A 53,695-nucleotide genomic window follows, 5' to 3' on the forward strand; every position below is an offset into this window, starting at 1 on the left:
AAAATTAATAATTTTCTTGTAAAATAAATAATTAGAATATGATTTTAATTATTTATGGTAAAAATGAGTTTTACAAGAAATCAATTATTATTGATTTAATTGGAAATTAAATAAATGTGTTTATTTAATTTATTAAATTCTTTAATAATTGTGGTGGTTAGTGATAAAATTATTAGGTATGATTTATCAGTTAATTAAATTTGTTTAATTAATTGATGTTAATATTTGATATTAAATGCATGAAGGATGATCGAGAGCCTTGACCAATGTGTTAGGTGTATGTTAGGATATTTTACTGTTTTTATTCATTTTGTTAATATTTGATATTATTAAATTGGGCATGGTTTATGCCCCTTTCCCACCCCCATGAGATGTATCCCTTATGTGCCATGGCTATTTAAATGTAATCATTAGAAATAGTGGGAGATCAAGACTGGAAGATGGTGGACCCGATGCACAAGATGAAGACATGTAAAATATTGGAAGCTTTTGTAATAAGTTGCATTTGCATCCCTGCATTCACCTAGGTTTGGACCTGGATCCATGTATGGCTGTTGGATCTCGGTTTTCTACGTGCCCAAACGCAGCGGAAGTTTAAAATTTTTATTTTATTTTGAAAAAAAAATAATTCTTTTGGACACTCGTATGGTTTTCAGGAATTAAACATGCATAGGATGTTTAAAAATTATACCTTTGTGAATTAAATCACTGGACTCCAACTAATCCGGTATAAACGGATTAGCTCTTGTTGATTCCCCATGAACTTTCTTCGATGAAATCCTCATATCAAGTCCACGACTGAATGGTTTATTCCTCTTCCAATTTGCACTAGAAAATATGGAAGAAGTTTTGCGTAGGAGAGAAAATAATTGAGAGATGACTCAAATTTTCCATCAAAAGGTAGTGGCCAATTTTTCCCCTTTTGAAAGTGAAAGTCTCGAAAGACTTTTGTTGTGGTAGGCTAGGGTTTTAATTAACATGTGTTATTTATAATTAAATAATAGCCTAATGACATAATTAACATTAATGGGCTTGATTTAATTAATTGGGCTAGTCCAACTAGTTTAATTAATTTAATCAAAGCCTATTAAAACTTTAATTATTTATTATGATGGACTTGTACTCTTATAAGCCCATTAAACATATCCACCTTATTTAATTTATTAATTAATAAACTCAACTTTTGAGCTTAATAAATTAAATACATTATAAATTCAACATTTGAATTTATTATTTAAATTATAAATTCAACTCCTTGAATTTTTATCACTTCCAAAATTTAATATTTAATAAATCCAACATTTGAGTTTAATAAATCAAATTCTCAAATTTTATAAAATCAACTACTTGAATTTATTCTCTCAAAATTTAATTATCATAAATTCAACTCCTTGAATTTACTATATAATATAAATTCAACTTCTTGAATTTATTCTCTCAACNCTGATAGTGCCTGCAAGAACCAGTCGATTATGATTAACGTACATTACGGTCCCTTCATATCATATATCCCGATCGAATCTGCAACCATTGGTTCATCGAGGGTTGCATATTAATTCGATAACTATGTGATAACTATAAATAGTGGCATCGCATGTACCGTTCGAGAACTCCTTCTCTAACGTACATCTCATACTCTGGCCAGAGATTCCATGCACTATAATTTCATCAGATCACATAGGATATCCACACCCGCAGGTGAGCAGTGAATCTCCGACTACAATGCACTGGCTCCTATATGTTTCGCAACTGTACCTAACCTCGCCACCTGATAACTCTCCTGGAGCCAGTAAACGAGTCAAAGCACAGCCCTAACATATCGAGCCTCAGTGTTGTCCCCGGTTGTAAGGACTAATGGTGTACAATCATAACCACGGACTTATCCTCTCGATGAATGATAACCACTTGGAAAGTCCGAGGGAGGGTTGTTCGGTATAATCATCATATGACTACCCATCTGCATGTTTCGACATCTCTATGCCCATACCAAGAAACGCAGTACACAACATCACAGATGCTAGTCTCGAGCTCAAGCGACCATTATCCATGTTTTAGGCGGCTGAATCGACTAAGAACGAATTTAGATCATACAGTGTTTACAAATGAGTTTCAACATCGAATTACGATTCATTTGCATTAAAGTATAATCAAGGTCTTTATCTATGTTTGATGACATGGGTATACAGATAAAGAAATAACAAACCATGAACTAATGAATTATATTAAAATAAAGATTGTTAATTACAACTGAGTCAATAAAATCCCAAGCCAACAGTTGGCTTGTAGGGCATCTACTCTAACACGTACATCTCTTTTAATTTCAGAGCAAAGTCCCCGCATGAAGTGTTCGCCCTTACTTGTGTCATCTTGTGCAATATACGGTACATATTGGACTCCGGCCTCAAATTGTTGTATGTATTTTGTCATTGACATGGTTTCTTGCTTCAGGTTAAGGAAATCGCTGGCTTTCTTGGCTCTTACATCTTTACTGAAATACTTGTTGTAAAATACGGGTTTGAAAGTTTTCCATGTCAATGGTCCAACCGGTAATGCAACCCTTGCACTCTCCCACAATATTCTTGCATGTTTTGTTAATAAAAAGACGGCAAAAGTTACTTTGTCAACATCTTCCATGTGAAGGTAGGAGAAGATGGACTCCAATGACTTAATCTACTCTTCTGCTACTGCTGGATCGGTGCTTCCCATGAATTCAGGAGGATTCAGACGTCGAAAACGATCATACACATCAGTTTGAACAGGCCCTTGTATGGGGATCATGGCTTGTGGATGTGCATGTGCCTGCTCATGTGTAGTCCGTTGCATCTCCAGTAATTGCTGTATCTGCTGCTGAGCAAAGTCATCTATAGGTCGTGGTGCACTGCCCTCACCTTCGACCGCTGGGGCTTTGCCCTTAGATGACTCTCCTTGATGTACCTTACGTTTAGGTGGCATCGTCGCTTATCTTAACCTACATATAGATCACATAGACACATAACTTAGCATAAACTATGGGATACAAAGATACTTACTTGCCGAGTTCTCCATGTGGATGAAGTGCAGTGTCTTCCCTGTCAAAGAACCGTGGGCTCTGATACCATTCTAAAATGTCACACGCTTACTTTATACTTAGCATAGTTACCATAATCAGAATAAGGTTTGAATGATATAACTATATTATGAAGCAAATCAAACAAGAGGCATCACTTTGACCGTTTATAAAAATTTTTGCATGATGTCCCTATATTTTGTATACACCAAAAACTCAAGCAATACTATTTATACACACTTATAAACATATTCTCATATACAAACATACTTTGTATCATCATACATAACATGGAACTTGTTTCAAACCCTGTCATAAAATTTACTACAATACAAATGCGGAAGCTATACAATAAGATATCCCAGGTTCTTGTCGAGGTAAGGCACGTCACAAGCATCCATTGGCGAACCGGCATCCTACGTCTCTCCACTACCTGATCCTGTAATACATGAGCTACGTGAGTTTATAAAACTCAATAAGTTGGCACTTGTACGTATCAATATGCGTATAAGGAGTATACATATCAATTCGTGATCAACAATGAATCTTTAAACCATGTCATATCATAACATATATTCACATTCATTTTTGTACTTGAGCCTCATTTGTTGACCTGTACTACCGTGCTTTCTTTATTATATAGCTACTACTGTGTTGGACGTCAGGGAGCAACCTTTGGCAACCCCACGCCCCATGAACATATATTGGCCAATAGGTTTGGTGGACTTAAAACCACCCATGATGTCAAGAAGCTCTATATCATGTAAAAATCAATCCTTTTCTTTTCATGTTCATGTTCATGTTCATAACATAGCACCCATCATCAATATTCATGAGTTTCTTACATATTTACTACATAACAATGGAATATGGTGCTATATTTTCATCAATAAGATACTAACAATGTACATATAGCAATAATCAATGGGAAGTATTTGAAATCATAATATTACTCATGTATTACTTCAAGAACATGCCAATTTACAGTCCAAGCGTACGAATACTTGTTTGAGACGATGATTCTCATTACTATACTGTCAAATACATCAATAAACTCATCACTATGTACATACTAGGTGAAAATCAATGCTCTACAAGTAGACCAACTAAAAGAGAAGAAAACTTACACCCTTATAAAGTTCTTGTGATCGAGAACTAAGTTTCAACTTCAAAATGATGAAAAAGAGGAAGAAGAAAGCCTTTGGTGGAAGATTCTTATGTTTTCTCTCGAGCTTATGCTGAAGAAGAAGCTATGGAATGGTTGGAATGCTTAGAAAATTCGAAACTTATCTTCTTGTATACAGGGCGGCGCTCGGTCCGAAACTAAAAATCCAGAACCAGTGGCGCTCGGGCGGTCATTTATTACCGCTCGGGCGCAGCTCTGCGCACAGTCACCTCAAAGATTGCTCCAGAAACGACTCTTTCGTTCATAATCTGAAAAAGTGGTAAACATGAAATTGTAGCCCTATGTCTTGGCTTGAATCTCCAATTAGTTTCAGGTCATTTGGAGGCTTGAGTAAAAATTTATGCTCATTCTCCTAACATGTGTTAGTGACGGAATGACGGTATACACGACACATTCGGGGTACTTTTGGCTTATCTTCCACAATGATTTGGACAAAACCCAAAACATGAAAGTTGTTGCATTATATCTTAGCTTTTTAATGGTTATAAACTCACTCAATTTGGATCAATATTCAAATCATTATGCTAAAACTCGTAAAAACTACCACAATTTCATCTCATTTCCTATCAACTTCCTTACCCTACTTCTACCTACACATCTTACTATCATTATTTTAACCCATATTCATTCTCAATACACCATGGACAACATAAAAATCATGTTCAATCTCAATATCGATACTTCAATCAACATGTAAAACATAATGAGGCAATTAACTACATAATAAACGACATAAACGTATTATTATCATTTGTACGAGTAACCGTGCATTACATTAAGTATCACAAAAATCATATTTCTTCCTTCTTAGTCCTAGTTAACAACACAACAAATCCCGTACACATGTACGACATTTGCTCACTAGGAATAAGACGCTGTTCATACACGATATCAGAATCTATCCGAAATGTCAATCTCTTATATGCAATGCATGTTTCTAAATCCCACTCAATATGCCTCTTCATATGCAACCAACACATATAATCATGCATTTTATAAAATATAAAACCACCACAAGTCAAATAAAAATCATGAAAATATGACACACTACATGTACTATGCATGCAATAATTTAACTCATCACAAAAATTTAAGTGTAATGCATGTGAACTCTTGTAGCAAACAAATACCACTAACTTAGTAATTCGTGGAAATCAAAGTTCATAATAGGTACATGCATTTCATAAATAGTCTCAAATCCATAACAATCAAAGAATAAAGATGAATTGACACACAGTACCTTAACCATCAAATTCGTAACTCTCTCTACAACTTTTTGAAAACAAAACAACACAAAATTAAGGAAACGAAGCAAATCATACCTCCCAGTCGTTGTAGTTGTAACTACCCTTACATCATGGTGATTGCTCTTAACTTCATATGGCGACGTCGTCCAATTGCATTCTCACACCATCAAATTTTGCTCGTCTCCTCATCATCACACTACAAGAATCCTGCAAAGAAGAGGGAACAATGCTCAGGATTGAACCAGCTACATCATCAAAATATGGATAAACCACTTTGTACAAAGGTACATGAAATGGTTTATGCTAAAACAAACAACTCTCGACCTCACTCTTTTGGGCCATCAAATTATTTTTATTTTTCTTTTCTTTGGCCTCTTTTTCTGTTTCTTTCCTCCCATCATTTTCTTCTCTTTTTCTTTCTATGGTCTTCTTTCTCTTTTGTTCACTCTTTCTTTCGACCATATCTTTTTCTGTTTCTAACGCCATCTCACTTTTCTGAACGCTCTTTTTTTCGGCCTCATCTCTTTTTTTTCTTTTTCAATTGGTCCTCCAACACTTGCTTTGGGGACAAGGGAAGTAATACAATCGGTTATTTGTTTAGGACAAATGAGTACCTATTCTTGAAACCATCATGTGTCACTTTCCTATCGTATTGCCAAGGTCTTCCCAACAAGATGTGACAAGCATGTATTGGCACCACATCACATAACACCTCATCAACATACTTACCAATCGATAAAAGCACCAAAACTTGCTTGTTCACTTTCGCTTCCGCACAGTCATTCAACTATTGTAGCCTATATGGTTGAGGATGTTTTAAAGTGGGCAAATTCAATTTCTCCATCATCTCACAACTAGCTACATTGGTACAACTCCCTCCATCTATAATAACATTGCAGACCTTTTCGTTTACAAAGCACCTAGTATGGAACAAGTTCCCCCTCTGATTGGTCTCCTCCTCCTCGGCTTGGGCACTCATGATACGCCTAGTCACCAATGCTTCCCTTACAGCCGCCTCATATCCCTCAATAGGATCCTCCAACTCAGGCATCTTATCATCTTCGATATCTCCATCACTTTGAGATTCATAATCCCCATAAGAATCCATTACCATTACCCTCTTGTTAGGACATTGGCTAGCGATATGACCCATCCCTTGACACCTAAAACATGTTGTATCCCTAGAATGATTAAGAGGAGTTTTAGATTTACCTTGCACTCCTTGTTTAGGCGTCTCTTGCATAATTTGTGATTTGGGATTGGCCATCCCCTTGCCTTCTTCACATGTAGCAACATTGGAATGCCAAGAAGTTGATGCACTCCCCACTTGGGTGGTGCAGCCAACTCCTCTCCTCTTGTTTCGTTGCTCCACCTTTATGGCCATTTGCACCATCTCGTCCATATCCAAGTAGTGCCTAAGCTCCGCTTGATCCTGAATATCCCTGTTCAAACCACAAAGAAAACGTGTCATGGTAGCCTCGCTATCCTCCTCTATATTTGTCCTAATCATGACTACTTCCAACTCCTTATAGTAGTCCTCAACACTCTTTACCCCTTGCCTCAACGTTTGTAGCCACTTAAAAATCTCCTTATAATAGTGATTGGGCTCAAACCTCTTCCTCATGACCCTCTTCATCTCATCCCAAGTTTCAATGGGTCTCTCATTATACCTCCTCCTAGTTGTCACTAGTCGATCCCACCAAATGAGAGCATAGTATAGAAATTCAGCCACCGCCAACCTAACCTTCTTTTGTTCGGAGTAGTGGTGACATTCAAACACAAACTCTACCCTCTTTTCCCATTCTAAATATGCCTCCGGGTCATATTTCCCGTGGAACTAACAAATTTTCATCTTAATACTACCCATATTACCATCCTCCCTATGCCCATCATTGTATCTACCCCTTTCGGCTTCTCTTTTTCCTCTCCCAAATCCTCTACCTCTTCCATTCCTACCCCAATTTTCATTTTGGCTCTCCTCGTCTCCTCCCAAATCATATTCTTCATCTTCGCCTCCCCTACCCACATCTTTAGGCTCATACTTACTCCCACTAGCACTAACTTCAAGCTTATCCAACCTCTCAGGTAATGGCTCCAACTCGGTCCTTATCATCCTAGTAAAGTGACCGAACAACGCCTCCATTTGATCCTTAGACAACCCTTGGTTTGAACTATCTCCTACCTCATTCTCTATTTTATTAGAAAACAAAATATTCCTCACCCAAATTCTCATGGCCAATGCAAGGAAAATTCACTCGTCACTCCTCTCGTATTTTGTTTGCTCACAACAAATATTCATCAGTCAGTCCAAAGAAATAACGCTCGCACGCAAGTGTTTTCACTCGAATTTGGTAGTTCTCTCGAAAGTGTGCTCAACCTTTGTATTTGTATATATCAAACAATCAAGTTCGACTTGTGAACAAATGTGATTGACTCACTTATACTGCGAAGACTAGAAATTTGAAGATATAAAAAAAATTTTTGACTGTGAGAGGCAATTGAATATGACTCTCTAAAGAAAATAGAACAAGACACTAAAAAGAACTAATGGTGAATTTTCGGATTTTTGGTATTCTTTTTTTTTTTTGGCACTTGGAATTCAAAAAATTCAAGGGAAAAAAAAAAGAATGCACAAAATTTCGTGTAACACAGATTCACGAACGACGAAGAATGATAGAACAAAACAGAGCCGAAAGCGGAACGAAAGAATAACTAGATCTGATAATAGAACGAATGATAAACTTACTTGAATTCAATTGTGGGGACCCGTACGCTAATTCATTTCTTAATCATTCTTGTGAATAATTGAATCAATTAAATTAATTGGGTCGAATTTTATTTTTTAAAAATACAATGCGGAACATAATGTAATCACTCTGTTATACATATCAAAATTAAAAGTACAAGTATTGTACAAAATACATTTACATCAAACTAGGGTTCAACCACTACGCCTCAAGTGTTAAAGTCAAATCTACTTCTGGGCCTGGATCTCCACGCTAATCTTGATCTCTCATCCTCCTCTCGACCCTGATCCTATCCCACCTGTTGTCATGCACACATACAGACAAAACAACAGCCGGATAACTCCGGTGAGAATAATATTTCCAGTATAAATAACGTAAACATGCAATCATATAAACATATACAAAAGCATCGAACAGTTATCAATAACATGTATCAAAATCTGAAAGACATGAATTGATATAAACCATAAGTCAAACTATTGACTCTTAATCTCTGACTCGACTCTTCTCTAATCTAGGGATCTCGGTTCCTCGACATTGGCACAATATACCGAATCTCCGCAATAGAAGCAGATCCGCTCCTACGCAACATCGATATAAACCAACCTCCAGTGTCTTAGCATATCCGCCAAAGACTTGGCACCTTCGCTATTGACTCAATACATGCCTTTCTATAACTCAATAGACTAAGCATATCAATCTCATGAATTGCAAACATCAATGCAATAACATAAAGTATGTGATTCAGGAAAACTCAAGTCAGATCTAACTCGAGTTATATTCTCCCGGTTCAACATTGATTTATACCTTTCTCTTGTCGATCTGATGAAGTCGAAGTCTCGAATTCGAAGCCTGTCAATACTCAATCTGAAAATGACAATATCGAGGAGTACAATATCAATATACCACTCGAATCAAAACTTGATATAATCAGAACTCATCTAATTCTGTTTCAACGGCATAACTGCACAATCTCAATATATCCAGCAATACATATATCAACAGATATAAATCCCAACTCATCATCGATCGACAAACATAATCTGCTACCAAATCTGTATAATCACAAGCAATTCAATTCTGAAAAATCCTAATAATTTCCTACGATATCTGTTCTTCAATCCGGTTTCGATTATACGATGTCTAATATCTTAAGAACACCATATATCAATTATATCTGATTCCTTCAATATCATATTTTCAAATCGTATCAAAACATAAGAAAACTTACGTCTTGTCGAAGCCTATGTCAAGAGGATCACGGAATTATGTTCGGATCAAAATTTTGACGGACGGATTCTTCGCTATCACAATTCTAGGAAGAACTGAATCTTGGAGTTTGCTCTGAAATTTTCTCGATTCTTGCAGCAAGTATGAAGGGGAATGAAGGAAAGTTATATATCTCTTGCATGTCAAGGACCAAGTGGCTTCATGTATGTACTGCACGTCTCGCGCATATGCACGAGACCTACTGTCTCGGCGCAACACTTGTCTTCTGCTCGCGCATATGCGCGCCCTATCCTCGAGCATATGCGTGAGACTTATTATTTCGGCACCTCTTATCTTCCCTTACTCGCGCATATGCGCGCCCTATTCTCGCGCATATGCGCGAGATCTTCTCACAGGCTCACGCATATGCGCAGCTCGTTTCACGCATATGCGCAAGACCTTCTGTCCTTGCACAACACAATACACATGCCAATTCAAATCATGTCTCGGAGTGGTCCATCTATAATCGCAACAATTCAGAATCATTAATCTCAGATTAACAAAATCAAATCTTGGGCATTACATCAATGAACCTAAGCTCTGATACAATATGATATGAATCCACCTAACTCCCCCTCAAAAGCTAGCTCATGAGAGGAGGATTGTGAATTCATACATATTTTACCCAAGACAACTCTTGCTAACTGATGTGGCACACATCATTCCCAACCCCTTTAGACTGCACGTCCTTGTGCTAACTCCTTCGTTAACCCGCACTCCAGGGCACTTCCAGGAAGATTCTCGACCCCTTTAGACCGTACATCCTCGTGCCAACTCCTTCGTTAACCCGCACTCCAAGGCACTTCCAGGAACATGCACCCACACGACCAATCAAGAGTATGGCTCATATACTAAATGATATGAATACACGTACGTAGGAAAAGCAAACACGATTAATTTAGAACCGCGCCCTCAATTTAGTAACGAACTAGGAAACGTTGTTGTCCCGATCTTTTGAACAAGTACGAATTTGTGATATTAACCTCTAAGCTATAAAACTTAGCAACAAATAATCACGATTGAAAACAATTGAATAATCAGACAAACCTTCAAAGAACTAGTCCTTGACAATCTGTATGAAATCAACCGACAAACGCCACAAGAATGAATCCTTGATAAATTTGATTTTGATTAATACAAAGCAAAAAGCCTTGAAAAGCTTGAGAGAAAAATCTCAAAAGTTTGATAAACTATCAATAATAATCTGAATTGTTATGTAACTTTTCGTCCAAATATGTTTTAATATTATCAAGATACCAAATCTAGTTACCAAAATAAAGAAAACTCTATCTTAGGAAAAATCTGCACTAAATCTGCGAGGGGACACGGACCCGTGTAGAGGTCCTGGCTGGGGTCCATGTAGATGTTGGAATTCTCAATCTCGACTGTAGTGGACATGGACCCCGTGTACAGGTCCGTGCTCGGGTCCGTGCAGGCTCTGGATTTCTCATGCTCGAGTGTTAGGGACACGGACCCCGTGTACAGGTCCGTGCTCGGGTCTGTGTAGGCTCTGACTTTTTCATACTTCGAAAAATAATGGTCTGTACCCCGCCCGACGTTTGGTATTGGGGAATCTTTCTCAATTGTTTCTTGAATAATGATGTGTCCCACACCGGTTAGCAAGAGTTGTCTAGGGTAAAATATATATGAATTCACAATCCTCCTCTCATGAGCTAGCTTTTGAGGTGGATTTAGGTGGATTCATATCATATGATATCAGAGCCATACTCTTGACTGGTCATGTGGGAGAATGTTCATGGAAGTGCCCTGGAGTGCGGGTTAACGAAGGAGTTGGCACGAAGACGTACAGTCTAAAGGGGTCGGGAGTTCCTGGAAGTGCCCTGGAGTGCGGGTTAACGAAGGAGTTGGCACAAGGATGTACAGTTTAAAGGGGTTGGGAGTTCCTGGAAGTGCCCTGGAGTGCGGGTTAACGAAGGAGTTGGCATGAGGACGTGCAGTCTAAAGGGGTCGGGAATGATGTGTCCCACACCGGTTAGCAAGAGTTGTCTTGGGTAAAATATATATGAATTCACAATCCTCCTCTCATGAGCTAGCTTTTGAGGTGGAGTTAGGTGGATTCATATCAAATAATGTTCCAATGACTCCAAATGACCCCCAAACAAGATCCCATGCTTTCCACGCCTTCCTCTGAGCTTGGGCACACCATGATCGCATCACTTTTCCTCCTCCAATTAAGGACGTTCTTCCAGTCCCTGAAGAATCCTTATTGAAGATAGGGGAAAGAACACTCATTAGAGATTGGGTTAAAGATTACCTCCGCTGCCTTCATTGGTATTGGACTGTGGGTCAAGATCCATGGGCATCTATTGAAGATCTTCTTGAAGCGCCGGTATATCATCGGAGATGGTTTGTTTCTCAAAAATCTAAAAAATAAAGGAGTCCTATATCTTATATAAAGTACTGATTGCTCACTTCCTCGATATGGGATCAAAAATCTTAAGTACTAAGATTTATTAGAGAGGTAGCGGGCTAGTTGTACAAGAAATTCACTCTCTTAAAGGGGGATGGGGTTTCCATCTACTTCTATAGAGATAGAGAGCTGCTCAAAAGAAAGATTCTAGGTAGGCTTAAGTAGGGGTATTTGTCTAGACATTAGATATAGAGACTACGTTTAGCCAAGATCATGTTTTGGATAATCAGTTGGTCTCAGGTAGCCTAATTCTCCTTTCGAACTACAAGATTAGGGTTGGAGTCTTTTACGGGGCATCTCTTCTTTATAGATGAGGAAGTCGATTCAGAACACGCAAGAAAAGGAAAGATTGATTATAGGCCAGTGAAATAGAAAGATTCGCTCTTGGGCTGACCTATGCTAACCACACATCCAAGTATTGATAAGTCGAGAGCTTCTCTCTTGAAGCAGCCTTCGATCTAGTGTTCACGCTTCGGTTCTACTCTACTAGACATCGGGGCCCTAAACATGCTTCTTTTTGTGTGGTATAGCTCCGAACTTCAGTGTCAGCAACTCCATTTCTTTTGGTGGACAGTAGTGTAGGGTGCCTGCGAACGCAGAGCTGAGCCATCTCCTGCTACTCGAGCGGCTGCTTATCATCCCGTAGCTTGCTTGCAGGCGCTTGAAGAAGGATCAAGAAAGTCAGCATCGGAAGTTGTAGTTCGCTGGAACCTGTAGTGGTGGAATCCACTGAAGCAGTGGGCATCGCAGAGGCAGATCTTTGTATGGGTAGAATGGTTTAAGCAGTTGCATGAATAGATCGTGCTTGAACCGGTCCGGACAGAGAGGCATGCTTATCGGATGATAGTTGTCTCGTTTGTGGATTCTAACGTAGACAAAGGCCGGTTTCACTTAGTATTCACCACCCACTGTTAAGTATAATTGGTGATGCAAACATACATGGTCAAGCTCCAGAGATAGCACGGGATCCTTTAGAGTTGCCGGAGGGACCAATTACGAGAGGACGACTGAAGAGGTTCAAGGAAGCATTGCATGGGCTTATGACCAAAGGAGAAGGACTTACAAGCGAGGTGCAGAGTGCGGAAGGCTTTGTGATGCATGGGAGTACGTGTGGGGGCCAAAATAACATTATTCAAGCATCTTTTGAACGATCGAGTAAACACGGACCCAAGCACGGACATGTACACGGGGTCCGTGTCCATTACACTCGAGAATTTCACAATTTTTGGCCTCCATTCACTATTTTCGTGTATTGCAGCCCCATGGTTATGTTTTCCAGTATTTTAAGAGTATTTTAATCATGTCTAAACGATGGTTCGATGTTGGTTCGGGTTGGTAAGAAGCCATGGTTGAATACTTAGTTTGTTGGGCGTAGTTGTCTTGTTTTTTATTCGATTTTTGAAGGGTTGGTCAAGTTAAGTTTATTTGCATGTTCCTCATGTTAGAATTAGGTCGCAGGGAGCCTGGAAACGATCCAACTCAAGTGGTAAAATAAAACAAGATTTTAATTATATTACGTGCATAAAAATATAAAATGTTTATTTTTGAGATATATGCGATATGTCTTGTGGCCACCTCACGCTTATGGGATTCAGCTTACGGGATTATTGCTTCATGCGGTGACTTACGACCGATTTATATTTATGTATGGGTACGGATATCCAGTCTAAGGGCTGTGATGATCTCTCCCGCCTAGTATATTGTGGTTTAGTCTGATCAGACAATTCATGTTACGTTATGGGCCACTTGCGTAGAACATTATCTCTACAAAAGAATTATGATATGCTATGTTATGACAGGGCTCTATCGAGCAAACATTTTACGTACGATTTTCAGTTATGCACGTATTTATAATTACTCAAGACACGATTTTTACGTTAAGTTTTACGATATGATATTTTTACATTGCATGCGATTTTATGATATATGTACTTGTTATTCACGATATATACATGCTGAGTCTTTAGACTCACTAGACTTGATTGTTGTAGGTACTGATGAGGTCGAGACCGAGGGCGGGGACCAGTGAGCTAGCTTGGGTCGGCAGTAGTAGGAACCCGAGGACCTCATGCTTCAGTTTATTTATCATTATTATGCAAATTCATTTTTATCACGATGAATTATTTTGAGTTGTGGTTTTGAAACAAATATTTACTTCCGCTGCTATTTTGAACATTAAATCTTTTTATCAGTTTATTTTACGAATGAGGCAAATTATTTACTTTTAAAAAAAATAATTCAAATAATTCCGAAAATTTTCAAATACGAAATACGGGCCTTGATAGTTGGTATCAGAGCCTATGTTCTTGTAAAGGGTTGTACTACTACTGATCTCGAGAAGCTCATGAAGTCACGTCTTCGGTCTGTAAGTTTTACGTTTACGCATTTCGTTTAAAGCATAAAATATTTTATCAGCATGTTTACATGAAATGTTTATTGTCAAGATTTTTATTATGCAATATTTATTTAAATTTAAAGAAATAATGGAATTATGCATGTTGGTTACGTATGAATTGTATATATGGAACAGTATGCCTCCTAGACGCATTCTTGAGCGTGCGAGAGATGATGAGCCTCGCTAGGAGGACGGTGAGGATCGTAGGCAGGAGAGAGATTTACGACCACCCCCTTCCACCGGACATGAATGCCCAGATGCTAGCTGGGATGACTAGATTCTTCGCACAGTTTGCGGGGAATAATGCTGTGGCAACCAGGCTGACGGGGCCTGAGGCTACCTATGGTTCATGAAGATGAGACCGTAGGAGTTCTCAGGGACGTCAGATCCCATGATTGCCGAGGGCTGGATTAAGTCCCTCGAGGTTATCTTCGAGTTCATGGAGCTGGGAGATGGAGATAGGGTTCGCTGTGCAACCTATCTATTTGGAGGAGACGCCCGCTTATGGTGGGAAGGAGCATCCGTAGCCTTGAACTTGGCTACTCTGAGCTGGATGCGCTTCAAGGAGGTATTCTACTCTAAATATTTTACTGACGAGGTGCGTTCCAGGTTGACCAGGGAGTTCATGACCTCAGGGAGATATGACTGTTATGGAGTTTATCCGTAAGTTTGAGAGGGGTTGCCATTTCGTGCCCCTGATTTCTAATGATGCTGGAGCCAAGCTGAGAAACTTTTTGGATGGTCTGCGGCCGATCTTGCGCCGTGATGTTAGGGTGGCTGGCCATACTACCTATGATGTTGCCGTCTCCAGAGCTCTAGCTGCAGAGCATGATCAGCATGATATAGAGAGAGACCGCCAGGGCAAGCGACCAGTCCAGATGCCGCACCGCCCTCCTCAGCAGCAGCATCAGAATAATAGGCCTTTCCACGGTCCACCCAGGAACAGAGGACAGCAGCAGCAACAGCAGGGACGTGTAGTCCCGAGGGCCCAGGAGTATCCAGTCTGTGCCAAGTGCTCACGCCGCCATGCTGGAGTTTGTAGATATGGTTCCGGAAAGTGCTACAAGTGTGGTAGTCCGGACCATTTACTGAAGGAGTGCCCTCAGGGGAGTCTGCCTACCCAAGGCAGAGTTTTTGCTCTCCATGCGGCGGAGACTAACCCGGAGACCATGCTCATGACAGGTATCTTAAAGCTTTAAGTTTGTATTTGAATTTCGATGTTTTGGGAGTCTGGGTTAAGATTTTGAACTTAGAATTGCGATAGGATTGCATGCTCTAATTAGTGTTCTTTCTGGAATTTAGGTTAGGAGAACTTTGAACTTCGCCTGTCTATAAGTTTAGTTCTTTTAATTATTGGGTTCAGCTTGATGTTCCAACCTTTCAGGGAGAATTTTTAAAGTTGGCTCAGCTATAGATTCAGGGGCTACTCACTCGTTTATTTCAGAGATCTTTGCTAATTTCCTCCAGATCAAGACCACTGGGCTAGATGTGGCGTATTCAGTAGTATTGCCGTCTGGAGAGGAGATGACAGCTACTAATGTGATCTGAGACATAGACCTTGAGCTTCATGGCAATCTTGTTTATGCGGATCTGATCGTACTGCCGATGCCCGTGTTTGACATCATTCTGAGTATGGACTGGCTATTAAGGAACAGAGTTTTGATCGACTTTCAGCGGAGATCTGTTCTAGTCCGACCGCCTGGGATGGAGCAGTTCTTATTCGAACCAGACAGGTACTTTCTTTTACCGCGCATTATACCTTGTGTCCAGGCTAGTAAGCTCATGCGTAAAGGGTGTCGGGCGTTCTTAGCGACTTTTGTATCCGTTCCCAAGGCACCCAGTCAGTCAGTCTCCGATGTCCCAATTGGTAGGGATTTTCTAGACGTTTTTCCTGATGACGTCTTTGGTATGCCACCCGAGCGGGAGGTGGAGTTTTCTATTGAGCTTATGCAAGGTACGGTACCGATATCAAAAGCACCGTACCGATTAGCATCGACAGAGATGATAGAACAGAAGAAGCAGATCCAGGAACTTCTTGACAAGTAGTTCATTCGCCCGAGTTTTTTGCCATGGGCCGCGCCAGTCTTGTTTGTGAAGAAGAAAGATTGTTCGATGAGGCTCTGTATTGATTACCTGGAGTTGAACAGGGTTACAGTGAACAACAAGTACCCACTTCCGCGGATTGAAGATTTATTTGATCAGCTACAGGGAGCTTCAGTATTCTCAAAGATCGATGTGCGTTCCGGTTATCACCAGCTGAGGGTGAAAGAAGCCGATGTTCTCAAGACTGCTTTCAGGACTCGTTACTGCCACTTCAAGTTTCTTGTGATGCCGTTCGGTTTGACGAATGCGCCAGCGATCTTCATGGATCTCATGAATCGGGTATTTCAGCCGTATCTTGACCAGTTCGTGATAGTATTCATAGACGACAATCTTGTCTACTCAAAGAATCACGAGGAGCACAGCAGACATCTGACCGTAGTTTTGCAGACCATACAGAAGCATAAGTTATTCGCGAAGTTCAGTAAATACGAATTCTGGTTAGAGAAGGTGGCGTTTTTAGGCCACATCATTTCTAGCAGGGGTGTTGAAGTAGACCCAGCGAAAGTTGCAGGAGTCGGAGATTGGGTTGTGCCGCAGAATGCATCAGAGATCCGTAGTTTCCTTGGAGTAGCAGGATATTACCGGAAGTTTATTCAGGGATTCTCCTCTATCGCGGTTCCACTCACGTCGTTGACAAAGAAGAATGTTAAATTTGTGTGGATCAACGAGTGTCAGAAGAGCTTCGATACTTTGAAGCAAGCTCTTATCTCAGCACCAGTTTTGGCCATGCCGTCAGGGCCCGGCGAGTTTGTTTTGTATACCGGTGCTTCGAAGCTAGGTTTAAGCGCAGTGTTGATGCAGCATGGGAAGGTGATAGCGTATGCTTCTCGACAGTTGAAAGCCCATGAGAAGAACTACCCTACCCACGATCTAGAGTTGGCAGCCGTAGTTTTTGCCTTGAAGATTTGGAGGCATTATTTGTACGGAGAGAACTGCCAGATCTTTATTGACATAAGAGCCTCAAGTACTTCTTTACGCAGAAAGAGCTGAATATGCGATAGAGGCGTTGGTTGGAGCTATTGAAGGACTATAACTGTGACATTAGCTGCCACCCGGGCAAAGCTAATGTAGTTTCGGATGCACTGAGCAGGAAAGTCGCAGTGATGGCTCATTTGACGATTTCGAGACCTCTTCAGTGTGAGATGCAGAGGTTTGATCTGGAGACATATCCTCGAGGTAGAGTTTCCCGTCTATCTACTTTGACGATTCAGTCTTCTCTTCTAGGCCGTATTCGTAGTGGTTAGTCAACAGATGAGCAGTTGGCAAAGTGAAAGCAGAGAGATGAGGCCAAGGGCAGTATCATGTATACAGTTAGCGACGGTATTGTGAGATATCGAGGCAGAATGTGGGTTCCTAGCAGCGATTCTATTCGAGCAGTTATTTTATCAGAGGCCCACATGTCGCCGTACTCTATTCACCCTGGGAGTATGAAGATGTACAAAGATCTGCAGTTATTGTATAGGTGGCCCGGAATGAAGAAGGATATCAGACATTTTGTATCCGAGTACCTGACTTGTCAGCTAGTGAAAGCGGAGCATCAGAGACAAGCAGGTATGCTCAAGCCTCTTCCTATTCCCGAGTGGAAGTGGGAGAATGTCACCATGGACTTCGTAGTCGGTTTGCCGAAGTCAGCCAGAGGATCAAATGCTATCTGGGTGATTGTTGATCGTCTTACCAAATCAGCGCACTTCTTGCCTATTAAGATGACTATCACCATGATTCAGTATGCAGAGTTGTATATCCGGGAGATAGTCCGACTTCATGGTATTCCCGTTTCTATCGTGTCTGACCGAGATCCTAGATTCACTTCCTCATTTTGGAAGAGTTTGCATTCGACTATGGGTACGAAGTTGTTGTTTAGCACAGCTTTCCACCCTCAGACAGATGGGCAGTCAGAGAGAGTTATCCAGATTTTAGAGGATCTTCTCCGCGCTTGTGTTATTGATTTTTCAGGGAGTTGGGAGTCGAAGTTGCCATTGGTAGAGTTCACCTATAACAACCGTTTTTAGTCATCTATAGGTATGGCTCCGTATGAAGCACTGTATGGTCGCACGTGCAGATCGCCTATTCACTGGGATGAAGTAGGGGAGAGATCAGAATTGGGTCCGGAGATTATTCAGCAGACTGCCGATGTAGTAGTCAGGATCCGTGATAGGATGAGGACTGCTCAGAGTCTACAGAAGAGTTATGCGGATCAGAGGAGGAGAGATCTAGAGTTTGCCGTCGGCGACCATGTTTTCCTCAAGGTAGCACCTATGAAGGTGTCATGCGAATTGGGATGAAAGGAAAGCTTAGTCCGAGATTCATCGGACCATTTGAGATCCTCGACAGGGTTGGGACGTTAGCTTATCGTGTGGCTCTTCCGCCGAATCTGGACGGAGTACACAATGTGTTCCACGTCTCTATGCTGAGGAAGTATATGGCAAATCCTTCGCATGTCTTGAACTTTGAGCCGTTACAGCTCACTCCAAACCTGTCTTACGAAGAAAGACAAGTGCAGATCTTAGACACACATAAGAAAAAGCTTCGGAACAAGCTGGTTAAGATAGTGAAAGTCAAATTGCTTAATCATTCGGAGGAGGAAGCTACGTGGGAGTCTGAGCCAGAGATAACGAGTCGTTACCTCGAGTTATTCGATCAGTTTTTATTTCGAGGACGATATTTCTTTTAAGGGGGGGAGAGTTGTAGAACCCGTTAAATCAGATTACGTATAAGCCATACATAATTACTATTATTTAAATTAAAATGATTTTTATGGATGAGGATTTAAATTCATTCTTTTAAAATTTGTTGAGTTATTATTATTTATTTTACGCAATATTTTAGTTTTTAGCTTTTCAGTTAAGTAAATGAGGTCGGACTGAAGTTGGAGTATTAAGATAAAATTTAATGATTAGAAAATATTCCTAGAATTTATTCAAGATAAAGGATAATTTATTTTAATGTAAAAGAATGTTTAATCATTAAATTAATTAATTAGAGATAAGTAGTAAATAAATTCAGTATGTCAAATAATTTAATTAAAAGCCAAAATTAAAATATGTGACCAATTGAGATAAGTTAATCTAGGCTTATTTTATTTAAGAAATTGTAACTTAACATATTAGTAAATTTAATTTAAAAATTAGTCATGCATGCAAGATAATTACTATCCTAAATTAATTATTTAATTCACTAAAATACTTAATGGGTAGATAAAACTTTCAAGATTAAAATACAAGATTTAGCAATATTTTCCACCCCATTTTAATAAGCAATTCTCGGCCACTTTCTTTAAGATTTAATTTTTGATTTGTCAACTCTCTATTTTTGATATCTTTCTTTATCCCTTCATGATAGAATGATTCCTTCATTTTAAATCCCTACTAATTAATAATTAAGCAATATTCGTATCCTCATTTTTGATAAGAAAATCGGCCACCTCCCTTATAGANAAATAATCGGCCATTTACCCCTCAATTATCCCTCAAAATCCCTTGATATCATATCATTTCCTATCTAACAAACTCTAGGATAAAAAAGTTTGTATCTTGCCATTCAAATCTCCAATTATCTTCCAACTTCCTCATTCATTTCCCTAGCCTTCTATCCTCTCCATTCTCTCCAAAATATCAGAAGCAAACCTTCAATAAAAACGTGAGAAACAATAGAGAAATAAGAGGGAAAAGAAGAAAGAAAAAGAGAACTCTGTCTCCGCCGCGCCGTGTTCGTCGTAATTGTTTGTTTCTTTTGTAAAAAAATTCCAGGCATGTATATGTCCTTTTTTTCTCTTCAATCAATTCATATACATATTTTTAAACCATGTTATGTTCATAATTCATGTAGCGAAACCGAAATAATGACAGCAACTTTCAAAAGAATTCTGCACAGATTTTTCTCGGCCACCTTCATGCTTCACGGTTTTTGTTTTGTTTTTGTGGTTTCAAGGGTTGGCTCGGTTCCAGGCGTTTAAGGCTGCATCTAGACACGATATAGAGTGTGTTAGGAAGGTGTAAGTCCATTGGTTTAAGTCCCTTCCCCCGCCCCCAGCAACGTGTATTTGACAACAACTCTCCTTGGTGCAATTTCGTGTCTCGATTTGCATGGTTTATTCTCTAAGGTGAGGGTTCGGATCTTGGCTGTCCTAGGGGATGTAGCCATGGTTAGAACCCCTCCTTAGCATGTCTAGGACATGAACAAGAGGACCTTTCATGGCTTGGTTCATGGTCCCATCGGTTTTTAAAACAAACAGGACAAGTGCCCCTTCGGGTTTCATTTTTTATTTCTGTGAGTGAGTTTTAGGCTCTTGGGGTTTTGGATGGATCTTGGTTGGCTGTTAGCCCTTAACCTTGGTTCATACAACACTTCATCATGTCTAGATTGAGCCATGGTCAATCATATGACCACTGGAACGACACATGACAGCAAGCGATCCAAACAATCGCACAATACAGATTTTTGGTGCTCTCGGTTTCAAGTTTTGGTTGCCTTGGGTGTTTGCTTGGATTGTGGTTGGCCTACGGCCCTTGGCCATGGTTCAAGCTACACCTTAAGATGTTGGTAAGGGACTCTGGTCGGTGGTTCAACCCCCAATGACCAGCAGCCTCTTAAACGAAGGCAAGCAAGCACAACTGCTGCTGCTGGAATTTTACAGCAGTTTTGCTGCAGTTCAGAGGTCATGTACGAGTTCTTGGTTGGCTTTTAGCCTATGGCCTTGGTCTGGACAGTACTTTATTGAGTTAGAAAGGTCATTTTTTTTGCTGTTTGTGATTTGGTTAAGTTTAGAGGTCGTACGAGAATTTACGGTGCAATGTGCCAAAGTGACTCTCGAAAGAGCGTTTCACGATTTTTGGCCTCCATTCACTATTTTCGTGTATTGCAGCCCCATGGTTATGTTTTCTGGTATTTTAAGAGTATTTTAATCATGGCTAAATGATGGTTCAATGTTGGTTCGGGTTGGTAAGAAGCCATGGTTGAATACTTAGTTTGTTGGGCGTAGTTGTCTCATTTTTTATTCGATTTTTGAAGGGTTGGTCAAGTTAAGTTTATTTCATTTTCCTCATGTTAGAATTAGGTCGCAGCGAGCCTGGGAATGATCCAACTCAAGTGGTAAAATAAAACAGGATTTTAATTATACTACGTGTATAAAAATATAAAATATTTATTTTTGAGATATATGCGATATGTCTTGTGGCCACCTCACGCTTATGAGATTCAGCTTATGGGATTATTGCTACATCCGGTGACTTACGATCGGTTTATGTTTATGTATGGGTACGGATATCCAGTCCAAGGGCTGTGATGATCTCTACCGCCCAGTATACTGTGGTTTAGTCTGATCAGACGATTCATGTTACTTTATGGCCACTTGCGTAGAACATTATCTCTACAAAAGAATTATGATATGCTATGTTATGACAGAGCTCTATCGAGCAAACATTTTACATACAATTTTCAGTTATGCACGTATTTATAATTACTCTTGACACGATTTTTACGTTACGTTTTACGATACGATATTTTTACATTGCATGCGATTTTATGATATATGTACTTGTTATTCACGATATATGCATGCTGAGTCTTTAGACTCACTAGACTTGATTATTGTAGGTACTGATGAGGTCAAGACCGAGGGCGGGGACCAGTGAGCTAGCTTGGGTCGCCAGTAGTAGGAACCCGAGGACCTCAAGCTTCAGTTTATTTATCATTATTATGCACTCATTTTTATCACGATGAATTATTTTAAGTTGTGGTTTTGAAACAAATATTTACTTCCGCTGCTATTTTGAAGATTAAATCTTTTTATCAGTTTATTATACGAATGAGGCAAATTATTTACTTAAAAAAAAATTCAAATAATTCCGCAAATTCTTAAATACGAAATACGGGCCTCGACAAAAAATCTCCCAGAAAAGTATCTAATTTTTGGTCTGGTTCTGTACCTTACCCTTACTACCCTAAACTTCGAATAGATTGTTTCAACACAAAATTTTTATACAGGGGAAACTCCAACTATTGAATACGCAAGCCCTGTTATCGAATACTAAAGCGTTCCCCTTTGATTCTTATTATCTGTGTTCGGCCTTGGATGACACTTTCCTTTCGAAAGCATAGATCCACGAGAAAGAAGTTCCAGAGGGTAACCCCCAGCGTTCAAGTATCGAAATGCATGTGCGGGCATTGTTTGCTTAAAAATACATGAATTTCTTCGGGTCAATTAAAAAAATGGGATTAAATTAGGAAAGATTTAAAAAACAAGGAGTCTGACTTTTTTTAAAAAAAAAGAAGGAGTTGACTTTTAATTAGTATATTAAACATTAACTAAACTTTTAACTTCTTAAATTAATTGTTTTCTTCTCTCTCTTCTCATTCCACCTACATTTTCCATACATTTTCCCTATTATCAGCTTCCCAAATTCAAAGAACTCATCTACCCCATCTACCTCTTTCGCGTTACATTAAATTGAAATTGACCACTGTTGTTGCTCAGTGTTGTTGCGCTCATTCCTCAGATCCAGATCTAAAGCTACTCCCACATATGTTGCCCCCATTCTTCTGTATTTGAAGACCAATTCGTCTGTATGTGAAGAAAAATACAGTAAGTAAGTTTGCTCCATTTTCTTTGAACCCGTCCATTGTTGGGAAATTTCATGCAGCGATCGACCAAAATTAAGATCAATAATTTGTGTCGTTCATTGTTTTGTTCATGGACAAAATGAAAATGAAGAATTTTTTTCAACCAAATTTAATTCTTACTGGTCGACCAAACTCTTATTGGTCGACCATGTTTGTAGAAGAAGAAAAATTTTCATGGTCGACCACACTCGTAATGGTCGACCAAGATTGATGAAGTTTTTCCCAAATTAAGTCGGTCGACCGTGATCATCTTGGTCGACTGACATAATTTCTTGGTCGACCAAAAAATTTTTGGTCGACCATGTGCGGAAATTTTTTTTGTTATTAACAAATTTTGCTCATTCTAATTATCATATTTGTTTGTGCACTTTGTAGATATGCCAACTGTTATTGTTGTTCATTTTGATGGGAAATAGGAAGTGACGGACGGGCTCGCATATAAATGGAATCCAGGGGCCAATGCAAAGTTTGTTGCTATTTCAGTGGATGATGATATTTGTTATTTTGAAAATTTAAAAAGTGAACTATATAGAGCTGGGAAGGTAGAAGACACTGCCAACTTGAGGTTGAGTTATCTTCTAGATTTGCCGTGCAACATTCAACCAATTTATATAGAGAATGACCATGATTTGAAAGCATATTTGTATCTTGGTTGTCCGAGAAGTAGGCCAGTGCTTCAAGTTGAAATTGAATGTGTTGCTTCTTTTGATTCTTTTGATAATGTGCACGGATATGATATTGATGAAAACAATTGCAATATTAACGAACAGAGGCATTTTGATGATTAGTTTCACTTGAATATTGTTTCTGTGGATCGTAATAATAGTACTGATTTTTTCGACGAAGCACATAATGTGGATGCCATGCATGTGGATCGTAGTAACACGGACGAGTTATATGATGAAGCACGTAATGACTCAATTGAGGTCGAGGAAAATTTGGTTCAAAGCAATGACGCAAATTTGGATGCAGATGTGGATATTGATAATGATACATTTTCATTCACGGATGGTTCAAACTTGTTTGTTGGTCAAGAGTTTCCAACCCGAGAAGCGTTGAAAAAAGAGCTAATTAGAATAAGTTTGGAAGCTTGCTTTGAATTTGAGACGGTTAAAAGTAGTCAAAAGGTATACGCCGTAAAATGTGTAGTGTCTGATTGCAAGTGGAGAATCTGGACCTCTTTGATTAAGAATGATTCGCGTGCATTCTCTGTTTGAACATATTGCAATACACACACATGTGGGTTGACTGGGAGACGAAAGAGAATTCGTGGAGCGAGTTCTGCTGTTGTTCTTGATATGTTGGTGGATAATTTCCAAGGTCATCCAGTGCCAATTGTACCAAAAGCGGTGATGGCAATGATGCGCAATAGTATGAATGCTGATATATCATACTACAAGGCTTGGAAAGGGAAAGAACTAGCAGACAATATGTTGAAAGGTGATCATATGCATAGTTTTACTAAATTGAGTTGTTATTTGCACATGGTTGAGCAGAGAAATCGAGGAAGCATAACAGACATATTTGTTGACGAAGAAAATCGATTCAAGTATATGTTTCTTGCTTTTGGTGCATGCGTAAGAGGATATCGAAGTATGCGAAAAGTTGTATCAATTGATGGTACGTGGTTGAAGGGCAAATATAATGGTGTTTTACAGGTGGCATCGGCACAAGATGGAAATTATCACCAATATCCTTTGGCGTGGGGAATCGTACATGTCGAGTGTACTTCTTCGTGGAGTTGGTTTTTAACGAAGTTGTTAGAAGTAGTACCAGACGAGGATGAATTGGTGATAATTTCTGACAGGCATCAGGGGATCATTAATGCGGTTTCTACTGTCTATAGAAATGCGCATCATGGTCATTGTACGTGGCATTTATCCCAAAACATGAAGACTGGATGCAAAAAGAAGGGTGCAACCGAAATGTTTTTGCACATTTCAAAAATTTATAAAACTTTCGAGTTTGATAATGCATACAATGATTTTAGGAATAGATATCCTGAGGCAGCGAAATATTTGGACGAGAGAGACTCACTTGATAGATGGACTCGAGCGTATTGTCCGAAGACCCGTTACAATATTATGACGACAAACGGGGTTGAGTCGATCAATGCTAGATTACTTGAACAAAGGAAGCTGCCAATCATTGCACTATTAGATTCTCTACAGAAACTGGCATCATCTTGGTTTGCCCGATATCGCCACGCATAAATTGCAAGTAACACTAACTTGACCCCAACGATCGAGGGGATTCTTCGTAGCAGGTTCACAGATGCCCAAGGTATGCAATTTTTTCAATTAGGACTCCTGGAGTTTGATGTTAGGAGTCGTGGACATTCGGCCATTGTGGACCTCGAATAAAAAAGATACACATGTCGAGTTTTTGATATTGATAGAATCCCATGTGCTCATGCCATCGCAGCCAGTTGGATAGCGAAGATTGATTTATATGATATGTGTTCAGAGTACTATTCTACAATGTCATGGTGCATGGCTTACTCAAGACTGTGTATCCCATTCCGGAAGAAAATTAATGGCCATGCAACATTAATTTTCCACAGGTGTTGCCTACTTTGTTAGAGAAGAGAGTTGGGAGAAGAAAACAAAACAGGATTCCTTCGATCGGTGAATTCAGCAAAAGATAGCCTGGGATCGACCATTAGCTTGATGTCGACCATTAAAACTAATGGTCGACCACCAATCTCATGGTCGACCATGAGCATGATTGGTCCACCTTCAAGCTCATGGTCAACCATGAGATTGGTGGTCGATCATTAGTTTTGTTTTGTTTTTTAAATAGATATTAATAATTGTCGAAAATATGTAACATAAATAATTGTGAAATTAGGATAGTTGTGAGATTATTATTTCGTTATTCACATGTAAAAAAATCCTGCCATCAACTTAAAACATATAACATCATATTGTTTGTTTTTTATGATGTAACAAAATACTCAAATTGTGTTTCAATGATTCATATGTAATTTAAAACATATAACATAATCCAAAAATTACGATTTTTTTAAATATAACATAATTGTGAGATTGTGATTAAGTGATTCATATGTTTTTCATACGATGAATCATGAATTTACGGGTCCAAACCCTAAACCCTTAAAACCACCAAAAGGACAGTGGTGGTCGACCAACAAAATATAATGGTCGACCATTATTCGACCAAAGAGGATAATGGTCGACCATAAAGCTAGAATGGTCGACCATTAGTTTTATTTGGTCGACCTTCAAGCAAGCTCATTGTCGACCATGAGATTGGTGGTCGACCATTAGTTTTGTTTTGTTTTTTAAATAGATATTAATAATTATCGAAAATATGTAACATAAATAATTGTGAAATTAGGATAGTTGTGAGATTATGATTCCGTTATTCATATGTAAAAAAAAATCCTGCCATCAACTTAAAACATATAACATTATCTTAAACATATAACATGATCTTGTTTTTTTATAATGTAACAAAATACTCAAATTGTGTTTTAGTGATTCATATGTAATTTAAAACATATAACATAATCTTGTTTTTTATAATGTAACAAAATACTCAAATTGTGATTCATTGATTCATAACAAAATAATCAAATTGTGATTCATTGATTCATATGTAATTTAAAACATATAACATAATCCTAAAATTATGATTTATTTTTTTTTTGAAAAAAAAAATGTAACATAATTGTGAGATTGTGATCCCACCATTAATTTAAAACATATAACGTAATCCTGAAATTATGATTTATATTTTTTTTGAAAAAAAATGTAGCATAATTGTGAGATTGTGATCCTACCATTAACTTAAAACATATAACATCATCTTGTTTTTTATAATGTAAACAAATTACTCAAATTGTGATTAAGTGATTCATATGTAATTTAAAACATATAACATAATTCAGATATTATGATTTTTTTTTTAAATATAACATAATTGTGAGATTGTGATTAAGTGATTCATATGTTTTTTATACGATGAATCATGAATTTATGGGTCTAAACCCTAAACCCTTAAAACCCTAAACCCTAAAGAACAATGGTCAACCAAAAGGTGGTCGACCAACAAAATATAAAGGTCGAGCATAAAAAGTTATGGTCGACCATACTAGTGTTGTGGTCGACCAGACAAGCTAGAATGGTCGACCATAAAGCTAGAACGGTCGACCAACAAAAAAAACCACAAATAATCGACCAACAAAAAAATCCACAAATAATTACAATAAGAAACAATCTTCCAATAATTACCAATCATTAAGGAACATATTACAAGCTAAAAAATATCTAAACTCAGATACTAATCTATCATCTAAAGTTAGTACTACTTGCGCACTCTTCTTAGACAAAGAGTATCCAGCAACAGCTAACACAAATGCTCCCGAATCTTCACTGTAAAAAAAAATGACAAGTTAATATTTTTTTGTAAAATTACAAAAACGAATAATGAAGTTATTATATTTTAAATTGAAAGTTGACAACTTACTGTATAATCTTGGCACGAAATTCATCATGTAGTTTTATATTCCATGGTCTCTCGGGTTGTGGGTTATTCCCAACTATGGATAGCAGACGAGCAGCGTTTATAAGTATAGGCTCTATTTCTTCATTCAGATCTTTGAATTTGGGATCGTGCCTTCGCTGCAAGTCATATATAATGCACTTATTCACCCCTGTCACGAGTTTTAGCAAAAAACAGCGACGATCTGTGTAGACAGGTATGAGAATTCTTCGTGCCTTTTCCCACGAGAGACACGGCCATTCTAGATCACTACCTTTGACTTTGCTCACAATAAGTGCCAGATTTTTTTTGAAATCGATATCTATATCTTCGGCCAAAACTGAGATCGCATTGTGGAAACGTATGTCCATCAACGAATCATCTACCGACATCACTTCAGGATGTCGGATCTGCATCTCAAGCAATCCACGGAGAGCTTCGCCGATGTGCTGAATTCAACATAACAAAAGGTTTTCAATGTTTTAAAAGAAGTTATCTACAAATTTAAACTTTATAAAAAATTTATTTAAAATCTTACAGAGACAGTGACACGAGAGTTTGCGATCGCCATGGGCCCGTAGAATGACTTCTCATATTCGGCGTAAAAACCTTGAATCCTACTTGGCGAACGGTCGAGCATCGATGCCCTAACTCGCGTAAGCAAGTTTTTTACCTTTAGTGTCACGGTCTCCGCAAGTGGCCTCACACCGTCATCTATAAAATGATCAATTGTAACAACTTTAATGCAAATATGAACAATAAACAATGTATAGTTTAATAACCTCTCGACGTGGTCGCTTTGCCTCCTGACATACGCGCATATGGAGTCACTTGAATATCTAAAAACATAAAGTATATTGTTTAATATACTATACGTAAATATAAATATAAAAAATGTGCATTACCTCACCTCCTGCGGACTCCTCTGGAATGCCTTCAAGGTTAGGCTGAAATATCTGTTGGGTTTGGCTACTACTACCAATTTTCCTACCCAAAGTATCAGCCACACCTAACAGCGTACATTCAACAAATTAAAATAATAACAATTTTAATGCAAATATGAATAGACAAGGTTTAGTATAATATGAATAGACAAGGTTTAGTAAAAATAAAAAGTTTGTTGTTTAATATACTATACATAAACATCAAATCAAAAAAGTGCATTAACTCACCTTCTGAGGACTCCTCTGTAATGACCGGAAGGTTAGGCTCAAATATATGTAGTGTTTGGCTAGTACTGCCAATTTCCCTGGTCAGATTATCATCCACACCTAAAAGCATACATTAAAAAAATTAAAATAATTATGAGAATTGTACTAATTCAATATATTACATAAACATAAATATAACTAATAAAATTAACTCACCAAAATCTGCCTCGGATGCTTTCCTCTTCCGCCCTCTGGTATAGGCTATGCTATCATCTCTGTCCCACTGCACTGGTATGTTAGAGCTCATCTCAGCAAAACCAGCTCTAATCTGTTCAGTCAAACTCAATCTCAACTCATCGAGACCAAGATTGAAACTCGGTTTCAAGTCAACTAGAGCTTGATTTATATTCCTGATAGACGCCCTGGTCTCAATAAATTCTGCTGATATCTTAACATGCATGGACGCAACGGAATCCTCCAACGTAGTCAATCGCCGCTCGAAACTATGCTCCAAGGGTGATGGGCGGCGGGAAGGATTGAGTCCAAAGTGGACTCTAGGACCCGTACGCAGAGGAGAACTGGTGCTAGACATGTATCTATTGAGATCACCAGGACGGGCGCCAGAAACGTCAGGAGATGCATGTGCAGGAGACGTGTGCTGGACAGAGGGAGGTGAATGTGCAGAATGCATGTGCTGGACTGAGGGAGACTCCAGAGGGTGCTCGCTACATATGACTATCTGACCCTGCCTCCAGAGCTCGAGTACCCGAGTGCTCACCGCATCAGGGGCAACATCAACAAAAATCCCGGTCGTATAATAAGGTGCAAGTAGCTCCTTAGGAGTAGGAGTCAAAAATCCAAGACAATCCTGCAAATAATTAATAAAAGAGCAAATTAATTAAAATTAATGTCAACAGTTATTTTATCAAATAAATTCATATTACTTACATCTATAACGTATCAAATTAATTAAAAACGCATCACGAAAGGCTACTCTATCCCACGGATAGCTGTTAAACCTATCCAAATCATCTATAAGATTCAGGTATTTATGGTCGATCTTAATTGTTTTTTTCCTAATCCCCTCACCGAACACAAAACAACAGAAGTAAAGGCTCGCCATCTTTAACTTCTTCACGTCTACACCACTATCATTCTGCACTTGAACACTCATCTTTGCCTCCAAATCACTCAAAACAATCTGAGACTTACCGGCAAAGTGTCTGGAGCAAAAGACACCTCTCTCTAGTACATCTACAGGCTCTGTACCGCAATCGAGGCGGTTATTAAACAATACTCTAACAAAGAAAATCTAACCGGCCTCTTACGCACCACCATCCAAAACTCATCACTACCACTGTCAACTATCTGATTACTCATCAAATACCACATAATTTGACTAGAAATATTAAAATCTCTGTAATATCTAACCAAATTACCAAAAGGAGACTGCTCGAAAAAAAGGCTCTCTCGTCGTTGTTGAGGTACTGCAAAATCTTCTCTGCAATCTCTTTATATCTTGATTCGAGTGTCAACTTGCAACGAAAAATTGCATCCCTGCCTAGTTTTCTCGGCAAATATACCTGTCACAAATACAAATATATTAGAATAAAAAATAATGTTAAAGTGAACCAAAAATTGCATCTCTGCCAAGAGTTGGTCGACCAACCCTCGCTTGGTCGTGGTCGACAAACGTTTGGTCGACCAACCCTCGCATGGTCGACCAACCCTCGCTTGCTTGGTCGACCAATGTTTTCTTGGTCGACCAACCCTCAGCTTGGTCGACCAAACGTTTGTCGACCAAGACCAAGCGAGGGTTGGTCGACCATGCAAGCGTTGGTCGACCAAACGTTTGTCGACTAACTCTCGCATGGTCGACCAAGAAGCCCTTGCTTCCTCAACAACTCAACACACGCACCCTTTCTTCCTCAACACTTCGGTTGACCATTTATTTCTCAACACAAGCACGAAGAATCAAATAAAAGAATAAAAGTTAACATACCATATTTTGGTCAGCCATTTCTCGGATGCGTTGGAAAAAAAATATTGAAGAATGGTTTCGTCGTCGACCGGAAAAGGAGGGAAGGCGTAGGGTTTACAATGATGAAGAAGTTGGGTACAATGAAGTGAAGAATAAATTAGAGGATTAGAGGAGCAAAGAAGTTAATCACTTTTAAACAAGGACATTTACGTAAATTGACATCTCAGTCCTTTTTTTTAAAAAAGTCTCAGAGGACTCCTTTTTCCCTAAATTTCCCAATTTCTTCATCTAGGATCTTCATTCCTAAAAGTATTACTAGCTCACTCTCATCTCAAGCTCTAAGAATGCAATTGACTGCTTGAACCATGTCACCCGGGGACAATGGGACATCGGCCTACCAACGAATTAGTCTAATTTGAATAGTAAGCCTTCGGAAAATAGATGATGATTTTACTAACTACCCCATCGAGTATCCCAGAGTACCCGAGGCATTCGATCGAATAGTTGAACTCAAGACAGGAACCTAAGGAAAGAAATTCGATTCGAATCGGCTGTCTTCCTTCAACTTCTTTCATAGCTGGGAGGGGGGTATGCTTTTATTTTCACTTGAATAAGATCCAATCTCTAAGACTAAGATAAGTAAGATACCTTTTGACGTTCCTAGATAGCAAAGAAAGAGGAATTCTAGCCTCGAAGCGGCGAACTAAACCTAAACCATAAATTTGAAGTAAGCGCGTGAATAACATAGGTCTTTCTTGCTTTCAATTTGAAGAGCGTGTTCCCGCAGTGGAAGTCCCTACCCCTAAAATGTGAGAAGGAAGAAGAGCAGGCATCGATCTTTTCTTTAGAAACTTCTTGACTTAGAATATTTTTTACTTTGCATCTTTCAACTTCAAGTCAGAATGTGCTCCTACCGTAAAACAAGAATAGTTTATTGACCTTGAGGGCTTTACCTAGAGGTAAGTCCCGGGGAAGTAGTCACATAAGTAGAGCCGGGAAGCCAGACACTATTGAATTGACAGGACATACGGGGGCCAATTAAAAATGATACGAATCTGACCGAGCATGGCGTGCAAATGATTGCAAGGAGATTTAGAGAGCGTTGTTTCGGACCTTCAAGCTCAATAATGATGAATCAAGCATATCCAAGCAAGTGGTGGAGTTCAACAAAGAATATAATGAAGGAGTCCCGAACAACCAAGCATATGAGTGCAAAATGGCCCGAGAGAAGCAGCGCAGCAGCCCGCGCTAGCGCAGATGTGCAGAAGCAGCAGCGCGCGCTAGCGCAGATGAGAAGAACTGTGCACGCGCCCGCGTCAGAAGCAGTGCAGCAGCGCGCGCTAGCGCAGACGAGCAGAGCTGCGAGCGCGGCCGCTCCAGATGTGACGCGACCGCGCGCCCGCGCTAGACAGGAGCAGAACCTTGCACGCAGCTGCGCTAGTTCACGCGCAGCCGCGCAGGAAATGTTAGCGCAACCCTAGTTACGAATGTTATTGTTTCTTTTGGTTATTTATTGATTGTAAAACATTTTGAACACAATTAATTGAGTTATATAAAATTTCTTTGAGTTTTCTCTCAAACTTTCAATCAAACTTATCAAAGATTTCATCTTTGTGGCGTTTGTCAATTGTTTTCGCACGGATTGTCAAAAAAAAGGTTCTTTGAAGGTTCGACTGAAATTCGATTGTTATATCGTGAATATTTGTTGCTAAGCTTTCATCGCTTAGAGGTGAATATCACAAAACGGTTGCTTGTATCAAAAGATCGGGACAAAACAACGTTCTTTGTTCATCGATTTGAGAGCGTGACTCTGTTTTTGAGCGCGTTTGCTTTTCGTGATTGAAGAATCGCATCAAAAAAAGTAGGAGTGAGAGAGAAAGTATTTAGAAAACAAGGACTATGACTTTTTTTTTAAGAAACAAAAAGTTGACTTTTGATTATTACATTTACTGCAATTAAACTCTTTAACTTAATTAATTCTCCTCTTTTTTTTTCTTCTCGGTCGACACACATCTTCCTCCAATTAAAATTTACGAGTCATCTACCCTTTTTTCCCCAAATCAAGATCTGTCGACCCAAAATCTACTTCGAGAAAAAATAAGAGTCCACCCAGAAGAATTGGTCGACGAAAATTAAGTTGGTCGACCAAGTATTATGGGTCGACCAAGATTAATTTTCTTGGTCGACCAAAATTTTGTTGGTCAAACCTCATGTTATTTCTTGGTCGACCAAAATTTTGTTGGTCAAACCTCATAAACATGTCCAAAACTAATATACATAACCATCCACAATTATATCCTTCAACACATAGCCAAAAGCCAACATAAATTTTTCCCCATCATTTATTTAGCAAAATACATGATATTTTAAAACTTCACACGTTCACTAAACCCAAAACAAAAGTGACATGACCAAAAAAAAATCTTTCCCATTGCCTTTTATATGACTTCTCCCGCCTCGGACAATCCGCTTCAATCCTTTTTATCAACTGCATCACATGACATTAACTTGAATGAGATAAAACTCAGTAAGTAGAAAGTTTTACATAACAAATACATATACATGGCTTGGCTCGAACATGGCTTTGGCAATGGCAATGAGAATAAAACAATATCATCTTCAGTGAACAAGAAATAATCAAGGCAATATAGATGGTATATCATGGCATGAATTAAAGGAAACGAAATGATAGTTCTGTGACCTGTGACCTGTGGATAGTATCTCTTTGATATATAAATATATCAAAAATGTGAGAGATACTCATAATCATGTCATTTGCCAATGACATGCATAAATTTACTATCATTCCTTGGCTTTAATCATAGGAAATTTCATTGAGGCATTTTCATAAACACTTGGTAGGGAAAATGAATTACTAGCTCCTTTGTTAATGGATTCAATAGAAATCTTTGAACAATGAACATATATAACAATATACATACTAATTATATGCCAATGGAAGGAGCTAGTTAACCATAACATGGCTTGATACATATATAAATTATGTGAGCACAAAGGAAAAGCTTCCACTTACAACCCAACAAGTACTATAATGGCTAAAGTGATCTTGAATGAATCCTACAACAATAAGTACAATAATAACCATAAATCATCAACATAAATCCAAGAAATCAAGATTTCAACTTAACCTTCATCACTTAAAACCCTTCCAATTCCAAGAATATAAAAGTTCTTACCTTGAAGCTTGGAGAATTAGGTAGCAACCACTAAGAAATCAACTAAAATCCTAGCACTTGGAGTAGAGAAATGAAGGAAAGAAAACTTGAGAGAAAAGGGTTGGGAACGATCAAAGGTAAGGAGAGAAATGAGAAGTGTGTGGAAGTATCTAGAAATGGGTATAAAATACTTCCAATCCATAAAAAACGTGTTTTATTTTTTTTATATAGGCTGCCGAGCGCATATGCGCGACTTTCCGAGCGCATATGCGCGGCCCGTTCTGCCCACCCGGCGCATATGCGCGAGTTCTGGCACATATGCGTGCCACATTCTGCCATAAACCTCATTTTTAGCTTCCGAATTTGCAAAAGTGGTCAACATGAAAGTTGTAGCTTTATGCGTTTTCTTGAATCTCCAATTATCCTCATGTCATTTAAAGGTCTGAATAAAAGGTTATGCTCATTCTCCAAAAATGTGTCAGTGCAGGAATGACGATACCCACGACACCATTCGGGCTACTTTTGGCATGTCTTCCCTAATGATTTGAACAAATCTCAAAACATGAAAGTTATAGCCTTATACCTTATCTTTCCAATGGAATTGGCCTCACATCAATTGGATCAATATAAAAAATATTATACTAAAAACCACAAATACTGCCACATTTCTCATACCGTTTCTGCACTTCCATTTTCTATTTGGCTCAAGATCAACTTTCTATTTTACCCATTCATTTTCATAAACAACACTAACCATAAACATAACTCCAAACAATAACCATATTTAATAATCCCAATAAACATATCCATAACCAATAACCATTAAAATATCTATAACCATACCTTATCACAAGAAACCATGAATTACACCATCAACAATAACATGATAAAAGGTCGGGATATTACAATCTCCCCTCCTTATAAAAATTTCATCCCCGAAATTTGCTTACCGTCAAATAAACTCGGATAACGATGTTTCATCTCCTCTTCCGGTTACCACGTGGCCTCTTCAATCACTTGATTCCTCCAAAGAACTTTGACAATACCAATCTCTTTGTTTCTCAATACTTTAACTTTGGGATCAAGAATTTGAACCGGCATTTCCTCATAGCTTAAGTTGGGTAACAGAACCAATGAGTCGTACCGAAGAACATGAGAGGGATTAGAAATGTACTTACGTAGCATTGAAACATGAAATACGTTGTGAACTCGATACAGGTCCGGTGGTAACGCAAGACGATAGGCTCGATCTCTAATCATATCAAGAATTTCAAATGGCCCAATATACCGAGGACATAACTTACCTTTCTTGCCAAAACGCATAACTCCCTTGAGAGGAGCTATCTTGATAAAAACATGATCGCCTACCTCGAATGTCAAAGGCCGTCGACGAACATCGGCATAACTCTTCTGTCGAGATTGAGCGGTCTTCATTGGTTCTTGGATTACTGCCACAACATCTGGTGTCTGTGTTAGAGTAGGTGCCCGTCGAACCAAGTGTTGGCCGAGGGTTCATGTTGAAACTCTATGTATAAACAATCTGTAATGCCCGAGATTTATATTATGTTAATTTGAGATTATTTATTATAAATTGATGTGATTATAGACGGAAAGGAACAGACCGGGGAAAACAAGAGAAGACTTGAGATATGTGCGAGGACAGAACCCCTCGTGCATATGCGCGAAACGATGCGCGCATATGCGCGAGCAATATGTGCGAGGACAGAACCCCTCGTGCATATGCGCGAAACGATGCGCGCATATGCGCGAGCATGGCAGAGAACCTCGCGCATATGCGCGAGTTGGGGGACTAGACTTATGCGGAGACAGTAGGTCTCGCGCATATGCACGAAGAGAGGGCGCGCATATGTGCGAGCTGATGCATTCTGAAATGCCGAGACAGTAGGTCTCGCGTATATGCGCCAGTTGAGGTCGCGCATATGCGCGAGACGTGTAGGTTGTATATTAAGCCACGTACACTGCCATGCATATGAGATATATAATTTATAATTTCTTCATGATTTCAGAAGCAAGAAACCGAGAGTCATCTTCTGAAATTCCTCAAAGCTTCCTCAGCGATTAAACGTTGAGTGTTCAAGATCCGCCCGTCTGATTTTCAATCCGAATACATTTCCGTACTCCTCTCGAAACAGGCTTTGACAGGACGAAAGTTTTATTGATTTATGATATGCTTTGCAATTATGTTATTGAAGGAATCAGATATGATTGATATATGGTGTTCTTGTGATCGTAGACATCGTATAATCAAAACCGGATCGAAGAACGGATGCCGTATGAAATTGTTATGAATTTCAGATATAAATTGAGTGAGATTATACAGATTCGTATCAGATTGAGTGTGTTGATTGATTATGTATTATAATTTGTATTATATTGTTGGGTATATCGAGATTATGTTGTTATGCCGTCCAAACAGAATTAGATTGAGTTCTGATTATATCCAGTATTGAGATTTGAGTGGTATATTGATATGGTACTCCTCGATATTGTCATTGCCAGATTGAGTATTGACAGCTTTGTGTGGGGACCCGGGCTCTAACTCAATTATCTTTGGTATTAAGTGGATCTTTGCTAGAAAATGTGGGTCAAAATTTTGCTTTTAATATCAAAACAATTGTATATAAATCACACACAAATGATATCTCTATTTTATTTCAACCAAAGTAAATACATGTCTTGATTCATTACAGTCATACAAACTGGCGTTTTAAAAAAAACAACTACAGATCAACATGTAGAACCACTAGTTCATCGTCTCTGCCCGTAATCACCACGCTATCTCGATCTCTCATCTTTGTCTCGACCCTGATCCTGTCCCACCTGTTGTCATGCACACATACAGACACAACAACAGCCGGAAACTCCGGTGAGAACAAATCCCAGTATAAAACATGTATACATGCATGTCATGCAAATAAACACAAGATAATAAAACATATATCAGTTACGGATAAAACTCTTTGACTCTTATTCTTTGACTCGACTCATATCTAAGTCTAGGGATCCCGGTGTGAATAAGACGTAACAAGTCTCCCACCTACTCTCCCAATCGTGGTGGCGGTACATCTTATTCCTAGACTTCGGTCCTGTCTGTATCGAATATCTACAATCGGAGTCGATCTTCTCCTATGCTTCGATACCACCGAACATCTAGTACTTGGCAATTCTACCAAGGCTTACCTATCTCATGTACATTGCTATAATTCAATAAACAAAGCATAACCGTATCAAATTAAAAACAATCTAGTATGTGATTTTGGGAAACTCAAATCGGATCTAATTCGAGTTGTGCAATCCCGAATCAACATTGCTTTATACCTTTCTTTTTGTCAATCTGACTCTGTCAATGTCTCGAATTCAAGGCCTGTCAATACTCAATGTCCGTGTGAAGCCTGCGTCAATAGGAACACAGTACTGAAGTCGGATTCAAAATCGGACGGACGGATCTTGCGTGAATTAAGTTCTAAACTCAAGACTTGAAGTTTTCCCGGAAGCTCCTCTCATTTCTTGTCTAAATTCTAAGGAAGGAATTAAGTGTCAAACATATATATATATATATATATATATCATGCATGGTAAGGGGCAAGTGGCTTATTCTTTGTTTAACACGCCTCGCGCATATGCGCGACCATCACCGGCGCATATGCGCGAGACGCTCTGTCTCGGCGCTTGACAATTTCAGCTGCTGGCGCATATGCGCGCCCTCTCGCGGAGCATATGCGCCAACTTCTCTGGACAAACACTTTGGCTACTGGACACCTCGCGCATATGAGCGAGACCTTCGTCTCGGCACATCTTGGAACCACACAGCTCGCGCATATGCGCGCCCACCAGCCGCGCATATGCGTGAGACCTTCTGTCCTCGCACATATTCAAAACTCAACAATTCTAATCCAATCTCGACGTGCTCTGTCTATAATCAGTTCAATCAATCAAATAATCATCTCAGATTAACAGTATAAAAATATCCAGACTTTGACTCCGTCAGAACTGCGAGAAAGGTATAAATCAATGTTCGATTGGGATTGATAACTCGAGTCAGAGATGACCTGAGTTTCCGTAAAATCACATACTTATTTGCTATTGTTTTCAGATATTTGAATTCATTACATTTATATGCTTGTTCTATTGATGTATAGAAAGCATGAATTAATGATTGCTTGTGAGACAGAGAGTCTTTGGCAGAGGTGCCAAGTTGGCAGAGGTGCCAAGTCACTGGACATTGGTTTATATCGACGTGCTTAGAAGCAGATCGGCTTCTATTGCAGATATTCGATATAGAGTACCAAAGTCTGGGAATAATAACGTACCACCATCTAGCTGTGGAGAGTAGATGAGTTGCTGCGTTCTTATTCAATCGGGATCCCTAGATTAGATGAGTCGAGTCAAGAGGTTGATTTACCGACTTGTATTGATTTATGTTTCGTAGATTACGATTCATGTTTTATAAATGTTCAAGCTTTTCTATATGTGTATATTAAATGCATGTTTCATTGTTTTATACTAGGATATGCTTCTCACCGGAGTTATCCGGCTGTTGTTGTGTTTGTATGTGTGCACGCCAACAGGTGGGACATGATCAGGGTTCGAGAAGAGGATAAGAGATCGAGATTAGAGTGGTGATTCCGGACTTTGCTGTAGATTTGGTTTCAGCACTTGATGTATAGTTGTTGAACCCTAACTTGATATGAATGTAGTTAGTACAAGACTTGTACTGTTACTTCATGTTTATATAGGATTGATTATCTTATGTTTCGCATTTATTTATTTTACAAAAAAAAAAATTTAGACCCAAATTCATTAGTTGATCCAAATTAATCCCAAAGAATGATTAAGAAGATGATTAGCGTCCAGGTCCCCACACAATCTTTATTTTAATAATATTTGAAATTATTGTTTTGGCACATCTTTATCTGTATACCCATGCTAGTTGCATAGATAAAGTCCTTGAATATACCAATAGTTGAAAGAATATGAGATTCTCATATGATTATCATGAAACTCATATTTGCAGTACTTGTTAGAGTAGGTGCCCGTCGAGCCAAGTGTTGGCCGAGTGTTCACAATGAAACTCTATGTATAAGCAATTTTTATTTTAATAATATTTGAAATTATTATTTTGGCATATCTTTATCTGTATACCCATGCTAGTTACATAGATAAAGCCCTTGAATATACAAATAGTACAAAGAATATGAGATGCTCATATGATGAGTATCATGAAACTCATATTTGGAATACTGTATATTTTAAACAGTTCCTAGTCGATTCAGCCGCCGCTAAGAAGGATATAGGCCGCTCCAGTTCGAGACTAGTATCTGCTATGTGAGTACCATGTTTCATTGGTAGGGGACATTTTGATGTCCGAGCATGCAGATAGGTGCTCATGGTAGAGTGCACTGAACAACCCTCCATAAAGTACTTTCCAAGTGGTTCTCACTTATCGAGTGTAAACGTCCTATTTTATGGTTGTACACCATTAGTCTTTATGACCCGGGACAATATTGAGACTCTATGTGCTAGCATTACACTTTGACTTGTTTACCGACTCTCATGGGGTCATCAGGTGGCAAGGTTGGGTGTTTTGGCGAAACATATAGGAGTCAATGCATTGTAGTCGGGGATTCACCACTTACCTTCGGGTATATATATCCTATGTGTATGTAGTATGAAATCTCTGATCAGAGAATGGTGGTAATTATGAAAGGGGTTTCATAGATTACACCATCGATGCAACTACGACATGACACATAGTATCTATTCATTGACAACTCTCGATATACCAATGGTTGTCGAATCGGTCGGGATATATGAGATGAAGGGACCGTACTGTACGCTAACCATAATTGAATGGTTCTTGCAGACACTATCATTTGATACCTAGAGAATCATGTAAGCGATGCTGCTAGGCGTTTAACATGATTGGTTGGGTACTATCAGACTTGAGTTCTGACGTTCTTATTATGAAGGAGTTGATAATTAAGAGTGTAGCAATTGGGGTATGCTCAAATAAGGACATGTTTAGTCCGAATCACATGGAGATGTGAAGCCACGGCTAGTTGTATCAATTAACCTTGAGGGCCACACAAGTACTAGCTTTCTAGATCCTGTTGAGAAGTAATATAGTTCAATGTGTTGAACGGCTTATAAATGAGTTTATAAGGGTAGGGAAAAATAGAAGTATGACTTCTATGAGAGAATGTAACTTTTAATTTATGAATGTGTTCCTAAAATTAAAATTTGGCCAAATAAATAATGTATTTGAAAATCGTGATTTTCATAAATATTATTATGGACTAAATTAAATTAATTCAAGTTTTGAGTTAATTAAACACTAGTGGACCTAGTAAAGTCCATATAATTAAATTAATTCAAGTGTTGAATTATATAAATAGCATTGGGTCTTGTAGAGTCCAATTGGAATAAATATTTAACTAGTAGATTTGAGTAAATTCAAGTAATATTTAATTAGTCTCAAATATGTTTGAGATAATTAAATTAAGTCCATTTATTTTTAATTGTTAAAAATCAAATAACATTCCATGCTAGGAGGTGAAGGGTTGGAAACTACTTTTTCAATCTCCAAGGCTTGGGATGCTAAAAGGGTTTTAGCTTTTCTCACAACCAAGACAACTCATTCCCTCCCCCATTCAACCTACCATGGCCGAAATTTCGGAAGTAACTCTCTCAAAATTTTTCTCTCATCTTGTTCTTCAATAGTTGGAGAAACAATTCACTTCTCAAAAAAAATGCCCTACATTTTCTAGTGCAAGTGTAAGGTGGATCTTTTAAGTTTGGTGGTGGGCTTGATTTTGAAAGAATGACTCAAGAACAAGGAGAGCTTGTAGATTTGTCTTGCCTTTGAAGAGCCAAGTTGTTTACAATTTGGTTGGAGCCATTACATCAATCTTTGAGATTGATAGGTAACATTTTAAACACCCTATGACTGTCATAGTTGTGGTTTTTGTATTTGCTACACATTCTAGTGAGGTGTTCGAATTTTTCCTTGTTGAAAAACAATTTAAAAACTTCCGTTGCGCATTTGACCACCTAAAATCGATCCCCTTTCAAGTGGTATCATGAGCTAAGGATACTATTTTGTGCCGAGTGTTCACAATGAAACTCTATGTATAAGCAATCTTTATTTTAATAATATTTGAAATTATTATTTTGGCACATTTTTATATGTATACTCATGCTAGTTGCATAGATAAAGCCCTTGAATATACAAATAGTAGAAAGAATATGAGATGCTCATATGATGAGTATCATGAAACTCATATTTGAAATACTGTATATTCTAAACAGTTCCTAGTCGATTCAGCCTCCGCTAAGAAGGATATAGGTCGCTCGAGTTCGAGACTAGTATCTGCGATGTGAGTACCATTTAAAATGTCATACCTTTACTCTATACTTAGCATATTACCATAATCAAAATAGGGTTTGACTGATATAACTGTAGTATGAAGCAAATCAAACAAGGGGCATCCCTTTGACGGTTTATAAAAATTTTGGCATGATGTCCCTACATTCTTGTAAAAACCAAAAACTCAACTCAAACATCAACATCAACACATATATATAATCGTATTCTTACATACAAACATATTCTGTATCGTCATACACCTACAAATAAACATTGTAAAACTTGTTTCAAACCCTAAAATATTTTCGTACAATACATATGCGGAAGCTATACAATAAGAAGTCCCGGTTCTTGTCGAGGTAAGGCACGTCACAAGCATCCATTGGCGAACCGGCATCCTATATATCCTCATTACCTGAACCTGTAATACATGAGCTATGTGAGTTTATAAAACTCAATAAGTTGGCACTTGTGTGTATCAATATGCATCGAAGGAACATACGTATCAAGTCGTGACAACAATGAATCTTTAAACCATGTCATATCATAGCATATATTCATGTTCATTTTTGTACTTGAGCCTCATTAGTTGACCTGTACTACCTTGCTTGCTTTATTATATAGCTACTACTATGTTGGACGTCAGGGAGCAACTTTTGGCAACCCCACGCCCCATGAACATATATTGGCCTATAGGTTTTGTGGACTTAAAACCACCCATGATGTCAACAAGCTCTATATCATGTAAAAATCAATCTTTTTCTTTTCATGTTCATGTTCATGTTCATAACATAACACCCATCATCAATATTGATCGAGCAAAACTTGCACTGTGGAATCCTTAATAAAAATATGGTTTTGTATGCTCAAAAATTAATCGCAAGTGCACGATGTCAAGTAATAGTATAATGTACGTGAGTACGAGTATCGTTCCACTGAAGACTGTATTTAACAATTATTATTTTCAGTTATTAAATCTTTAGCTACGAAAATTGATTGATTGTTTTATTGCTACTAAAATTAATTAAAACTCAATAAACAAAATCAAGAATTAAATGCTGAAATATATAAGCTAGAATGATTAATTAAATTTCAGTGGAAAATGAATTTGTTGGGAATATTGGTTCACCTACCCCGCTAATTAATTAATTCGTTCGATAGTAATTATATTCTTCCGACAGGATTTTCTATTCAATTGAACACACTCTCTCAAGCTATGCCAAACTAATTCTACTCAATGAAGTAATTAAATGACTTTAATTATTTATCAAGAGTGAATCGCATGTTGATCTATGAAATCCCTTAGTTTTCGACCCTTAGGACTATGACTATCGGCGCGTATCCAATTTCATATGTCTATGTAAATTGTAGATCCACGGATTATACTACTCGTTCCTATCACAAGTTATTCTCTCGAACTCACTCGCAATATAAACTCGTTGTTAAAGTTAGCTATGCTCTAACAACACGAAGAAAAACAATAATATAATCAAGAATAAACCAGAAATCGAAATTGAATTAAATTAAATCAAAGTTTTGGGGTAGGATCCCCTCAAACCCCAACAAATACTAAAGTTAGCTACTAGAATTCATGATTGAAATCAGCAAAACAAAGTTTAAAAGATGAAATCTAAATTAAAAATACTAGAATTGACGAAAATTACGAAGAACGATGCCGGAATCTTCAAATCTTCAATCCAAGCGCCCAATTCTCTCCAACGCTTCTAGTGGCTCTCCAACAATGTCTGAAAAAAAAAAAAAAACGTCCTCCCCTTCTTTCCATATCATTCATATCCCCAAAATAAGGTAAGGAATTGGACAAGAAATTTTCCAAAAAATAGGTGGCGCTCGGGCGGTAGAAAATTACCGCTCGAGCGCCACACTTTCTGCCAATTTTTTTCTTCTTGGATCGCCTCTCGCGCCCGAGCGGTAGTAAACTACCGCTCGAGCGCCGACCTCTCTGGACTTCAGCTCTTGGAGTGAATTGTCACGCGCTCAGGCGGTAGAAAATTACCGCCCGAGCGCCACCTTTTCTGAACATTATCTCTTCAGCTTGGCACTTGTCTCCGATTTCAGTTTTTCCGGTTGTTTTTCCTGTAAATTTTGTTGCACACAAGTGAGACATGATCAAATGCAAATGTTTACTCTAAAATGAACAAAATGTAAACAAAATGTACGCATGCACAATGCAAACACACACAAACTAATGCAATAAAACACGTAAAAACTACTTCTATCAACCCCTTCATACTAACCTTTTGCTTGTCCTCAAGCCAAATAGGTTACAGACTACAACTCAGCATGCAACCAACACAGAGTGAAGAGTATTAAAAATAGCTAAACTGATGGTGAAGTAGTAAACTGGCATCTACTGCCTCAGCGGGTTTGTGAACCACATCCATTTAGTCAAATCACAACTTACATCACCACCCTTTTTCAGAACATCACAACACAATTGTATTTTTCCAAAAGGTGTGGTCGTGTGTGCTGTGGATCTTTCTAGCTTGTGTTTCAGACAGTTTTATTCGCAAAGCATGTGGGTCGCCGAATCAACCAGTCAACACAAGTTTCTCTTTTCTGAGTCCTGTTTCTATTTGGGACCAACCAGTAAACACATACAGTGGTAGAGTTTTGTAGTTGAACAACGAAATGTATGGAGTCAACAGCCAACGTGCTCAAGTGGTTTAGAAAGATGGGGAGTACGTAGATACTTTTCACAATGCACTTGTCAGAAATTTTCCCTGACATTCTTCAACGCCATACATCTCCATCTTTTTAGCCTTGGGATAGGATTTCACCCCTTTTTGGCTCCCCCACACCTTACATCCCGTTTTATTATACCAATTATTTTTTTTTGCTGAATAGTTTTCTCATGCGTATATAGTGTATGTTTATTAATCTGGCCTCGGAGCGAATTTATAGGTCCTATGCACGATTGGATGGAGGACGTTTGAGGAATACTTTTGATTTTCTACTTGAGTTCATGTTACTGGTTAGTCACTCATTTCAACATGTACTCATTCAAGTTCTACTCGCATCTTATGTTTCTCCAGTTCCCCTCACAGATTATTTTGAACTTAACTATTATTGACACCACTATTAAAATCCACTATGTGCGCATAAACAAAATTCAATATACCGGAGGATTCATAACGAGTGATAAGACTAAGTAACATGCGGTTCATTTAGCCCAAAATCATCACTGGCTACCAATTGTCTAATATCACCATCAACTGACACTCATGCATGACAAATACGCAAGACAACTAAAACGAAAGACGAACCCCTCATACTAAAGGTGTGCAATGTCCCCATTGCACAAAAGATGAGGAACACAAATGCAAACATGAATGCAAACACAGCAACAAATGCAAAAATAACTGACCGAACGAACAAATATTTCGAAAACACAAATAATGCAGTAGACAAAAGAAAAGAAAAGAGACGAAAGGGGACACAATAAACTCCCCTGATCAAGGCTCCTCCTCATCGTACTCCGGTGGTGGTACTCCCGCGGCATCCTCGTGCGGGGGATAGTCATACTGAAACTGATAGGGAGGAATGAACGGCGGCTGTGGTGGTATTGCCCCTGGGTCCATGCCCCCGTGGATGAGCATGGTGCGCATCATGGAATCGAGATGGGTAAACTGTGCCTGGAAGTTTGTGTTGACCTGCTCCTGGTGAGCTATGAAGGCAAGACTCTCATCCATTTTGTCATTCTGGGTGCGCCTGCGGGGCTGTGGGCGACGAGGGGCGGCGGCGCTTGAACCTCCTACTTCCTCCTCCTGAGTGGGGAAGTCTATCTGTCGTTTCGCCTTCTTCCGCCGCCAGTCATCCACACAAATAGGCTTCATGGGTTGTAGCCACTCCTCATCGTCCCGGAAAATAACTCCCGCTCGAGCATACAATTCGAATATGATGGTAGGGAAAAATAGGCCGATGTGGCTGTTATTTATGCTCATCATGATTTGAGAGTGTAAGAGCTTGCCCACGTTAATGGCGTAGTCCTGGGATAATGCGAAAAGTACAACTGCCCGCTCTTTTTGCACCTCACTCTTGTGGGAAACTGGCATCATCCTTCTGGCCAGAAATAGATACCACAGGGCAATATCGATCCGCAAATATTTTTCGTCGAAGCAGCTCGGGGGTCCCCCTAATGGTTTCCAGGTTGCCCGTGGAAGGCACAAAGTCTCAATGATCATCGAGTAGTTAGGGTTAGCAACTAATGCCTCGAATTCGGAGTCGTCAACGTCGGCCGTTTCTAATAGGACATAATCGTGAATGAGTCGAACGGCACAAGCCGATCTCTAGCAAACGCTTTACCATCCGTTCGTTCACCGGCATTCGCGTAGAATTCCCTAACTATAGACACCACTGCCGCCCTAGGTTGCTCGCCAAATTTTACCCATCCTACTCTCTCTAATCCCCCAAGAGTCTCCACGTGTCTATCCTCGAAAAGACGACGAAATCCCCTTTCCGTAATGGGGTTTCTTTGCACCTTAGCATGTTCAAATCGATCCCGTGCCGACTCACTCACAAATCGTGTTCTATCAAACGAGGAGGAAGAAGAAGAACCAGGAGTACCTTTCAATTTCTTTGGTGCCATAATGGTGTTAATGATGGAGAGGATGAGTGGAGTGCAGAAGCTGACCGGGGAGAGGTGTTCTTGCTTCCCATAGAAGATTGTGCCTCGCCGCTGGAGAATTGAGTGGAGAAGGAAGTACCTGCACCTGAAAATCGAGAGAGGGAGATTGAGGAGGGTTAGGGATTTTGGGGAAGAAATTTCGCAGAATGAGAGAGGAAAGGGGAGATTGCGTTTATAAAGCAGGCGCCCTCGAGCGGTAGGATCTTACCGCTCTAGCACCGAGTTCTCTGGAAATTTTTCGCTAAAATGAGTGATCACGCTCGAGCGGTAAATTTTTACCGCCCGAGCGCCGAGCTTTCTGAAAAAATATTTTTTTTTATATAAAAACAAAACAACAGTAAGATAAAATAAAACAAACTGACTGGAAAGAAAAATTAAATTAAATGCAAGAGAAGGAAAAGAAAAGTAGTTCTCAATTTACAGTCGAGAGCTAGACTGTCGGCCGGTCTCAGTTTGAATTGTCTTGGAACCGGGCGATTCCAAGTTGTGGCTCAATTTTGCCACCCATGTAGTGCTTCAGTCGCTGGGCATTGACCGTGAATGTCCCATCCTTCCCATCGTGTAGTTCCACGGCTCCCGACGGGTATACTCTGGAAATCACGAATGGTCCAGACCATCGTGACTTCAATTTTACAGGAAACAGTCGCAACCGGGAGTTGTAGAGTAGTACATTTTCACCTTCCTTAAATTCTCTCTCGATGATCCGCTTGTCATGGGCCTTCTTCGGCTTCTCCTTGTATGACAGTGCAAGATCATATGCCAGATTCCGGAATTCCTCTAACTGATCCAGTTGCAGTAGACGTCGTTCACCTGTTCGTTGGCATCTATCACAAGCTAGCACATAAGAACGAGCATCTTTAAAAAGGGTTGGCCAATAAAAGCCACATTCAAGTACCTTAGACGCCGTCCTTGTTGGTCCAAAATGGCCACCTACCTCATGGTCATGACAATGGTTGAGGATATGACCAACCTCCTCCTCTGCAACACACCTTCTTATCGTGGCATCTGCACAAATCTTGAACAAAAACGGTTCCTCCCAAAAATAATACTTCACGTCGGAAAAAAATTTCTTTCGTTGGTGAAATGAGAGATTTGGTGGAGGTGTGCCCGTGACAAGATAGTTAGCAAAATGTGCATACCAAGGACAATGTTTAACCTCAAACAGTTGCTCATCAGGAAACCAATCATTTACGGCTTGATCTACACAATCATGACTAATAAGTTCCAGCCTACACAAATGGTCCGCTACCACATTTTCTACACCTTTTTTATCTTTTATTTCGAGGTCAAACTCTTGGAGAAGTAATATCCACCTAAGCAATCGTGGTTTGGCCTCTTTCTTCGCAAGAAAATATTTAAGAGCAAAGTGGTCAGTAAACACAATTACTTTCGACAAAACAAGGTATGAATGGAACTTGTCATGTGCAAATACTACCGCAAGTAACTCTTTTTCAGTGGTAGCATAATTTAATTGGGCTTCATCTAGAGTCTTACTTGCATAGTATATAGTGTGAAATACCTTGTTCTGCCTTTGGCCGAGGACATCACCAACTGCAGTATCACTGGCATCGCACATGACCTCGAAGGGTAAATCCCAATCTGGTGCTACCAAGACGGGAGCCGTCACCAAGCGCTCCTTCAACTCATTATATGCCAGTACACAGTCAGAATTAAAATCAAAAGGCACATCTTTCATAAGTAAGGAAGACAGGAGTTTTGCAATTTTTGAAAAGTCTATGATAAAACGCCGATAGAAACCAGCATGTCCTAAAAAACTTCTAACTCCCTTTATGGATGTCGGAGGTGGTAAGTTCTTGATAACTTCCACTTTTGCCTTGTCCACCTCTATTCCGTTCTCCGAAATCTTGTGCCCTAGGACAATTCCCTCTTATACCATGAAGTGACACTTCTCCCAATTAAGTACCTGGTTCGTCTCCTCGCACCTCCTCAACACAGATCTCAAATTCTGCAAACACCCAACAAACGTTGCACCAAAGATAGAAAAGTCATCCATAAATATTTCAAGAAAAGTTTCAATCAGATCATGGAATATAGCAGTCATACAGCGCTGAAATGTAGCCGGTGCATTACAAAGACCAAAAGGCATACGGCGAAAAGCAAAAGTTCCATAAGGACAAGTGAAAGTGGTTTTCTCTTGGTCCTCAGGTGCAATAGTGATTTGATTATACCCAGAATACCCATCCAAAAAACAATAAAACTCGTGACCCACTAACCTCTCGAGCATTTGATCAATAAAGGGAAGGGGAAAGTGGTTTTTACGGGTGGCATAATTTAATTTCTTATAATCAATGCACACACGCCATCCCGTAACAGTCCTAGTGGGTATTAATTCATGATTTTCATTTGTGATCACAGTAATCCCACCTTTTTTTGGCACACACTGAACAGGACTTACCTATGCACTATCAGATATAGGATAGATAATACCTGCATCGAGAAGCTTAATTGTTTCAGCCTTCACTACCTCTTGCATCTTTGGATTCAATCTTCTCTGAGGCTGCACAAGAGGTGAGTATTTGTCTTCCATCAAGATCTTGTGCATGCAGACTGATGGATTGATCCCTTTGATATCTGTCACCTTCCACGCAAATGCACTCTTTTGCGCTTTCAAAACTTCCAACAGTTTGTCCTCCATCACATCTGTCAAAGCAGCAGAAATAATGACAGGTAAAGTGTTATTCGCACCTAGGTATACATACTTTAGGTGTGGAGGCAGTGGTTTTAGCTCAAGTGTTGGTGGGTCCTCGATGCTTGACTTTGGCGGTGTCAAATCTCTTCGCTCTTCTAAATCCTCCAGTCGCATCTTCATTGGCTTTCTCCATGGATGGTTGGCATTAAAGTATGCCACTATTTCAGGTTTTTCTTCATCCAATTCATCTTCTCCCAATTCAATAGTGAGAGTGGCCTCCAAAGGGTCCCTAAGAGCATCCTGCACATAGTTAGACACAAGAGAATCAATAGCATCAATTCTATAACAACTATCAGCGTGCAATGTGTGCTTAAGTGTATTAAAAACGTCAAAAGTAATCTCCTCTTCCCACACTCTCAATCTTAACTTCCCTTCCTGCACATCAATCAGAGCCTTTCCAGTTGCAAGGAACGCTCTCCCCAAAATTAGAGGCATCTCCATATCCTCCGCCATGTCGAGCACCACAAAATCTGCAGGAAAGATAAATTTGTCCACCTTAACTAACACATCCTCAATCACTCCTCTTGGATACTTGACAGATCTGTCAGCCAGTTGTAAAGACATCCTTGTCGGCTTAGGTTCTCCCAATCCAAGTTTCCTGAACACAGAAAAAGGCATGAGGTTAATACTTGCACCAAGATCACATAACGCTTTATGAAAAACATCACTAATCATGCAAGGAATAGAAAAACTCCCTGGATCTTTGAGTTTCAGTGGGATCTTGTTTTGCACCAAAGCAGAGCAATTTTCAGTTAGACTTACCGTCATGTGATCCTCCAATTTTCTCTTGTATGCTAAGATGTCCTTCAAAAATTTAGCATAACTAGGTATTTGCATCAAAGCATCGGCAAAAGGGATATTGATATGCAATTTTTTAAACACATCTAGAAACTTACCGAATTGTGCATCTAGTTTTGCTTTTTTCAATGCTGCAGGGAAAGGTGGAGGGATAATAATCTTAGACTGTGCAGTAGGTGCTGGTGTAGAGTTAGAAGACTTACATTTAGATGTTGCAGTCTGCTCATCCCCTGTTTGAATTTTTTCTTTTTCCCTTGACTCTAGAACCTTTCCACTCTTCAACTCAATGGCCTTCACTTGCTCTTTTGGATTAGTCTCCGTGTTACTAGGCAAGGTGCTCGGCTCTCTACTTGCTATCATTTTGGCTAACTGTCCAATCTGATTCTCGAGTCCTTTTATCGATGCATCTTGGTTTTGGAGTCTAGTTTCAGTGGATGAAATAAACTTAGACATCATTTGCTCCAAGTTTGATTTTTCATCTTGAGGTTCATGTCGATACATCGGTTGCTTACTATACTGCTGTCCTCCTTGTGGTCGCGTCTGACTGCCTTGGCCACCCCATGAGAAGTTGGGGTGTTGTCTCCATCCAGGATTATATGTATTTGAATAAGGATCATTCCTCGGACGGTTTTGAATCCCCACTTGATTCACTGGTGCCTCCTCATTTACATAGAAAGGACCACTGTCTTGACATTCTTTAACATAGTGTTCCCCTCCGCATTTTTCACAAAATATCTCTTGCAGGCGCATCGCTGTCTCGTTTACGTTCATGCTGTCTATTTTCCTGTTGAGTGCTTCTAATTGTGCAGTGACAGCTGAAAAGTCAGTTACCTGGTGTATTCCTGCAGTCCTTCGCTGAGTGTTCCTTTCGGATTGAGGGTGATAGCTACTAGCAGCCATCTCCTCTAGTAACTCATACCCCTCTTCGGCCGTTTTCCTCAACAGATTTCCGCAGGCCGCAGCATCTATCATGGTTCGGTTAGATGAAATTAAACCATAGTAAAAAGTTTGGACCACTAACCCAAGAGGCAACTCATGATGTGGGCATCTTCGCAATAAGTCTTTGTAGCGCTCCCACGCCTCGTAGAGTGACTCCTGCTCAAATTGAGAGAAGGTGGTTATGTCCGCTCGCAGCTTCATGGTTTTTGATGGAGGAAAGTACTTTAAGAGGAATGCCTTGNTGAGCGGACATAACCACCTTCTCTCAATTTGAGCAGGAGTCACTCTACGAGGCGTGGGAGCGCTACAAAGACTTATTGCGAAGATGCCCACATCATGAGTTGCCTCTTGGGTTAGTGGTCCAAACTTTTTACTATGGTTTAATTTCATCTAACCGGACCATGATAGATGCTGCGGCCTGCGGAAATCTGTTGAGGAAAACGGCCGAAGAGGGGTATGAGTTACTGGAGGAGATGGCTGCTAGCAGCTATCACCCTCAATCCGAAAGGAACACTCAGCGAAGGACTGCNGGTTTTGGATCATTTGAATTATTGCTGGCTTGATCTCAAACTGGTTTGCCCTGACAGTTGGGCGCACTATGCTTGGACGTGCCCCGTCAAGCGACGGTTGCGCATACTCAAGCATGGGTATGCGCCTTGGCTCTTCGACCCTTAGATCTTCGTGATGCTCCTCCTCACGTTCGTTTCTGCTCATTATGTCTCTAAGTCTCTGCTGTTGTTGTCGTCTGCGTAAGGTTCTTTCGATCTGGGGATCGAATATCTCTAGTTCAGACTCTAGAGACCTTGGCATGCACTGGACAAGATATCTGGAATAAAATACAGAGCGTTAATTCAAGAAAAAGAAAAATAAAATACTGCTAAAGAAAATAACTAAAAATAAAATTGTAGATTAACAGTCCCCGGCAACGGCGCCAAAAACTCGATCGAGCAAAACTTGCACTGTGGAATCCTTAATAAAAATATGGTTTTGTATGCTCAAAAATTAATCGCAAGTGCACGATGTCAAGCAATAGTATAATGTACGTGAGTACGAGTATCGTTCCACTGAAGAATGTATTTAACAATTATTATTTTCAGTTATTAAATCTTTAGCTACGAAAATTGATTGATTGTTTTATTGCTACTAACATTAATTAAAACTCAATAAACAAAATCAAGAATTAAATGCTGAAATATATAAGCTAGAATAATTAATTAAATTTCAGGGAAAATGAATTTGTTGGGAATATTGGTTCACCTACCCCCGCTAATTAATTAATTCGTTCGATAGTAATTATATTCTTCCGACAGGATTTCCTATTCAATTGAACACACTCTCTCGAGCTATGCCAAACTAATTCTACTCAATGAAGTAATTAAATGTCTTTAATTATTTATCAAGAGTGAATCGCATGTCGATCTATGAAATCCCCTAGTTTTCGACCCTTAGGACTATGACTATCGGCGCGTATCCAATTTCATATGTCTATGTAAATTGTAGATCCATGGATTATACTACTCGTTCCTATCACAAGTTATTCTCTCGAACTCACTCGCAATATAAACTCGTTGTTAAAGTTAGCTATGCTCTAACAACAAGAAGAAAAACAATAATATAATCAAGAATAAATCAGAAATCGAAATTGAATTAAATTAAATCAAAGTTTTGGGGTAGGATCCCCTCAAATCCCAACAAATACTAAAGTTAGCTACTAGAATTCTTGATTGAAATCAGCAAAACAAAGTTTAAAAGATGAAAACTAAATTAAAAATACTAGAATTGACGAAAATTACGAAGAACGATGCCCGGAATCTTCAAATCTTCAATCCAAGCGCCCAATTCTCTCCAACGTTTCTATTGGCTCTCCAACAATGTCTGAATAATCAAAAAAACGTCCTCCCCTTCTTTCCATATCATTCATATCCCCAAAATAAGGTAAGGAATCAGACAAGAAATTTTCCAAAAAATAGGTGGCGCTCGGGCGGTAGAAAATTACCGCTCGAGCGCCACACTTTCTGTCAATTTTTTTCTTCTTGGATCGCCTCTCGCGCCCGAGCGGTAGTAAACTACCGCTCGAGCGCCGATCTCTCTGGACTTCAGCTGTTGGAGTGAATTGTCACGCGCTCGGGCAGTAGAAAATTACCGCCCGAGCGCCACCTTTTCTGAACATTATCTCTTCCGCTTGGCACTTGGCTCCGATTTCAGTTTTTCCGGTCGTTTTTCCTGTAAATTTTGTTGCACACAAGTGAGACATGATCAAATGCAAATGTTTACTCTAAAATGAACAAAATGTACGCATGCACAATGCAAACACACACAAACTAATGCAATAAAACACGTAAAAACTACTTCTATCAAATATTCATGAGTTTCTTACATATTTAATACATAACAAATGGAATATGGTGCTATATTTTCATCAATAAGATACTAACAATGTACATATAGCAATAATCAATGGGAAGTATTTGAAATCATTATATTACTCATGTATTACTTCAAGAACATGCCAACTTACAGTCCAAGCGTAAGAAAATTGATTTGAGACGATGTTTCTCGTTCATATGCTGTCAAACATATCAATAATTCAATTACTTTGTCTATTCTATGTGAAGTTTGCTCCTCTACATTTATAATAACCAAAAGAGATGAAAACTTACCCCCTTATGAAGTTCTTGTGATGGAGAGCTAAGTTCTTACCTCAAAGTGATATAAGGAATGAAGAAGAGAGCTTTGGAGGAAGATTTCTAAGTTTTCTCTCTAGTTCTTGCTGCTAATGAAAGGAAATAACTGATAAAATGACTTAGAAAATCGATACTTATATTTTTGTATGCTTATGGACTATTTGGTTAAGTTTATGTATAGTTTTGATGTTAAGAGTTGTGATATATTGTTTATAGTATTGTTGTTTATAGTTGTTGTGTAGTTGTTGTAGCATCTTTGCGATTTAATTCATGGTAATTCGTATGTTGAGCCACTTGTTATGAGGCCAAATGGAGTAGTTAGATAAGACATAGAGGTGTAACTTTCTTATTTTGAGTTTTGTTCAAATCATTGTGGAACGTAAGCCAAAAGTGCCCCGAAGTGTGTCGTGTGTTTCGACGTTCCTCCAGTGACACATGTTGAGAGATTTAGCATAACGTTTTACTCAGACCTCCAAATAATATGATATTTGGAGAGGTTCAAGAAAAGCCATAGAGCTACAACNTTGTTGTCTTGCTTGGAACTCTTCCAAAAGACAGCAGCACCATTGAGCATGAATACAAACCCAGAGGTTGACTTCGAGTCATCGATATCGCTTTGAAAGCTAGAGTCGGTATAGCCTTCCAATTTCAGTTCTCCACCCCCATAGACCAAGAA

At 39.1% G+C, this 53,695-nt stretch overlaps 2 protein-coding genes across 2 annotated transcripts; both read right to left on the bottom strand.

Annotated features, from left to right (window-relative positions):
* Positions 1 to 27,294: 27,294 nt before the first annotated feature.
* On the bottom strand, positions 27,295 to 29,638 carry LOC140991186 (uncharacterized). Its single transcript, XM_073461143.1, has 8 exons — positions 29,615 to 29,638; positions 28,916 to 29,567; positions 28,721 to 28,819; positions 28,459 to 28,557; positions 28,331 to 28,387; positions 28,087 to 28,262; positions 27,534 to 27,997; positions 27,295 to 27,439 (listed from the first exon to the last, which is right to left on the bottom strand). The coding sequence occupies exons 1-8, from the start codon at positions 29,636 to 29,638 to the stop codon at positions 27,295 to 27,297; spliced, it is 1,716 nt and encodes a 571-aa protein (XP_073317244.1).
* A 16,698-nt stretch (positions 29,639 to 46,336) lies between these two features.
* On the bottom strand, positions 46,337 to 50,725 carry LOC140991187 (uncharacterized). The gene is made up of 5 exons (XM_073461144.1): positions 49,495 to 50,725; positions 49,361 to 49,402; positions 48,337 to 49,248; positions 47,813 to 47,854; positions 46,337 to 47,760 (listed from the first exon to the last, which is right to left on the bottom strand). The coding sequence occupies exons 1-5, from the start codon at positions 50,723 to 50,725 to the stop codon at positions 46,337 to 46,339; spliced, it is 3,651 nt and encodes a 1,216-aa protein (XP_073317245.1).
* Between the last annotated feature and the right edge of the window lie 2,970 nt (positions 50,726 to 53,695).

This window comes from Primulina huaijiensis, chromosome 13 (genome assembly GCF_012295235.1).
Source record: "Primulina huaijiensis isolate GDHJ02 chromosome 13, ASM1229523v2, whole genome shotgun sequence".
NCBI classification, from domain to species: Eukaryota; Viridiplantae; Streptophyta; class Magnoliopsida; order Lamiales; family Gesneriaceae; genus Primulina; species Primulina huaijiensis.

Excerpts from the sequence above, each read along its gene's own strand:
- LOC140991186 (XM_073461143.1), bottom strand. The coding sequence starts at position 29,638 with ATGAATTTATTTGATAAAATAACT. Across the intron at positions 29,568-29,614 it reads ATTTATTTGATAAAATAACT|GATTGTCTTGGATTTTTGAC; the intron begins GTTGACATTAAT and ends AATTATTTGCAG. Across the intron at positions 28,388-28,458 it reads TCCAGAGGAGTCCGCAGGAG|ATATTCAAGTGACTCCATAT; the intron begins GTGAGGTAATGC and ends TTATGTTTTTAG.